This window comes from Anolis sagrei, chromosome 1 (genome assembly GCF_037176765.1).
Source record: "Anolis sagrei isolate rAnoSag1 chromosome 1, rAnoSag1.mat, whole genome shotgun sequence".
Lineage (NCBI taxonomy): Eukaryota > Metazoa > Chordata > Lepidosauria > Squamata > Dactyloidae > Anolis > Anolis sagrei.
In genome coordinates, this window is record NC_090021.1 from 1,660,534 (window position 1) to 1,730,025 (window position 69,492).

The 69,492-nt window shown below is 46.7% G+C and overlaps 2 protein-coding genes and 1 pseudogene across 4 annotated transcripts in view; all 3 read right to left on the minus strand.

Moving 5' to 3' along the window:
- Positions 1-659: 659 nt before the first annotated feature.
- Positions 660-27,223, minus strand: ADGRF3 (adhesion G protein-coupled receptor F3). Its single transcript, XM_067463189.1, has 12 exons — positions 27,169-27,223; positions 25,594-25,812; positions 23,890-24,102; positions 21,724-21,873; positions 18,383-18,579; positions 16,978-17,163; positions 12,925-13,316; positions 8,195-8,558; positions 5,027-5,653; positions 3,307-3,348; positions 1,905-1,967; positions 660-698 (listed from the first exon to the last, which is right to left on the minus strand). The coding sequence occupies exons 1-12, from the start codon at positions 27,221-27,223 to the stop codon at positions 660-662; spliced, it is 2,547 nt and encodes an 848-aa protein (XP_067319290.1).
- A 9,313-nt stretch (positions 27,224-36,536) lies between these two features.
- On the minus strand, positions 36,537-36,656 carry LOC137095966 (5S ribosomal RNA; annotated as a pseudogene).
- A 10,841-nt stretch (positions 36,657-47,497) lies between these two features.
- KHK (ketohexokinase) overlaps positions 47,498-69,492 on the minus strand; it is a 41,505-nt gene continuing 19,510 nt past the window's right edge. For all 3 annotated transcript variants that reach the window (XM_067470386.1, XM_067470413.1, XM_067470445.1), the window contains 5 exons: positions 61,870-61,942; positions 58,076-58,222; positions 52,268-52,356; positions 50,881-51,038; positions 47,498-49,037 (listed from right to left, as the gene is read on the minus strand). In XM_067470386.1, coding sequence (XP_067326487.1) covers positions 48,952-49,037; positions 50,881-51,038; positions 52,268-52,356; positions 58,076-58,222; positions 61,870-61,942 — 553 coding nt within the window. In that variant the 3' untranslated portion in view covers positions 47,498-48,951. The remainder of the gene's footprint in view (positions 49,038-50,880; positions 51,039-52,267; positions 52,357-58,075; positions 58,223-61,869; positions 61,943-69,492) is intronic.

Sequence of the window (69,492 nt, forward strand, 5' to 3'; positions counted from 1 at the left end):
ATGAACCTTCCACATCTACTGAATTGGACATGGCTCTCAATAAATGTAAAAAATGGCAAAGCAGCTGGCCTGGATGATCTACGGATGGAACAAATCAAGAACTTTGGTCCAAAAGCAAGGCGCTGGCTGCTGGAGCTGATGAACAACTGCACTCCATCCTGTCAGATCCCCAAAATCTGGAGGAAAGCAAGAGTCATCGCCATCTTGAAGCCAGGCAAAGACCGCAATGACCCAAAAAGCTACAGACCAATCTCCCTGTTGTGCCACCTCTACAAAGTTCTGGAGAGACTTATTCTGCATAGAATTATGGAAAAAAATAGACCCGTGTCTAATCCCACAGCAAGCTGGCTTCAGGAAAGGCAAAGCATATGGTTACATCCAATATATTTTCCAATATGCGTGTTATGTATTTTCATCATGCCTTCATCACTAGGTTTGAATGGCATTGGATTGTTGCCAACTGTGAGCCACTTTCAGTCCCTCAATGAGGGAGAGAGGGCGGGATATAAAACAAAGTAAATAAAATTAATTAACCCATGGAGGTTTGCAAACAAAAGTAGGGCAGGAGTCTTTCAGGAGCCCTTTGTGGATGCGATTGCTGTGAGTCAGGCTTGGTGACCCTTCCAGCTTCATGATCCTGTATGACTGCAGGATTCCTCTTAGCGGCCAGCCTTGGAGTCCAGCGTTTCAGATTTGCTCTGCAAGCAGAAATCAAGATAAACAATAGAGTGAAAGGATGGTCTTTCCAATGCCTCCCCGCAGCCTCTGGAGCAAGAAAACGGGAGAATATTGCAACAGATAGAGTCAAATCCCTCTCTGCAGACTAGGGGCAGAGTCCAGAGAGAATGCACAGCAAGGAGAAGTGAATGAATGAACGAATGCCATGGTGAAGCTGAGTGTGGTGCTGGAAACGTCTCCCTATACTTTTGGGTGGCAACTTCCAGCATTCTCTATTCCCAGCATTCCCTAAGAGCCGTGCCCCTTGTAGGAATGCATTTATTTATTTATTATTTACTTTACTTATATGCCGCTGTTCTCAGCCCGAAGGCGACTCACAGCGGTTCACAACAAATAAGAACAGCAAAAATTCAATGCTACAGTGTAAAAACAGTTAACAACCTAACACATTACACAATCAATAAACAATAACTACAATAACCATTCACTATCGTCTCATCATCAAAAACATGATCCAGATTCGTCATCCATTGTTCCATTCCTATGTTCATTATCCAATCATTGCACTAATTATTCGAACGCCTGCTCAAACAGCCAGGTCTTCACTTTTTTGCGGAATACCATTAGAGATGGTGCTAGTCTAATGTCCGTAGGAAGGGCGTTCCACAGCCGAGGAGCCACCACCGAGAAGGCCCTATCTCTCGTCCCCGCCAGCCGAGCTTGAGAAGCAGGCGGGATCGAGAGCAGGGTCTCCCTGGAAGATCTCAAAGTCCTGGTGAGTTCATAGGCAGAGATACGGTTGGATAGGTAGCTTGGGCCGGAACCGTTTAGAGCTTTAAAGGCCAACGCCAGCACTTTGAATTCAGCCCGGTAGCAGATCGGTAGCCAGAGGAGTTGGCGCAACAGGGGGGTTGTATGCTCCCTGCGCTCCACTCCTGTTAAAATCATGGCTGCCGAGCGTTGGACTAGTTGGAGCTTCCGAGCCGTCTTCAAAGGCAACCCCACGTAGAGAGCGTTGCAGTAGTCTAAACGGGATGTAACCAGAGCGTGGACTACCGTGGCCAAGTCAGACTTCCCAAGGTACGGGCGCAGCTGGCGCACAAGCTTTAGCTGTGCAAATGCTCCCCTGGTCACCGCCGAAACCTGGGGTTCCAGGCTCAGCGATGAGTCCAGGGTCACACCCAAGCTGCGAACCTGCGTCATTTGTTATTATATTTTTGGCTTACCTGCATGGTGCTGGTCTTGCTGGGAGGTGGTTTACAGAATCGTTGGGCCAGAGCTCCTCTCACCTGCAAGGAAAGCATGTACTGAGCCCTAGGATCACATGACGAGACACGCGCTGGGCTACTGCCCACTGTCCAGGTTTGCCGGGTCTCTATTTTAAAATAAGGGACACCATGGAGGGTTGCAGGTGTGAACTTCAGGGGGCGGGGCTTCTGGGGCCTCAGCCAATAAGGTTGCACCTGGGCAAGTGGGTGGGAGGTTGCACCACATGAAATACAGGATATGAAGAACAAGAAAATAGGCCACAGGACATTCGTTTGAAATAAGGGCCTGTCCCTTAAAGTATGGGATGCCTGGCAATGCTGCAACCATTGATTTTGGGGAGTTGCAAGTGTCCTATTGAAAGGACTAGAGTTTGGGATGGAAAGTTACCAGCTAAAGCAGAGAGCTCAGACAAGGGGAAAGTTCAAAAGGGAAATGCCTAGTAACAAGCAGGTGCAGAAGAGGGAATCGGCTGCTGAGGAAAAGCAGGCCCAGGGATACTGATAAGAGCTGGTATCCCAAGGGAACAAAGAAAGAGACAGAGAAGAGGCATGAATGAGAGAAAATAGCCTGCGCTCTTGTGCAAAGTGTTGACCACTAAACTGAGCTACATCAGCCTTGTGTGGCACTTTCTTCTGTTCACCCGGCAAGGTGTATCGATCAAATAAACGTGTTGAACTATCTCCTTGCTTCCAATATTTGATTGGATAAAGAGACCCTGGAGATTTTGGGGCCATTTAGTAAAATCCTTGTGGTTTTTAAGGCTCTCTGTGCCAAAGGCCAGAGAGCCTAAATAGCGATAAGGCACGACCAGATCTTGGAAGCTAAGCAGGGTCAGCCCTACTTAGTCCTTGGATAAGAGACACCAATGAGTCCCTGGTGCTGCAAGCAATGTTTCAGAGGAAGGACTGGCAAAACAAGTAAGAATCCATGGGGTCTCCTCTGGTCTACAGAAGGTTCGAAGACACACAGACACGCATTAATGCGCAGAGGACAGGGAAATGGACCAGGTGAACAGTCTATTGACACACATCTTTGTGTTTCTGGGTGCATGGGATTTCCACCACACATGTTCCATTTCTCTAACCCTCTTTTCTGAGAGATATGTGAAGCCCAAGTAAGAGGGTCCCTAAAGAGGTTATCTATTTATCTAAATATCATGTGGTTGTTTAGATCAATAGATAACCTGTGTCATTCAGATCAGACCTGCTGGAGCCTCATCAAGTCCCTGAGCAGATGATGATGCCCTTGTTGCTCCCGCAGCAGCTGTGCCTTTGGAAGAGGCATCCCAAGCTCAGACAATCCCAATGGAAAAAGGAACTAAACTTTATCTAAAGAGCAGCTCATTAGAGGTCTGCTTACCTTCCTGTCCATCAGGCAGCCAAAGATCAGAATGAAGACTCCCTAAAAGGCAGGAGAAGAAAATGGCTTTAGTGTGGAATATCCAGTTGTTCGGAACAAAACAATCCAGGAAAGGAAACCCACCTTTCTCCCACTATTGAGTTTGCATCATCTTTTGCATTCCAAGGAGGACAGAGCTACAAATCCTGAAAAGCAGACTTTGGCTTTGCCATTTTGCTGTGCTATTATCTGTAATGGCGGAAACAGAAGAAGGGCCTGCCTCAGGGGAGCATGCTTGCTCCATCCATGTTCAACATCTACACAAATGACCAGCCACTGCCAGAAGGGACAGAGAGCTTCATCTATGCTGATGATCGTGCCATCACTGCTCAAGCAGGGAGCTTTGAGATGTATTGACCTCACTACCTCTGAGGATGCTTGCCATAGATGCAGGCAAAACGTCAGGAGAAAAATTGCCTCCAGAACATGGCCATATAGCCCGAAAAAACCTACAACAACCCAGCTTTGAGATGGTAGAACAGAAGCTCTCTGAAGCTCTAGGTGCTCTTACTGCCTACTACAGGGAAAACCAACTGATCCCTAACCCATCTAAAACACAGACATGTGCTTTCCATCTCAAGAACAGACAAGCACCCCGAGCTCTGAGGATCACCTGGGAAGGAATCCCACTGGAGCATTGCAGCGCACCCAAATACCTGGGAGTCACTCTGGACTGTGCTCTGACCTACAAGAAGCACTGCCTGAACATCAAGCAAAAAGTGGGTGCTAGAAACAATATCATACGAAAGCTGACTGGCACAACCTGGGGATCACAACCAGACACATTGAAGGCATCTGCCCTTGCGCTATGCTACTCTGCTGCTGAGCATGCATGCCCAGTGTGGAACACATCTCAACACGCTAAGACAGTGGATGTGGCTCTGAATGAGACATGCCGCATTATCACGAGGTGTCTGCGCCCTACACCACTGGAGAAATTACACTGTTTAGCCGGTATTGCACCACCTGACATCCACCGGGAAGTAGCAGCCAATAGTGGAAGGACCAAGGCAGAGACATCTCCAGCTCATCCCCTGTTTGGGTATCAGCCAGCACGTCAACGACTGAAATCAAGAAATAGTTTTCTAAGATCTACAGAGACATTCGCTGGAACACCTCAGCAAGCAAGAGTCCAAAAGTGGCAGGCTCAAACCCAGAACCTCAACCAATGGCTGATACCAAATGAGACTCCCCCCCTGGGCACACAGAAAACTGGGCGACTTGGAAGGCGCTGAACAGACTGCGCTCTGGCACCACGAGATGCAGAGCCAATCTTAAGAAATGGGGCTACAGGGTGGAATCCTCGGCATGCGAGTGCGGAGAAGAGCAAACCACTGACCACCTGCTGCAATGCAACCTGAGCCCTGCCACATGCACAAGGGAGGACCTCCTTGAGGCAACACCAGAGGCACTCCAAGTGGCCAGATACCGCTCAAAGGACATTTAATCAACTACCAAGCTTGCAAACTCCGTGTCTTTTTGTTTGTTTGTTTTTGTTAAAAATGTAATACAAATGTCTGGTTGCTGATGACACAACTGATAAATAAATAGAGTTATCAGCTTTTAAAGTGTGTATACATTTTGGGACACCTTGTAGATACGAGAGATGTTGTGGCCACCCAGGCTCAACACTTTGCACTTGTGCAAGCGATGCAGAGAGGAATGCCTCCCTGGCACTCACCTGGAAGGCGTTGAGGAGGGTGAAGGCGTAGTGGGTGGCCGGAGAGGCCTGGCCAGTCATGGTGATGACCCCCAGCCCCCAGGTCAGGCCGAAGATGGGCGTCAGGACCAGAAGAGCCTTGAAGAGCCCCACCAACGCCCGCCTCTCCTCCCCGGGAGACGCCTCCGAGACCGAGGGCCGCATCAGCTTCAACAGCACCACCACCAGCACCGCCAGGTTGACCGAAACGATGGCCAGGACCGGGACGGAGAAGGCGTAGAGTGCTTTACTGCGAGCGCTGAGCCAACACAGTCCCTCCTGCAGGTAGCTCCGAGATGGGAAGGTGGCAGCCACAGTGGTGGCAGCAATGGCCAGGGGGCAGAGGTAGCCCAGGACCAGCATGGCCGGCACCACAGTGTTCATGCTCAGCCGGTGGAAGACGAAGACCAGCTGGTGGAAGAGCATCAGAGCCTGGACCAGCATCCAGAAGAAGGTGGCCAGGTAGAAGAAGTGGCAGAAGAAGGCGGCCGCCACGCACAGCTGGCTCTCATGGCTGGCGCTCAGGCGGGAGGCGGCCAGGAAACAGAGACTGGCAAGAAGCAAGGAGAAAGCCAGGTTGGCCAGCGTGGTGTAGCGGAAGTAGGAGACCTGCGGGGAAGATGGAGAGGGCCGTTATGAATAACTTCTCAATAACTTTGAAGTGTAGGTTCTTGTTATTGCAGTTACGAGGAAGGGTATCAGAACTTTTACACAAAGAACAACATTAATTATGCATCAAGAGGAGCATAGTGTCTAGATCTAAGGAAGTAATGCTACCCCTCTATTCTGCTTTGGTTAGACCACACCTGGAATATTGTGTCCAGTTCTGGGCACCACAATTCAAGAGAGATATTGACAAGCTGGAATGTGTCCAGAGGAGGGCGACTCAAATGATCAAGGGTCTGGAGAACAAGCCCTATGAGGAGCGGCTTAGGGAACTGGGCATGTTTAGCCTGAAGAAGAGAAGGCTGAGAGGAGATATGATGAGGGCCATGTATAAATATGTGAGAGGAAGCCACAGGGAGGAGGGAGCAAGCTTGTTTTCTGCTTCCTTGGAGACTAGGACGCAATGGAACAATGGCTTCAAACTACAAGAGAGGAGATTCCATCTGAACATTAGGAAGAACTTCCTGACTGTGAGAGCCGTTCAGCAGTGGAACTCTCTGCCCCGGAGTGTGGTGGAGGCTCCTTCTTTGGAAGCTTTTAAGCAGAGGCTGGATGGCCATTTGTCAGGGGTGATTTGAATGCAATATTCCTGCTTCTTGGCAGAATGGGGTTGGACTGGATGGCCCAGGAGGTCTCTTCCAACTCTTTGATTCTATGATTCTATGATTCTATGATTAAGCATACAGGCATATACATTCTATATAACTACATTGGATCCACACCTTGTCTCCCTCACTGTTGCACTCCAGGACAGGAAAAGCCCTCTGACTTTAAAGACCACATCGTTGGATGGAAAACAATCCTTTTATTGAAGATAATTAAAAAGCAATAAGGTAAAAAAACACTATAAAGAAATAGGTAAATCCAATTAGGTGGGAAGATAAGCAGGAACAAAGTAGTCTAGCAAAATCCATAAAAACAAAGGCAAAACTGGGTTGTTGTAGATTTTTTCGGGCTATATGGCCATGTTCTAGAGGCATTCTCTCCTGATGTTTCGCCTGCATCTATGGCAAGCGTACTCAGAGGTAGTGAGGTCTGTTGGAGCTAGGCAAAAGGGTTTATATATCTGTGGAAAGACCAGGGTGGGACAAAGGACTCTTGTCTGCTGGAGCTAGGTGTGAGTGTTTCAACTGACCACCTTAATTAGCATTTGATGGCCTGGCAGTGCCTGGAGCAATCTTTTGTTGAGAGGTGATTAGATGTCCCAGATTGTTTCCTCTCTGTTGTTGTGCTGTTGTAATTTTAGAGTTTTTTAATACTGGTAGCCAGATTTTGTTCATTTTCATGGTTTCCTCCTTTCTGTTGAAATTGTCCACATGCTTCTTGTGGATCTCAATGGCTTCTCTGTGTAGTCTGACATGGCGGTTGTGAGAGTGGTCCAGCATTTCTGTGTTCTCAAATAATATGCTGTGTCCAGGTTGGTTCACCAGGTGCTCTGCTATGGCTGACTTCTCTGGCTGAATCAGTCTGCAGTGCCTTTCATATTCCTTGATTCATTAAAAACTCTAAAATTACAACAGCATAACAACAGAGAGGAAACAAACAAGGACATCTAATCACCTCTCAACAAAAGTTTGCTCTAGGCACTGTCAAGCCATCCAATGCTAATCAAGGTGGTCAGTTGAAACATTCCCACGTAGCTCCAGCAGACAAGAGTCCTTTGTCCTACCCTGGTCATTCCACAGATATATAAACCCATTTTCCTAGTTTCAACAGACCCCACTACCTCTAAGGATGCTTGCCATAGATGCAGGCAAAACATCAGGAGAGAATGCCTCTAGAACATGGCCATATCGCCCGAAAAAATCTACAACAACCCAGTGATTCTGGCCATGAAAGCCTTCAACAATACAAAGGCAAAACTTTCCAAATAAAGTGCAAGGAATCAGGAAACATGAATCCAAGGCATCAATATAGAGCATAAAATCCAAGGATCAAAACCATGAAACAAAGGCACTTAATCATGAATTTCCCAAGCAAAACTTCCATGAATGAGAATGAGATCTTGACTTGATTCCAAACAGTGCTTCATCTGACTACATATCCTGTACTTGGGACTTTTATCTCCTCATTAGCTAAGTCTCTAGCATTCAGAAATTGGTTTCGTTTGAACTGAGAATTTCTTATCTTTTTCTCTCGGAGCCTGGCAGTCCGCCAAAGCCACTGTTCGGCTTTCCTGTTTTGACTAATCTCATGTCTATCTATTTGCTCATTAAATTCTGCAGCTGGGCCAGATGCCGAGCTGTTTACATATTCCCTATCATGGGAACTCTCTGGTAACAATTCAGAAAGCACACCCTCATCCCCACACCCCTCAAGGACATTCTCATGGGAAACTACACTTTGAACAGGGATCTCCTGGTCATTCTCTGCATCAAGATCACTGACCAAAACATTGCCATCTTGAAACTCATTGACGTCACTCCCCACATCCAAAGCACCCTGATCCTAGAACACAATCACAGGCTGAGCTCCAACACTCACCTTGTTCTTCACCACCGAGGTCCAGACCAGGTAGTAGATGAGGATGGTGGCCATGAGGGCCACGACGGAGGCACAGAGGCCGACGGTGCTCAGGATGGTCAAGGCTGCGCTGTTGGGCACGGGGCCGGCGGACATGAGGACCGAGAAGGAGGTCAGGTGGCGGCAGGTGCAGTTGGTGGCCACTTCGGTGCCTGAGGAGGTCTGGCAGCCCTGCGTGGACCAGGACCCCACCCCGCCCACCAGGCTGTGGTTCCAGAAAACACACTCGGCCGCCCTTTCCTCCCCATTTTCCTCTCTGTCGGTTGCATTCCAGTGGCCAAACACCATCTCAACCACCACGTCCGTCACACTCCCGTTAGAGGACCTAGAAGCATATAATCATGGGTTATGGAGTTGGAAAGGGCCCTCAAATGTCATTCATTCCAACCTCCTTTTGTTATACAGGAAGGTACAATCCAAGCCCTTTTGATAGATGGACAAGTAGAAACTCTGTTTCCAGAAGTTGTGGGAGGGGCTGCAGACCACATGATCTAATCTGAGACTGCTCAGAGCTCAGACTCCATTTTTAGGACACAGACTCCATTCATTCCAACCTTCTTTTTTTATACAGGAAGGCAAATCCAAGCCTTTTTGATAGATGGACAGGTAGAAACTCTATGTTTCTATAAGTTATGGGAGGGGCTGCAGACCACATGATCTCATCTGAGACCGCTCAGAGCTCAGACTCTTATTTCTAGGATACAGACTGCATTCATTCCAACCTCCTTTTGTTATACAGGAAGGCACAATCCAAGCCCTTTCGATAGATGGAAAGATAGAAACTCTATGTTTCTATAAGTTATGGGAGGGGCTGCAGACCACATTATCTAATCTGAGACTGCTCAGAGCTCAGACTCTATTTTTAGGACACAGACTCCATTCATTCCAACCTCCTTTTGTTTTACAGGCCCTTTTGATAGATGGACAGAGAGGAACTCTATGTTTCTATAAGTTATGGGAGAGGCTGCAGACAACATGATCTCATCTGAGACCGCTCAGAGCTCAGACTCTATTTTTAGGACACAGATTGCATTCATTCCAACCTCCTTTTGTTTTACAGGCCCTTTTGATAGATGGACAGAGAGGAACTCTATGTTTCTATAAGTTATGGGAGAGGCTGCAGACAACATGATCTCATCTGAGACCGCTCAGAGCTCAGACTCTATTTTTAGGACACAGATTGCATTCATTCCAACCTCCTTTTGTTATACAGGAAGGCACAATCCAAGCCCTTTTGATAGATGGACAGGTAGAAACTCTATGTTTCTATAAGTTATGGAACGGGCTGCAGACCACATGATCTCATCTGAGACTGCTCAGAGCTCAGACTTTATTTTTATGACACAGACTGCATTCATTCCAACCTCCTTTTGCTATACAGGAAGGCACAATCCAAGCCCTTTTGATAGATGGACAGAGAGAAACTCTATGTTTCTATAAGTTATGGGAGGGGCTGCAGACCACTTGATCTCATTGGAGACTGCTCAGAGCTCAGACTCTATTTCTGGGATACAGACTGCATTCATTCCAACCTCCTTTTGCTATACAGGAAGGCACAATCCAAGCCCTTTTGATAGATGGACAGATAGAAACTCTATGTTTCTATAAGTTATGGGAGGGGCTGCAGACCACATGATCTCATTGGAGACTGCTCAGAGCTCAGACTCTTATTTCTAGGATACAGACTGCATTCATTCCAACCTCCTTTTGTTATACAGGAAGGCACAATCCAAGCCTTTTGATAGATGGACAGATAGAAGCTCTGTTTGATAGATGGACAAGTAGAAACTCTGTTTCTATAAGTTATGGAAGGGACTGCAGACCACATGATCTTATCTGAGACCGCTCAGAGCTCAGACTCTATTTTTAGGATACAGACTGCATTCATTCCAACCTCCTTTTGTTATACAGGAAAGCACAATCCAAGCCCTTTTGATAGATGGACAGGTAGAAACTCTATGTTTCTATAAGTTATGGGAGGGGCTGCAGACCACATGATCTCATCTGAGACCGCTCAGAGCTCAGACTCTATTTTTAGGACACAGATTGCATTCATTCCAACCTCCTTTTGCTATACAGGAAGGCACAATCCAAGCCATTTTGATAGATGGATAGAAACTCTATGTTTCTAGAAGCTGTGGGAGGGGCTGCAGACCACATGATCTGATCTGAGACTGCTCGGAGCTCAGACTCTATTTTTAGGACACAGACTCCATTCATTCCAACCTCCTTTTGTTATACAGGAATGCACAATCCAAGCCCTTTCGACAGATGGATAGAAATTCTGTTTCTATAAGTTGTGGGAGGGGCTACAGACCACATGATCTCATTTGAGACTGCTCAGAGCTCAGACTCTATTTTTAGGACACAGACTGCATTCATTCCAACCTCCTTTTGTTATACAGGAAGGCACACTCCAAGTCCTTTTGATAGATGGACAGGTAGAAACTCTTATGTTTCTAGAAGCTGTGAGAGGGGCTGCAGACCACATGATCTGATCTGAGACTGCTCAGAGCTCAGACTCTATCTTTAGGACACAGACTCCATTCGGCTTTGGGACTGCTCAGCCAACACTTGCCAGCTGTAAGAAAGATGCCCTGTGTTATCTGCTCAGAGAAACCACTTCAAATCCATCTGTAACTGGATTGACAAGTTATGTCCCTGCATGCTGAACACATGAAGGTTGTGAGTAAAGCAGATAGGTTACTTTTAACAAAAGTCTACTTTATTTTTGTATATTGGGAGCATCAAACAAGATGTTTTATGAGAGAGGTGATTCTTTTGCGCACTGAAAAGAACACTTCTGAAGAACGGCTAAATTTTGTGCATTGGCATAACCACTATTCCTAACAGATCAGAGACAACCAGGTTATCAGTCTAACAACTGAGAACCCAAAGTGCCTTGCATAAATACATGTGGCTATATACTACTGAAGAAAAGATTTTACTCAAACAAGTTTTTTGCAGTCTTCTTTGGAAATACCATATTTTATGATTTTCAAATGGTTGTGAATGCCATTGTTCTCCAAAAGGTTGTGGAGATTCTGGTTTTCCAAAAAAGTACTTATGACAGTACCAGAGCCTGACCGCCCTGAGTCACCTGAGAGCTGAGAAGGGTTGTATACAAATACAGTATATAAATAAATAATTATTATTATTATTGGCAGTCTGGTGAAAAAGGGAAACAGGATCTGGGTCATTTCAACATGAAAAAAAATGTAACTCTTATAATTCATTTGCATAACCATATATATCAGACTGGGGAAAAATTCCACTTCTATCCCCATACCAAAAAAGGGAATTGCTAAAGACTCCTCAAACCTCCGTCCAGTGGCCCTTATTTCTCATCATGCCAGGAAGGTAATGCTCAAGATCCTGCAAGGAAGAAGACTCCAGCAAGACATGGAGCGAGAGTTGCCAGATGTTCAAGCTGGGTTTAGAAAAGGCAGAGGAACGAGAGACCAGATTGCCAATCTCCGGATGCTGGAGAATGGAGAAAGGCAGGGAGTTTCAGAAAAACATCTACTTCTGCTTCATTGACTCTTCTAAAGCCTTGGACTGTGTGGATCATCATAAATGGTGGCAAGTTCTTGGTGGGATGGGCATCCCAAGCCCCCTTCCCTCTCTCCTGAGGAATCTGTACAAGGACCAAGGAGCCACAGTCAGAACTGACCACGGAACAACAGACGGGTTCAAGATTGGGAAAGGCGTACGGCAAGGCTGCATCCTCTCACCCAACCTTTTAAACTTGTATGCAGAACACATCATGCGAGAATGTGCGGGGCTGGATGAATGCAAGGCTGGGGTGGAAATGGCTGGAAGAAACATGAACAACCTCAGATATGCAGATGACACCACTCTGATGGCCGAAAGCGAGGAGGAGCTGAGGAGCCTTCTAATCGAGGTGAAAGAAGAAAGCGCAAAAGCCGGATTGCAGCTAAACGTCAAAAACACCAAGATCATGGCAACAAGAAAGACTGACAACTGGAAAATAGAGGGAGAAAATGTGGAGGCCGTGACAGGGTTTGTATTTCTAGGTGGGAAGATGAGTGCAGATGCAGACTGTGGCCAGGACATCAGGAGACGCTTCCTTCTTGGGAGGAGAGCAATGTCCAGTCTCCATAAAATAGTCAAGAGTAGAGACATCAGACTGGCAACCAAGATCCATTGCCTAGTCCAAGCCATGGTCTTCCCTGTAGTCACCTACGGATGTGAGAGCTGGACCTTCGGGAAGGCTGAGCGAAGGAAGAGAGATGCCTTTGAGCTGTGGTGTTGGAGGAAAGTGCTGAGAGTGCCTTGGACTGCGAGAAGATCCAACCAGTCCATCCTCCAGGAAATAAAGCCCGGCTGCTCACTGGAGGGAAGGAGACTAGAGGGAAAGTGGAAGTCCTTTGGCCACATCAGGAGGAGACAGCAAAGCCTGGAGAAGGGAATGATGCTGGGGAAAGTGGAAGGGAAAAGGAAGAGGGGCTGACCAAGGGCAAGATGGATGGATGGCATCCTTGAAGTGAGTAGATTGACCTTGAGGGAGCTGGGGGTGGTGACGGCCGACACGGAGCTCTGGTGACCATGAGGTCACGAAGAGTCAGAAGCAACTGAACAAATAAACAACAACAAAAACAACAACAACACACACACATATATATATAGGAGAGGTCATTAGATGGGAGCACCTGCCAGCCCTGCCTCACCTGATGGCATTGGACATGACCAGGCTGGCCAGGTGGCTATGGGGCAGGACCCCCTCCATGCGCTTCACGGCCAAGGCGGTGATGGTGAGGTTGCCCTCTCGGCGCAGCAGCTCCTCCAGCTCCTCCTCCGCGATGCACACCGAGGCCGGAGGGTCCGTGTTGAAGGTCTTCAAGAACCCCTCATCCTCCCGGTCGGGGCTTAGGCGGAAGCTCAGGAGCTCCAGGTTGGGGAGCGTCAGGTTGAAGCCCTGCTCTGGGGGCAGCAGGAGGCCGGTCAGGTTCTCCAAGGCTTGCAGAAACCCCGACGCGGCTCTAGAGTCCAAGGCCTCTGCCGGCGACCAAGCCGCCTCCGGGTCCAAGCTGAGCATCTTGTTGGCGGCGCTCAGGAAGGCCTGGGAAGGAAGAAAATGTTGATGCTCAATGCCTTAATTCAAGCGTGGGCAAACTTCAGCCCTTCAGGAGTTTTGGACTCCAATTCCCACAACAGTCGGTAGTTGAAGTCCAAAACACCTGGAAGGCTGCTGTTCTGGTATGGCTGTACCAGGAGCTCCAATTTTATTTGCTTTGTATTGTTGGGGTTCAGTCTGATCCTGATCTGTGTGAACCGGATTCTCTGATAGTTTTTCCAACTGAGCAAGCTCTCCCTGACAGTGTGGAATCTGTTGTTGATGCTGAGGTCAGCGGCGAGGAAAATGAAACTCAACAGCTGGAGGAAAATGTTTTGGAAGCTAGCCGTGATATCACTAGCCGTGATATCTCTCCACCTGGGGTTTTTAATGAGGACCGAAGAGAACAGATAGTTAGAGACAGAAATGTTTCCCAATTTCTACGAAGGTCACATCGTTTACAGGAGAGACAGGCCCAGGCTTCAAAGTCAAGGGGCGTTTCAAAGAATAGCTTCTTTGGTTTAAGAGGCCTCCTGCCGGGTGTCTCTTTAGATCAAGCAACGTTTGGGACTGTGGCTGTGCCTTGGCAGAATCCCTGTGTTTCATGGCCGGTAATCCCAGAGGCTTCTGTTTTTCAAGTTTATGGTTAGTAAAAGGCTAACAGATTCCTGGTTCTTGTTTTGTGGCTTTTGGAATTTTGCTCAAGTTCAGAGATTCTATTGACTGCTGTGCTTTTCTGTGGCTTTTTGACTTTGCATTTACCTTTCTTTTGTAACCAATTTTTCATCAATAAACAAGGATTGCTTTTCCTACAGTCCAGTGTGGTGGATTTAATCTTATGGTCTCGTTTCTTGAACTGGGATGCAACATGTATTAAATGTTTGCTTGCAGCCCAAGGTTCCTGGGATTCTGCAGAAGGGTGGCTTCCTTTGGTTGCAGTCATAGGGCAAGTCACCTGCCCATCACCATTAAGTTTTGGTTCCGCCCCTTGCTCAGGGCAATTGGGAAGGGAAGGGAGCCATTTTTTAGTTAGTCTCAGCAAGGAAAACTAATGTACAGGACGTGTGCAAGCTTCCCCTGTACAAAAGCTTCAACCCTTAAGACTTTCCGGGGGAAACAGTCTTAAGAGCATCCAAGACTTTCCGGGGGAAAACAGTCTTAAGAGTCTCCAGGAAAACAGCCCTAAAGACCAAAGAACTCCAGCTGGAGAGTGTCTAAGCCTTTACTGGTAGGTCCACTCAATGCTTCGAGACGCAGTTCGACCCGGTAGTGGAGCCCACATCAGTAAGGGTTAGATTACAGTCAGCCTGGGAGAAGTTAAAAAGGGGATTTTCCTTTAAAGTAAAGAAGAAGTTATTGAAGACAGTTGCCTGTCCTTCGTGGGCAAGAGTAGGAAGTCACCAGTTGCCTAAAGCTTGGAAGCATTTGTTTAGCTTTCTTGAAGACAAGAGAAGTTTCTGTTTGATTGTTCATTAATAAAGGACTTTGTTATACTTCACAAGCCATCTAAAGACTATTTGTGGTAGAAAATCTCTAAGAACTTCTCCTTGGGCCCCCTGGCTTCCTTCTGGGCAAAGGTTGCACATCCTGTTCCAAAGGGAATTCTTTACAGGCCCAGCGCGCGACAGAACAGCTGCAGTTTGCCCATGCCTGCCTTAATTCCTAGCCTGTGTTCCCAATTAAGAGTAGAGATGAGGAGATATTTAAGTTTTATTCTGCAGAAGAACTAAAGGGTGTGTGTGTGTGTGTGCCTGGATCCAGCCAGGTAAGTACTGTTAGGGAAAACGACCTTAAAATATGCAGCAGAGCACCCAAAAACAAACAGGATACACAAGTTGAGCATTCAGAAGAGAAACAGAATGTAATAGGAGTGTAGATATTAGTCTCCTGTTTCCTCCAATGTAGACATAATTGAATTAGTATCATCTGAACTTCATCCTTCATGCAGAGTTCGATCTTTAAAAAGTCACAGAAAGTTCAGCATCTCAGTGCTTTAACCCTTTGGGCCACCTGGGGCTCAGACTATTCTAACTAACTCGTTCCTCATTGAGGACTTTAGACTTCGGCAGCGTGGGGTTGAATCCCAACAAGTACCACACAGAGAAAAGGAATTTATTTATTTATTTATTTATTTATTTACATTATTTCTATCCCGCCCATTTCAGCCCGAAGGCGACTCAGGGCGGTATACACAGTCGGAACAATTCGATGCCGAAACAAAATACATACATTGATAAAGCAAAAACATCAAGTGCAATTAAACATAAACGACAGTGCATAATAAACAATTTAAAAAGAAACTATGTCCTCTCGTTCAAATTTTCATCCGTTACATTGTCTTGGCCGTTCCTGGGTCATTTTCCAACTCTAGTTTGTCTGTTTACTCTGGAGTTCCGAATGCTTGCTCAAAGAGCCAAGTTTTTACTCTTTTTCGGAAAGTCAAGAGGGAGGCAGCTGATCTAATATCCCTGTGGAGGGAGTTCCACAACCGGGGAGCCACCACAGAGAAGGCCCTGTCTCTTGTCCCCGCCAGACGTGCCTGCGAAGCAGGCGGGATCAAGAGCAGGGCCTCCCTAGACGATCATAGGTTCCTGGGGGGTTTGTAGGGAGAGATGTGTTCAGATACATAGACTGGGCCAGAATCGTTTAGGGCTTTATAGGCTAGAGCCAGCACTTTGAATTCAGCCCGGTAGCAGACTGGCAGCCAGTGGAGCTGATTCAACAGGGGAGTTGTATGCTCCCTGAGCGCCGCTCCTGTTAGCAACCTGGCTGCCACACGCTGGACTGTTTGAAGCTTCTGGGCCATCTTCAAAGGCAACCCCACGTAGAGCGCGTTGCAGTAGTCTATGCGGGATGTAACCAGAGTGTGGACCACCGTGGCCAAGTCAGACTTCTCAAGGTACGGGCGCAGCTGGCGCACAAGTTTTAATTGTGCAAATGCTCCCCTGGTCACCGCTGAAACCTGGAAATCCAGGCTCAGTGATGAATCCAGGATCACTCCCAAGCTGCGAACCTGCGTCTTCAGGGGGAGTGGAACCCCATCTAACACAGGCTGTAACCCTATGCCCTGTTTGGCCTTTCGACTGACCAAGAGGACCTCTGTCTTGCCTGGATTCAATTTCAATCTGTTGTCCCTCATCCAGTCCGTTACAGCGGCCAAGCACCGGTTCAGGACCTGGACCGCCTCCTTAGTAGCAGGTGGGAAGGAGTGACAGAGTTGGACATCATCTGCGTACAGATAACACTGCACCCCGAAACTCCGGATGATCTCCCCCAGCGGCTTCATGTGGATGTTAAACAACATGGGGGGCAATATAGAGCCCCGCGGGACCCCACAAGACAATGGTTGTGAGGTCGAGCAGTTGTCCCCCAGCAACACCTTCTGAGTGCGATCCTCTAGGAAGGACTGGAGCCACTGCAAAACAGTGCCACCAAGGCCCATTCCTGCGAGGTGTCCTACAAGGATACCGTGGTCGACGGTATCGAAGGCAGCAACTTTTATACATGGTATTAAAAATTTGCCATACTCACATTCTATCCCTCCTTGCACCCCCTTCAGCTCCTCATTCCTTCAGGCAATCTAAGTCCTTCTCTCTCAAGGCCTTCAGCTGGGGGCTTACCTACCAAGCTGCCTCATCTGATTTGAGCACTTCCCTTGGGAACTCACCGCCACCGCATTGCTCTCCAGGCGGATGTGGGCATCCAGTGCCACGTGCGAGAGGGCGTCCATGATGGCGATGGTGGTGAGTAGGTCCTGCGGAGAAGAGTCCGGGTCTCCAAGGGCCGCCCCATCCAGCCAGGACAGCATTGTGGGGACCGCTGTCTGGGGGTCTCCCAGCCCCGCCTGCAGTAGCTGTGCACAAAGGGGAAGCAATGAGTGGCTGTCAGCAGAGAGGGAAAGGGGGCTAGTCTGTCTCTTTCTACTCAGGAGAAGGGCTGCTTCTACATTTGCTTAGGAGTACCGTTTGGTTGATGCACAGCACCCCAATATCTCTAGTCCAGACATGGGCAAATTTTGGCCCTCCAGGTGTTTGGGACTTTGACACTGAGAATTCCTGTGCACAAAGCAGGAGCAATAAGTGGCTGTCAGCAGAGAGGGAAAGGGGGCTAGTCTCTCTCATTCTACTCATTTGAAGGGCTGATTCTACATTTGCTTTGTAGTACCGTTTGGTTGATGCACAGCACCCCAATATCTCTAGTCCAGACATGGGCAAACTTTAGCCCTCCAGGTGTTTGGGACTTTGACAGTCAGAATTCCTAACAGCTCCTGGAGAAGTTACAGGGTGGGGCTGGTGTGTGTGTGTGTGTGGGGGGGGGTACCTTTTGGGTTTTTTTTTAAAACGGGGATGTTATTACTAAAAAGAAAAGAAATCCCTAAAAATCGGGGGATGACCCAAACGTTATGAAACTTGGCGGACTAACAGTGGTTGATGTGTCCCCCAAGTATGGTCATTTTCATCTTGATAACTCTAAAAATAAAAAGAAAGGGGAGCCCGAGGAGACCAACCCCCCCCCCCCAATTGCTGCAAATCTAGCTGCATTTTTAGCTGTGGACCAAAAATGGCTATCTGCCCGTTTTTGGGAGGCACCTGAAAATGGATCTGGGAGTGACCCAAAATGGATCGAGGTTCAGCTGAAATGCACAAACCTACGCTAAACATTATGTCCACCAGCAAAAAAATTTGGAGGGGGGGTTGAAAATGGAGAAGTGCATTAGATTCTATGGTGCGTGAGACTCGAGTCAATATGGATATTATCACAAGTAATTTTGGTGCCAGATTGCCACACCTCCCCCCATATTTATTTTTATTTATCGTGTCATCCGCAACCAGAACATTGTATCTCCCCCCATGATACTTCTGGACATCTTCAACCCTATGGCAACATGGGGCCCACCCAGAACTGGACTGAGATGAATGCAAGCAGGACCTCATCGGAGCCCCCTTCCTTTGGAGTCCTCTTTCCTGCTCCCCTTCCTCCCATTGGGATCAGTTCAGGGGGCCTCCTCCTCACCCAGAAGAAGGTCCTCCATTCAAACCCAGTGTCCCATCTGCTCCCCCCAAAGCACAGACCTGGGCCTGGTGCAGATCCGAGAGCAGCTTCTGGCTGGTGCATCCACCCTTTATGGGTCCCCAGATGCCTCCGTCGGAGCAGTTGCGCAGGAGCTTGCCTTCCTTGCCTTCTGGACACAGGAGCTCTGCCGTCCGTCCAGCTTTGGTGGCCCCCCAGCTGCCCCCTGCCTCCTCCATGGGGCAGAAGAGGTCTCCAGCTACGACAGGAAGAAAGGAAGGAAGGAAGGAAGGAAGGAAGGAAGGAAGGAAGGAAGGAAGAACTCTGGTCCAGCCTTGGTGTATCCGGAGCATGAATGGGTGCCATGCCCCATTCATGCTTGCGAAAGACACCCACTTGCAGCCCGTCCTGCCCATGGGCACCCATTGGATTTCCAATGGAAGGAGGGTGCAGGAGGGAGAATTGGCTGCTGAGGAAAAGCAGGCACTGCTAAGAGCTGGCACCGAGAGGGAGATAAAGGAAGGAGGGCAGACAGGCTGGAGGAGGCCTTTCCTTATGCTTAAGAGGCCTGGAAGCGACTTAGAAGCGGTTTGGATGGTGGTGGTGGTGGTGGTGGTGGTGGGGCGGGGGGTTTCTCAATGCAAAGGAAGAGATAAAGATGATGCACAAATTGGAGGAAAAAGCCTGTGCACCTGCTCAAAGTATGCTCAAGGTATTGACTATAAAACTAAGTTGTGTCTCAGTTTTGATTTGGCACTTTTGTCTTTGTTCACCCAGCAGGGTGATATGGTCAAATAAACCTGTTGAACAATCTCCTTGTTTCCAGTAATTGATTGGCTATAGAGACTCTGGAGAAAAGAGGGACGTGGTAGAACACGCCAACACTTTGGCAAAGGGGTGGGGAGGAGAGATGGGCTGGAAGGGGACTTTCCTGGAAGGGACTTAGAAGCTGCTGCGGGGGGGGGGGGGGGGTCCCAATGAGAGCACAAGACCCTCATGTTCTAATGCATTTAATTCTTTGGAACCCCCCCCCCCCCCAAATGCTGCTGAAGAGACATAGGTTGGAGTAATTGAAATCTGTGATATTTGCTTAATGATAACTGCTTAATAATAATGTGTATTGACCACTGCTTTGCACCTTGTCAAAGTTGCTGTTGAGCTAAGGCTTCAAAGCAGAATGATGTAGTTGGGGAGTGTGGTGGATGACCCAGAAAGGCAATAAATCTTATCACACATGAGTGGGAGATGGGGAAACAGATGTTAGTAATTGCACCGCTGCTTGTGGATTCTGGATTTTGTTGTATATTGCTGCACGGCAACACAACTACCCCTGGATATCAGGGTTGAATGAAAAGTAATGCCTCCACCTTGGGTACTTGGGTTTGGATGGGAATATTTTAATAAACCAAATGCAGAAATAATCCTTAGAATGTGCTCTTTAACTACCACTATTCACTTTTCCACATAATCACCAGACAATTGGATACATTTCTGCCAACGATGGACAAGTTTTCTGAAGCCGTCACAGAAGAAGTTGACACTCTGTTTCTGCAACCAGCGTCTCACAGTTCTCTCAACGTCTTCATCAGAAGCATCATGATGTTCCTGCAGACTTTCTTTCATTATCGGGAACAGATGGAAGTCAGATGGTGCTATGGAAGATGTCGTACGGTGGTGAGATCCAGTCTCTGAAGTTTCAAGTCTGTGCGCTTTCATTTCAGGCGTCAGCATCATGGGTACCCATCGTGCACAGATTTTCTGATAGCCAAGCAAAGCAATAATGTGACCCATACATTCTTGTGAAATGTCGTTTATGCTTGAAATTTCTCTCTGAGTGATATGATGATCATCCTGAATCTGTCAGCCTTTTGCTTGTGAAACCCGGTGGTTGCGGTCACAGGACGTCCAACTCTTTGTTTGTCACGCAAGTCAGATGTTCCCACCTCAATCTTATTCGCCCAATGACGTACAGTACTCACATCAACACAATCCCCATAAACAGCTTCCATTCTCTGACGAATCTCCTTTGGGGTCAAGAATTGTCAAGAATTCAATGACAGAGCACCTGAGGAATCAACCTGGACACAGCATATTACTTGAGAACACAGAAATGCTGGACCACTCTCACAACCACCATGTCCGACTACACAGAGAAGCCATTGAAATCCACAAGAGACATGTGGACAATTTCAACAGAAAGGAGGAAACCATGAAAATGAACACAATCTCACTACCAGTATTAAAAAAAAAACTCTAAAATTACAACAGCAAAACAACACAGAGGAAACAATCAGGCACATCTAATCACCTCTCAACAAAAGATTCCCCCAGGCACTGCCAAGACATCAAATGCTAATTAATGTGGTCAGTTGAAACATTCACACCTAGCTCCAGCAGACAAGAGTCCTTTGTCCCACCCTGGTCATTCCACAGAGATATAAACCCATTTTCCTAGTTCCAACAGACCTCACTACCTCTGAGGATGCCTGCCATAGATGCAGGCAAAATGTCAGGAGAGAATGCCTCTAGAACATGGCCATATAGCCCGAAAAAACCTACAAAAACCCTGTCAACCTTTTGCTTGTGAAACTCGGTAGTTGCGGTCACAGGACACCCAACACTTTGTTTGTCACGCAAGTCAGATGTTCCCACCTCAACATCTTTAAACTTACTCACCCAACGATGCACAGTACTCACATCAACACAATCACTATAAACAGCTTGCATTCTCTGATGTATCTCCTTTGCGGTGACACCTTCTGCAGTCAAGAATTCAATGACTGCACGTTGTTTAAGTTGCATTGACCGATCGTCTGTGCAGGGTTCTATACTTCGCACTTTGACAACACAACCGCTCAATGCTAAGGCTTCCTGCCAAAATGGAACTGTAGAGGAGAGTGTACTGAACAAACCAGTACCTGCCGCATAGCAGTACTGCCATCGGTTGAGGAGTTATGAAGGTGGAGGCATTACTTTTTTGTATATTGCTGCATGGCAATGCAACTACCTCTGGATACCAGGGTTGAATGAAAAGTAATGCCTCCACCTTTGTTACTTGGGTTTGGATGGGAATATTTTAATAAACCAAATGCAGAAATAATCCTTGGAATGTGCTCTTTAACGACCACTATTCACTTAAACAATATATTCTTTGCAGGCAGGGGATGCTCTCCTGATAATATATTTCATGCTTCAGAGGTGCCGCCCCCCCCCCCCCCCTCCAAGAGGTGCCACTGTTTATGGATCTGGGGTTGCATTGTATTGTTTTTGCAATGACAACGAGGCTCCTCCTGAAAACATTCCAGACAGTGGCAAAGAGTGGACGGAAACACACACCGGTGAGACCCCTCCCCATTCCGCTCTGTGACAGCTGAGCCCCTTCCCATCTCGATCCCTGGCTTACCTCGAATGGAGCTGACCTGCACGGTGCTCTGGATGGACGCGGTTCCCTGACCTTGGAAGGAGCAAACGAAGGCCGCTTCCGCTTCGTCGGGGCAGGAGACCAAGGTCAAGCGGTGGCAGAGAGAGCCCCCATTTCTGGACACAGGGTCAGCTGCGGACAAGGAGGACACAGACCCTTAGGAGGAATTCGGGGGCAAAGAAGGAAGGAAGATGGACCTCAAAGGCTTTCCTCACCTAGGAAGGGGTCAAAGCGATGACCAAAATGGTATTGTGCCAGTGTCTCCCAAACCAGTGCGGCCAGATGGACACAACACAGCAAAGAGGACCAGGTTGTGATGCAGCTGGTTGGGGAGTCAGCTGCATTAAAAATCACTACTGACCAAAAGGTTGTGAGTTTGAAGCCAGTCTGGGTCGGAGTAAGCTCCCGACTATTTGTCTAGCTTGCTGTTGACCTTTCCAGCCTGAAATACAGTTGCATCTGTCAAGTAGGAAATTTAGGTTCCACTTATGTGGGGAGGCTAATTTAACTAATTTGTTGTTGTTGTTCATTCGTTCAGTCGTCTCCGACTCTTCGTGACCTCATGGACCAGCCTACGCCAGAGCTCCCTGTCGGCCGTTACCACCCCCAGCTCCCTCAAGGTCAGTCCAGTCACTTCAAGGATGCCATCCATCCATCTTGCCCTTGGTCGGCCCCTCTTCCTTTTTCCTTCTACTTTCCCCAGCATAATTGTCTTCTCTAGGCTTTCCTGTCTCCTCATGATGTGGCCAAAGTACTTCAACTTTGTCTCTAGTATCCTTCCCTCCAGTTAACTAATTTACGATGCCATAAAACTCCCCAGCAGTGTGCAAAAGAATGAGGAAGTACTCCAATGTCAAAAGTGGAGTTCTAAGCCAGCCCAAGTCAGAGTAAGTTCCCGACCATTAGTCTAGCTTGCTGTCGACCTTTGCAGCCCAAAAGACAGTTGCATATGTCAAGCAGGAAATTTAGGTTCCACTTACGCGGGGAGGCTAATTTAAGTAATTTACGACACCATAAAACTCCCCAGCAGTGTGCAAAAGAATGAGGAAGTACTCCAATGTCAAAAGTGGTGAAGCGACAGCTCCCCCGGTGGCTGGAATTGAAAACATACCCTCATGAAGCTGGACAGTTAAATAGCCTCTGTGTGTCTATCTATGTAAAACTCCCCAGCAGTGTGCAAAAGAATGAGGAAGTAGTCCATCGGTGTCAGAAGTGGACAGTGAAGCGACAGCTCCCCCAGTGGCCGGAATTCAAAGCATACCCTCATGAAGCTGGACAGTTAAATAGCCTCTGTGTGTCTGTCTATGTATGTTGTGTGTCTATGGCATTGAATGTTTGCCATGTATATGTGCATTGTGATCCACCCTGAGTCCCTCGTGGGGTGAGAAGGGCAGAATAGAAATAGTGTAAATAAGAGGCATTTGAAGAAATGTTCAAGATGGCTCACACACCAGTCAGACGGGTCAAGCGATGGCAGAGAGAACCCCCATTTCCGGACACAGGGTCAGCTACAGACAAGGAGGTCATGAGTTCAAAGCCAGTCCGGGTCGGAGTAAGCTCCCGACCATTAGTCTAGCTTGCTGTCGACCTTTGCAGGCCGAAAGACAGTTGCATCTGTCAAGTAGGAAACTTAGGTTCCACTAAGTAATTTACGATGCCATAATAATCTCCAGCAGCGTGCTAAAGAATGGGGAAGTACTCCATCAGTGTCACAAGTGAACAGTGAAGTGACAGCCCCCTCAGTGGTCGGAATTCAAAGCATACCCTCATGAAGAAATAATGCAGAGGGAATTCATACACAGGAATTCCCCAAGTTAAAAACATCCAACTTACAAGTGACTCATAGTTACAAACGTAGATGAGATGACAGAAAATGAGAGAAATCTTCCCCTCAGAAGGAATGCAGGAGGTGTGGACTAATGCTGATAACAGCGTGTTTCTCTGTTTGCAATATAGCTGACGGATGGAGAGGAAGCAGTTTTACAATGTGCTTAGCTTCTAATGTAAGTAGTTATACAATAAATTAGTGTATAGCCTAAAGGAGTCTGAGATCCATGTGTTTCCTTGCCTTGCTGTGCGGAGATACCACTGACAATAGATACCACTGACAGGGTCACCTGGGGGTGATGCGACCCTACACAAACCCACCAAAGGCCGTCTCTCCGGGGTCCCAGGCTGCTTTGACTCCTTCCACGCCTCTGTCTCGGATGCAGCACTCCAGGGTCAGTGGACGATGGGAGCTGCAGTCCATGGACTGCTGGGATATGCCTGGGATGAGGTCTGCGGAGACCAGCGGGATGGAGACCTCCTGCCGAATTTCCAAGAGCTCCTCCCCACGATGGAAGCGGCAGATGTAGGTTCCTGAAAGGGACAAGAATGTAGGAATCCTAGTTGGAAGGTACCCCCAAAGGCCATCCAGTCCAACCCAGGCAGCAGCATGTTCTTGTGCCAAACAGCTGTGACCCTCAGGAAGCTCATCCTAATGTTTAGATGGAATCTGTTTTCCAGCAGTTCAAACTCTTGGCTTTGTTGTGCCCCAGTCTTTAGAGCAGAAGAACAACCTGTCATCTCCTCCTCAATAAAGCATCCTTTCAAATATCAGGAATATTACATTCAAATCACCGCTGACAGATGGCCGTCCAGTCTCTGTTTAAAAGCTTCCAAAGAAGGAGCCTCCACCACACTCCTGGGCAGAGAGTTCCACTGCTGAACGGCTCTCACAGTCAGGAAGTTCTTCCTCATGTTCAGATGGAATCTCCTCTCTTGTAGTTTGAAGCCATTGTTCCATTGCGTCCTAGTCTCCAGGGAAGCAGAAAGGAAGCTCCCTCCCTCCTCCTCCCTGTGGCTTCCTCTCACATATTTACACATGGCTATCATATCTCCTCTCAGCCTTCTCTTCTTCAGGCTAAACATGCCCAGCTCCTTAAGCCACTCTTCATAGGGCTTGTTCTCCAGACCCTTGATCATTTGAGTCGCCCTCCTCTGGACACATTCCAGCTATGTAACAAAACTTGGGGGAAAAATCATGTTCCTGCTTCTAACTACAAGAGAGGAGATTCCATCTGAACACGAGGAAGAACTTCCTGACTGTGAGAGCCGTTCAGCAGTGGAACTCTCTGCCCCAGAGGGAGTGTGGTGGAGGCTCCTTCTTTGGAAGCTTTTAAGCAGAGGCTGGATGGCCATCTGTCAGGGGTGCTTTGAATGCAATGGTCCTGCTTCTTGGCAGGGGGTTGGACTGGATGGCCCATGAGGTCTCTTCCAACTCTTTGATTATATGATTCTATGATTCAAGGCTTTGAATCAACTGTTGGCTTTCTTAATCTTGTCCGCAAGGGACAGGCAACTGGCTTCGTGAACTGTTTCTTTTCTTTAACAAGGAAAACCCTTTTTAACCCCTCCTTGGGCGATCTACTTTCTAAACTTTGCTGCTGTGGGCTCTACTCCCGGCTCCAAACTGCATCTTGGGTCCCGAGTAGACCTACCAGGCAAGGTTTTGTAGATTCTCCAGCTGGAGTCCTTTGGAACTGTTTCCCCCCAGAATTTCGTAAGACACGAAGCTTCTCTACAGGTGGAGCTGATTCACGTCCTGTAGCTAAGCTTTCAACTATAAGACTGAGCTAAAATGGCTCCCTTTCCTTCCTGAACCCTGGGGAAAGGGGCGGAACTAAAAAACATAATGATGATTGACAGGTCATTGGCCCTATGATTGCAGCGCAAGGGAAACCACCTTATTGCAAAATGCATTGAACCTTGGAATATATGCAATAGAAAGAAAATGAAGTTGGAGCTCCTGGTACAGTCGTACCAGCACAAAAAGGATTCCTGGGAAAATCGAGGGGTGGGTTGTGTTACCTTCCCAGTCTGGGGAGAGTGGGGAGACCCTCAGTGCGGCCTCCGATCCATCCAATGCCAAAACCACCGCCGTCCCATTGCGGACCTCCTTGGCCTCTCCGTTCCATTCAGGGCGCAGCAGGTAGAGCTTCACGTCCGTGGCCCCTTCGCCCACCTGGAAGGAGAGCCCCACTTCCTCACCTGAGGCAGTTTTCGGGGGCAGTGTTGTGGTTTCTGAAGCTGGAAGGGAGGAAAGGAGGAAAGGAGGAAGGAAGTCACCTGTGGACTTCCCTGCAGGGTGATTCCTGGGTCAGGTGTTGCAATCCAGAGCAGGGAACGAGGCCCTAAGATGACTATCCACCAGACTTGACTGTGAAAAACAATCCTTTTTTATTGAAGAAAAATGATTACAAAATAAAGGAAAAATGCAGAGTCAAAAGCCACAGCAAAATCAGCAAACATGAATTTAAATGGACAAAGCAAAACCCAAAGCCACACTGTAAAATACTGGAACCTGTTAGCAATCCACTAACCGTACTTGATATCCTAGAAATCTTCCCAAACTATGGCCAGGGAACCGGGAGAACTGCCAAGGTCTTCATCAATTCTGAAACGATGCCTGAACTGAGGGAATCAGCCTGGCGTATTGCAATTAAAACTCAAGAATCGGTTCCGTGAACCGCCCTTCTTTTTTGAAGCCAATGTTTTTAATTCTTGAATTCGGGAGGATCAACGCAAACTGAGTGTTTTACTTCTGTCTTCCCAAATTTGGCCCCTTCTGTTGTCATTACAGTTACCAGGTGCAGAAGGGAGGGAAAGGTCATGGCTTCCCTCTGAAACATTCTCATGAACACTGGTACTTTCATTTTCCAAATCTACAGAAGTTCCTTCCTCACTAATTTCAGGAGCATTGGCATCAAGAGGTACATTTCCACTAGCATCAGTAAATATATTTTCATTAGCATCAGGAGGAACAAACAGAGAATCAGGTTCAAGTTCAAACTCAGGCTGAACCCCAACATCAGGCTGGCCTCTACAAGCCCCACAAAAACGGGCCTGATAGGACTTAATGTCAGGGGAAAACCTTTACCTTTACTTTACAGAACCTATCTTGTTTGTAAGTTTGGGTCTGCCTGTATATTATTATTATTATTATTATTATTATTATTATTATTATTTTGCTGACACAAAAAACACAGTATGTCACAAGATCTCTATGCTGGATTCCATATCACAGAATCACCAATCGAACACTTAGTGACTCATTGTTCTGGGAGTGAGTTGTTGCTGCTTCCTGTTTAACCTATATAAGCCAGGGCCTGAACTCAAGTGGCAGTTGTGCTCCCACAGAAGTTGAGGAAGCAAGAAAGCCATCTTGTTCCCTTCTGCTTCAGGTAAGCCTTGTCTTAGAGTGCACTAGGAATCTGAGTGAGTGTTTAAGATTAGATGCTGTGAGTGTTTGCTTTGTTTGAGAGGCAGGGCGAGGCTAAATGCTTTTAGCCAGCAGTGATTGACAGTTGCAGGGCAGCAATTAGTGACTCATTGTTCTGAGAGTTAGTCATTGCTGCTTCCTGTTTAACCTATAAAAGCCAGGGCCTGAGCTCAAGTGGCAGTTGTGCTCCCACAGAAGTTGAGGAAGCAAGAAAGCCATCTTGTTCTCTTCTGCTTCAGGTAAGCCTTGTCTTTGAGTGCACTAGGAATCTGAGTGAGTGTTTAAGATTAGCTGCTGTGAGTGTTTGCTTTGTTTGAGAGGCAGGGCGAGGCTAAATTCTTTTAGGCAGTAGTGATTGACAGTAGTAGGGCAGCAATTAGTGACTCATTGTTCTGGGAGTGAGTCGTTGCTGCTTCCTGTTTAACCTTATCCAGGGCCTTATCCTTATCCAAGCTTCTCCTTATCCACTTTTCCTTCAATTTTGTCAACTGTCCATACAATGCTTTGTTGTGCCAGCCATTAGTTCTTCTTCTTCTTCTTCTTCTTCTTCTTCTTCTTCTTCTTCTTCTTCTTCTTCTTCTTCTTCTTCTTCTCAGCTGTTATTGGGACCTCAAAATCAGACAGCAAAGGCTCTGGCATAAACCAATACAGGTGGTCCCAGTGGTCATTGGTGCACTGGGTGCCGTGCCAAAAGATCTCAGCCGGCATTTGGAAACAATAAACCTCAACAAAATCACGATCTGACAACTGCAAAAGGCCACCTGACTTGGATCTGCGCGCATCATTCGAAAATACATCACACAGTCCTAGATGCTTGGGAAGGGCTCGACTTGGGACCTCCTTTGCTGTGACATACTCTGGTTTTGTGTCAACAATGATAATAATAGTAATCATATCCAATCTGATAAGGTCCCATGTGCGGAAATTCTGCCTTCCTCCTCTGGAAGTTTTGAAACAGAGACCGGATGGGCATCTGTCAGGAGGGCTTGGGTGGCATCTTCCTGTCTGAAAAAAGGGGGTGTTGCAACCCAGATCAGGAAATGAGACCATAAGATAACAATCCACCACACTTGACTGTAGGAAATAAACAATCCCTTTTTATTGATGAAAAATGGTTACAAAATAGAGGAAAATACAAAGTCAAAAAGCCACAGTAAAATTCAGCAGTCAAGAATATCCATGAACATCCAAAAGCAACACTGTAAAAACCTGGAACCTGTTAGCAAACCACTAACCATACTTGGAGCACTAGAAGCCTCTTGGGATGTAGGCCATGGGAAACAGGGAAATCTGCCAAGGTAATGCCTCAGTCGAAATGATGCCTGATCTAACGAGACAACCTGGCGAGAGGCACTTAAAACTGAAAAAACTATTTCGTGACACGCCTCCAGGCTTTGAAGCCTGTGTTTCCTTCTCCTTTAATCTGCTTGACCTTCGCAGACTCTGTTTTTCCAAATCTGTCCTTTTCTATCTTCATTAAGGAAGCCAAGTGTTAGCTCCTCTGAAGAGCTATCACCGCTTGGCTCTGAAACAGTTTCACTTTCCAAGCCACTGACCTCAGAATCAACATTTTCATTACCATCAGGGAAAAATACATGTTCAGTAGCATCAGGAAATACAATCAGAAAATCAGGTTCAGGTTCAGCAATCAGAGAATCAGGTTCAGGTTCACACACAGGCTGAACCCCAATAGGGGGTTAGATGGGAAGCCCCCTTTTTTGGGGGGAAGTGGGGGTCTCTTTCCATTCTGTAGGAGTGCAGACCACTGGAGGGGTCTGCATTGCAATTTGGGGGTCTGGGGGCAAATGATGCAAAGGAGGGCAGATGCTTGCGCTCACCTTTGTTGGCCTGCAGCGGAGGCAGGCAGTACCCGATGTTCCTGGTGGGGAAACTGAGGCAGTCGCAGGCGGTGACCAGAGAGACCACGGCCCCCAGGAGGCCCCCACAGGCAGGGATCTGCTTGCAGAGGCCGTCTCCCCATTGGAAGCCCGAGAGGCACCGGCAGCTCCGGCTGGACCCTTGCAAGGCATCGCACTCTGCAGAGGAAGCGGGCAGAGGTCACTCAGGTCCAAACCCACCCAACGATGACCCCACCAGCTTTGCCTTTGGCCAAATGGTCTGGAATAATTAATAATTAATTAATTATTAATAATAAATAATACATTAATGGAATAGCATTAATACCTGAACAATTTTTATTATTGCATCAAATAAGGAGCAAAAGCATACACTATATGGAACACGATTGTTGGGTTGCTGTGAGTTTTCTGGGCTGCATGGCCATATTCCAGCAGCATTCCCTCCTAACGTTTCACCTGCATCTGTGGCTAATGGCATCTTCAGAGGTCTGTAATAAAGGAAGTGCCCCGTGTGTGTGTGTTTATATACACATACATACATACACCTGTGGAGTAATGTCCAAGGTGGAAGGAAGAACCCTTGTCTGTTTAAGAAAAAGTTTGAAGGCTGCAATTAGCAAGCTTGAATAGCATCGAGAAGCCATGAAGCTTGGTAGCCTGGTTTTAATACAAAGGCCTGGCTAGTTATATGCAGATACCCTCACTGATTGACTTTGCAGCCTTGTGGCTACTAAATGCTAGTCAAGCTTCCTAATTGCAACATCCAAGCAGCATCACTAGGTAGCCTGGTTTTAGTACAAAGGCCTGGCTAGCTATATGCTGGTACTCTCACTGATTGACTTTGCAGTCTCGTGGCTACTAAATGCTAACCAAGCTTGTTAATTGCAACATCCAAGCGGCATCCCTAGGTAGCCTGGTTTTAATACAAAGGCTTGCCAAACTATATGCAGATACCCTCACTGATTGACTTTGCAGCCTTGGGGCTACTAAATGCTAACCAAGCTTGTTAATTGCAACATCCAAGCGGCATCCCTAGGTAGCCTGGTTTTAATACAAAGGCTTGCCAAACTATATGCAGATACCCTCACTGATTGACTTTGCAGCCTTGGGGCTACTAAATGCTAACCAAGCTTGTTAATTGCAACATCCAAGCAGCATCACTAGGTAGCCTGGTTTTAGTACAAAGGCTTGTCAAACTATATGCAGACACCCTCACTGATTGACTTTGCAGCTTTGTGGCTACTAAATGCAACATCCAAGCAGCATCACTAAGTAGCCTGGGTTTTAGTACAAAGGCTTGTCTAGCTATATGCAGATACCCTCACTGATTGACTTTGCAGCCTTGTGGCTACTAAGTGCTAATCAAGCTTGTTAATTGCAACATCCAAGAAGCATCACTAGGTAGCCTGGTTTTAGTACAAAGGCTTGTCTAGGTATATGCAGATGCTCTCACTGATTGACTTTGCAGCTTTGTGGCTACTAAATGCTAATCAAGCTTGCTAATTGTAACATCCAAGCAGCATCACTAGGTAGCCTGGTTTCAATACAAAGGCCTGGCTAGCTATATGCTGGTACCCTCACTGATTGACTTTGCAGCTTTATGGCTACTAAATGCTAATCAAGCTTGCTAAATGCACCATCCAAGCAGCATCTCTAGGTATCCTGGTTTTAGTATAAAGGCTTGCCTAGTTATATGCAGATGCCCTCACTGATTGACTTTGCAGCCTCGTGGCTACTAAATGCTAATCAACCTTGCTAATTGCAACATCCAAGTAGCATCACTAGGTAGCCTGGTTTTAGTACAAAGGCTTGTCTAGCTATATGCAGATACCCTCACTGATTGACTTTGCAGCTTTGTGGCTACTAAATGCTAATCAAGCTTGCTAATTGTAACATCCAAGCAGCATCACTAGGTAGCCTGGTTTCAATACAAAGGCCTGGCTAGCTATATGCTGGTACCCTCACTGATTGACTTTGCAGCTTTATGGCTACTAAATGCTAATCAAGCTTGCTAAATGCACCATCCAAGCAGCATCTCTAGGTATCCTGGTTTTAGTATAAAGGCTTGCCTAGTTATATGCAGATGCCCTCACTGATTGACTTTGCAGCCTCGTGGCTACTAAATGCTAATCAACCTTGCTAATTGCAACATCCAAGTAGCATCACTAGGTAGCCTGGTTTTAGTACAAAGGCTTGTCTAGCTATATGCAGATACCCTCACTGATTGACTTTGCAGCTTTGTGGCTACTAAATGCTAATCAAGCTTGCTAATTGTAACATCCAAGCAGCATCACTAGGTAGCCTGGTTTCAATACAAAGGCCTGGCTAGCTATATGCTGGTACCCTCACTGATTGACTTTGCAGCTTTATGGCTACTAAATGCTAATCAAGCTTGCTAAATGCACCATCCAAGCAGCATCTCTAGGTATCCTGGTTTTAGTATAAAGGCTTGCCTAGTTATATGCAGATGCCCTCACTGATTGACTTTGCAGCCTCGTGGCTACTAAATGCTAATCAACCTTGCTAATTGCAACATCCAAGTAGCATCACTAGGTAGCCTGGTTTTAGTACAAAGGCTTGTCTAGCTATATGCAGATACCCTCACTGATTGACTTTGCAGCTTTGTGGCTACTAAATGCTAATCAAGCTTGCTAATTGTAACATCCAAGCAGCATCACTAGGTAGCCTGGTTTCAATACAAAGGCCTGGCTAGCTATATGCTGGTACCCTCACTGATTGACTTTGCAGCTTTATGGCTACTAAATGCTAATCAACCTTGCTAATTGCAACATCCAAGCAGCATCCCTAGGTAGCCTGGTTTTTAGTACAAAGGCTTGTCAAACTATATGAAGATACCCTCAGTGATTGACTTTGCAGCCTCGTGGCTACTAAATGCTAGTCAAGCTTGCTAATTGCAACATCCAAGCAGCATCACAAATTCCCTGGTTTTAGTACAAAGGCTTGTCTAGGTATATGCAGATGCTCTCACTGATTGACTTTGCAGCTTTGTGGCTACTAAATGCTAATCAAGCTTGCTAATTGTAACATCCAAGCAGCATCACTAGGTAGCCTGGTTTCAATACAAAGGCCTGGCTAGCTATATGCTGGTACCCTCACTGATTGACTTTGCAGCTTTATGGCTACTAAATGCTAATCAACCTTGCTAATTGCAACATCCAAGCAGCATCCCTAGGTAGCCTGGTTTTTAGTACAAAGGCTTGTCAAACTATATGAAGATACCCTCAGTGATTGACTTTGCAGCCTCGTGGCTACTAAATGCTAGTCAAGCTTGCTAATTGCAACATCCAAGCAGCATCACAAATTCCCTGGTTTTAGTACAAAGGCTTGTCTAGGTATATGCAGATGCTCTCACTGATTGACTTTGCAGCTTTGTGGCTACTAAATGCTAATCAAGCTTGCTAATTGTAACATCCAAGCAGCATCACTAGGTAGCCTGGTTTCAATACAAAGGCCTGGCTAGCTATATGCTGGTACCCTCACTGATTGACTTTGCAGCTTTATGGCTACTAAATGCTAATCAAGCTTGCTAAATGCACCATCCAAGCAGCATCTCTAGGTATCCTGGTTTTAGTATAAAGGCTTGCCTAGTTATATGCAGATGCCCTCACTGATTGACTTTGCAGCCTCGTGGCTACTAAATGCTAATCAACCTTGCTAATTGCAACATCCAAGTAGCATCACTAGGTAGCCTGGTTTTAGTACAAAGGCTTGTCTAGCTATATGCAGATACCCTCACTGATTGACTTTGCAGCTTTGTGGCTACTAAATGCTAATCAAGCTTGCTAATTGTAACATCCAAGCAGCATCACTAGGTAGCCTGGTTTCAATACAAAGGCCTGGCTAGCTATATGCTGGTACCCTCACTGATTGACTTTGCAGCTTTATGGCTACTAAATGCTAATCAAGCTTGCTAAATGCACCATCCAAGCAGCATCTCTAGGTATCCTGGTTTTAGTATAAAGGCTTGCCTAGTTATATGCAGATGCCCTCACTGATTGACTTTGCAGCCTCGTGGCTACTAAATGCTAATCAACCTTGCTAATTGCAACATCCAAGTAGCATCACTAGGTAGCCTGGTTTTAGTACAAAGGCTTGTCTAGCTATATGCAGATACCCTCACTGATTGACTTTGCAGCTTTGTGGCTACTAAATGCTAATCAAGCTTGCTAATTGTAACATCCAAGCAGCATCACTAGGTAGCCTGGTTTCAATACAAAGGCCTGGCTAGCTATATGCTGGTACCCTCACTGATTGACTTTGCAGCTTTATGGCTACTAAATGCTAATCAAGCTTGCTAATTGCAACCTCCAAGCAGCATCACAAATTCCCTGGCTAGCTAGCAGATACCCTCACTGATTGACTTTGCAGCCTTGTGGCTACTAAATCCTAATCAAGCTTGCTAATTGCAATATCCAAGCAGCATCACTAGGTAGCCTGGTTTTAGTACAAAGGCTTGTCAAACTATATGCAGATACCCTCACTGATTGACTTTGCAGCCTCGTGGCTACTAAATGCTAATCAAGCTTGCTAATTGCAACATCCAAGCAGCATCACTAGGTAGCCTGGTTTTAATACAAAGGCTTGTCTAGCTATATGCCGATACCCTCACTGATTGACTTTGCAGCTTCGTGGCTACTAAGTGCTAATCAAGCTTGCTAACTGCAACATCCAAGCAGCATCACTAGCAGCATTAAATCACTGCCGATGGAAGTCTGCAAGTTCGAAGTTCGAGTGGAGTTTGAGCTCCCGACTGTTAATAGTCCAGCTTACTGTTCACCTAAGCAGTTTGAAAACATCTAAGCTGTGAGTAGAGAAATTAGGGACTGCTTGAAGTGTGGAGGTTAACTTACAACACCATAAAAAATTCTGGAGATCGAAGAGTAAGGAGGAAATACTAAGTTCAAAGGCTCGGCGTCATGGTGGATGAAGCGACAGCTCCCCCCTGTGGCTGGAATGGAGAAACCTCCAGGAGCCGAAGTTGGAAAAAATGCTGAATTACCTCTATCTGTCTGTATGTCTTGTATGTCTAAAAACGGCGTTGAATGTTTGCCATGTTTGTGTACATTGTGATCTGCCCTGAGTCCCCTTCCGGGGTGAGAAAGGCAGACAATAAATACTGCAAATAAATAAATAAATAAATATGTCTTTAGGTTCTTGTGGGTTTTTTCGGGCTATAGAGCCATGTTCTAGAGACATTTCTCCTGACGTTTCGCCTGCATCTATGGCAAGCATCCTCAGAGGTAGTGAGGTCTGTTGGAATTAGGACAATGGGTTTATATATCTGTGGAATGGCTGGGGTGGGGCAAAGAGCTCTTCTCTGCTGCAGTTAGGTGTGAATGTTTCAGCTGATCACCTTCATTAGCATTTGAAGGCCTGGCTGAGCCTGGGAAAATCTCTTGTTGGGAGGTGTTAATCTGTGCCTGGTTGTTTCCTCTCTGTTGTTTTGCTGTTGTAATTTTAGAGTTTTTTAATACTGGTAGCCAGTATTAACACCTCCCAGCAAGAGATTTTCCCAGGCTCAGGCAAGCCTTCAAATGCTAATGAAGGTGATCAGCTGAAACATTCACACCTAACTGCAGCAGGGAAGAGCTCCTTGCCCCACCCCAGCCATTCCACAGATATATAAACCCTTTGTCCTAATTCCAACAGACCTCACTACCTCTGAGGATGCTTGCCATAGATGCAGGCGAAACGTCAGGAGAAATGCCTCTAGAACATGGCCATATAGCCCGAAAAAACCCACAAGAACCTAGTGATTCCAGCCATGAAAGCCTTCGACAATAAATATGTCTTTGTCTGCAGTGCCAGCAGGTGGTGAATCACTTTCCTGCTTCAATGAAGGCTTCATCCATAGTGCTGAGCCTTGGACAGTTCAAGTTCGGACTAAATTCCGGAGCGGACTCACTGAAAGAAGGGGCCCCAGGGGATTTGGGGGGTCTACATGAGTTACTCACTTGTGGTGATAGCCAAGGCATTGATGGTCGTCCCGTCCACGCCATTCACTGCCCTCGGAAGGCCCACGGCATGGAGGATCCTTTGCACCTGGTCAGCATCCAAGGTGGTCGATGGGGAAGAAGGCATCAACTGGAGGATGGCAGCCCCTCGGAGGGAGAGCCCTGAGGAAAGAAGGAAGGAAACAGGTAGGCTTGGGGAGGGGCTCTCTTTAGGGGGGAGGAAGGAAAAGAGGAAGAGGAAAAAGAAGAGGAGGAGGAGGAGAGGAAGAAGAAGAAGCTGCAGGAGAGTGGGAGGAGGAGAAAGAGCAACACAAAAGAAGGAAAAGGAGAGGAATAGAAGAAAGGAGAAAAGAAGCAGAGGAGGAGGTGGAAGGGTAGGAGGAAGTGGGGAGGAAGAGGAGGATGAAGGAAATGAAGATGAGGAAATTAAGAAGAAGAGGAAGAAGAAAATGAGGGAATCATAAAGGAAAATGAGGAAGAAGGAGAGAAGCAGACAAGGAAGTGGAGAAGGTGGAAGATAAGGAGGAGTAGGAAGAAGAGGAGAAAGAAGACAATGAAGAGGAGGAGAAGGAGGAACAGAAACAAGAAAAAGAAGGAAAACAAGAGGAATAGGAGGAAGAAGGAGAGGAGAAGCAGAAGAGGAGGAAGTGGAGGAAGAAGAAAATGAGGGAAAGGAAGAGGAAAATTAGGAAGAAGCAAAGAGAGAGACGGTGGAAGAGAAGGAGGTGTAGGAAGAAGAGGAGAAAGAAGACAATGAAGAGGAGGAGGAAGAACAAGAAAAAGAAGGAAAACAAGAGGAATAGGAGGAAGTAGGAGAGGAGGAGCAGAAGAGGAGGAAGGAAATGAAGAAGGGGAAGTGGAGGAAGAAGAGGAAGAAGAAAACAAGGGAAAGTAAGAGGAAAATAAGGAAGGAGAGAAGCAGACAAAGAGGCAGAAAAGGTGGAAGAGAAGAAGGAAGAAGAGGAGAAGAAAGAAGATAATGAAGAGGAGGAGGAGGAAGAGGAAGAAGAAGAAGCTGTAGGAAGAGGAGGAAGAAGAGGAGGAAGGAAATTAAGAAGAGGAGGAGGAAGCTACAGGAAGAAGAGAAAGAAGAGGGGGAGGAGGAAGAAGAAAAAGAAAAAGCAGGAAAAGAAGAGAAATAGGAGGAAGAAGGAGAGGAGAAGCAGAAGAGGAGGAAGGAAATGAAAAGGAGGAGGAAGAAGAAAGGAAGAAGAAAAAGCTGGAGGAGAGTGGGAGGAGGAAGAAGTGGAGGAGGAAGAAGTGGAAGGCGAAGAGGAACAAGAAAAAGAAGGAAAGGAGGAAGAGGAGGAGAAAGGTGACCAGGCCTGGGCCAACTTTGGCCCTTTCCTCCAGGTGTTTTGGACTTCAACTCCCACAATTCCTTACAGCTGGTAGGTTGTTAGGAATTGTGGGAAGTCCAAATCACCTGGAGGAGGGCCAAATTTGGCCCAGGCCTGAGTTATATTTCCCACTCACCAGCTGCCCTTCCTTTGCGTTTTGGGGCTCTGCAGGGCACAATCCCCTCCGCATCCGAAGCACCATGACACTAGGAAAGGAAGACAGGAACTGGGTGACTTCATGGGATGCAATGGTCGCTCTCCAAACACACCTGTCCGCCAGGTGCAAATGGGCTGCCTGGGAATAAGACAACCCTGGGACCCACTCAGGACCTCTGTGCACTCCACACTGACTATCCAAAGCCTGCAGCACCCAGTATTCCCAGGCGGTCTCCCATCCAAGTACTAACCAGGCCCGACCCTGCTTAGCTTCCGAGATCAGATGAGATTGGACGTGTTCAAGGTGGTATGGCCGGGAAGAGGTTGTCCTACGCTCCTGGATAGGAAGCAGCTTGGTACACCCCCCCCCCCACCTCCACTTTACCTGCTGGCTCTGTCAACACACCTGAGTCAACCTGGAGCAGGATGCATCACCCTTCCTGCCTGCAGCCCCCAAATTTGCATGTGTTTACCCCAATCTGCATGCAAATCTCAGTCTCTGCAATGGTTTCTCGGACATAGTGGGCCAAGGAGAAGGGCCCAAAGGGATGCATTGGCCATGATTCCCATCGTCCACAAGGAAAGGGCCCTTTCCAGCCAAAGGGACACCTTTGAAGGGGTCTCCAAGGAGGTTTTTGGAGCAAAGTAAATCAGAGGTGTGGCTGTTGGCCTTAGGGATTGAGATGATGATGGTGATGATGATGATGATGTTTGTAAATGGTTGAATTATCCTTTCCTTCAAAGTTAGAAAGTTTAGGGACTGGAGGAATAAAATCACTTGGAAAGGGTAGCAATAATAATCTATATCAATAAAAATGCAATATTTGTTTGTAGGATTCACATAACTCAAAGACCACTGGACGAATGGACACCAAATTTGGACACCAGACACCTCTCAGGCCCACGAGTGACTACCATTCATAAAACACTAAAAAACCCAGCAGAAGGGACTTAAAAAGCCAAAAAAGCAAAAAGACACCACAGCGCATGTGCAAAAGTGACTCCCCCTTGCAAACAAAACACACAATAGCATATCCACACTCTCTTCTGGACTACAACTCCCAGGCCCTTTAGGGGAGGAGGATGATCCAAATGCCCTGCTTCCAAGCTGCAAGCTTTCATCTCTTTGGATTTCTTTGAGAGCATCCCCATCCCTGCAGATTTCCCAATTTCTATTCCTGGACTACAACGCCCAGCAATCCTCCAGACAGATAGATTAGATAGAGATAGGTAGGTAGGTAGATGGATCGATCAGGAGGACTGTTGGGTGTTTCAGTCCAAGAATAGGAAGAGAAGGAAGAAAGGGGAGAAAGAGAAAGGGAAAGAAAAAGGGGGAAAAGAAGGGAAGAGGAAGAGAAGGAGGGAAGGAAAGGAAAGGAAGGAAGGAGAGAAGGAAAGAAAAAAGGGAAGGAAGGAGAGAAAGAAAGAAAGAAAGGGAAGGAAGGAAGGAAGGAAGGAAGGAAGGAAGGAAGGAAGGAAGGAAGGAGAGAAAGAAAGAAAGGAAGGAAGGAAGGAAGGAAGGAAGGAAGGAAGGAAGGAAGGAAGGAAGGGAAGGAAGGGAGGAAGGAAGGAAGGAAAGGGAAGGAGAGAAAGAAAGAAAGAAAAGGAAGGAGAGAAAGAAAGAAAGGAAAGGAAGGAAGGAAGGAAGGAGAGAAAGAAAGAAAGAAAGAAAGAAAGGGAAGGAAGGAAGGGAAAGGAAGGGAAGGAAGGAGAGAAAAAAGAAAGAAAGAAAGAAAGAAAGAAAGAAAGGAGAGAAAGAAGGAGAGAAAGAAAGAAAGAAAGAAAGAAAGGGAGGGGAGGGAGGGAGGAGAGAAGGAAAGGGAAGGAAGGAGAGAAATAAGAAAGCAAGAAAACAAGAAAGAGAAGGAAGGAAGGAGAGAAAGAAAGAAAGAAAGAAAGAAAGAAAGAAAGAAAGAGAAGGAAGGAGAGAAAGTAAGTAAGTAAGTAAGAAAGAAAGAAAGAAAGAAAGAAAGAAAGAAAGAAAGAAAGAAAAGGGAAGGGAAGGAAGGAAGGAAAGGGAAAGAAGGAGGGAAAGAAAGAAAGAAAGAAAGAAAGAGAAGGAAGGAAGGAGAGAAAGAAAGAAAGAAAGAAAGAAAGAGAAGGAAGGAAGGAGAGAAAGTAAGTAAGTAAGAAAGAAAGAAAGAAAGAAAGAAAGAAAGAAAGAAAAGGGAAGGGAAGGAAGGAAGGAAAGGGAAGGAAGGAAAGGGAAAGAAGGAGGGAAAGAAAGAAAGAAAGAAAAGGAAGGAGAGAAAGAAAGAAAGAAAGAAAGAAAGGGAAGGAAGAAGAGAAGGAAGAGAAGGAGAGAAAGAAGGAGGGAAGGAAGGAAGGAGAGAAAGAAAGAGAAGGAAGGAAGGAAGGAGAGAAAGAAAGAAAGAAAGAAAGAAAGAAAGGGAAGGGAGGGAGGAAGGAGAGAAGGAAAGGGAAGGAAGGAGAGAAATAAGAAAGGAAGAAAGCAAGAAAGAGAAGGAAGGAAGGAGAGAAAGAAAGAAAGAAAGAAAGAAAGGGAAGGAAGGAAAGGGAAGGAAGGAGGGAAAGAAAGAAAGAAAGAAAGGGAAGGAAGGAAGAAGAGAAGGAGAGAAAGAAGGAGGGAAGGTTGGCCACAGCAACACGACAGGTACAGCTAGTAATAATAATAATAATAATAATAATAATAATAATACTGCAGAAAAATGCAAAACATTTGCATTGCATTGGGACTAATGCTTTGTACACCTTTCTGTCTCTTTTCTGACTCTCCTTACCAACTTAGGAAGAATAATATTTTTGCCCTTTGATTGCCTTGATTTTTAATTTAAAAAATTATTTAATTAAAAAACATTTAAATTGTTTAATTAACTATTATTTTATTATTTTGCCAGAAAAAAAGCATTTTAATTGTTTAATTAACTATTATTTTATTATTTTGACAGAAAATAATTGAATTTAATTACAAATATATTAATAATTATTCTATTTTATTTACTTCACGCCTGTCACAACGTATTTTATTTCTGAATGTGCATTTCTTATTCTTATTCCAACTGATGCTTTAATTTTGTTGTTGGTTCAATAGTATTTTGCTATTTTAAAATTGCCTCGACTCCCATAATAAAGAGACATCTAATTACCTCTCAACAAAAGATTGCCCCAGGCACTGCCAGACCATCAAATGCTAATCAGACCATCAAATGCTCCAGCAGACAAGAGTCCTTTGTCCCACCCTGGTCATTCCACAGATATATAAACCCTTTTTCCTAGTTCCAACAGACCTCACTACCTCTGAGGATGCTTGTGGTAGATGCAGGCGAAACGTCAGGAGAAAATGCCTCTAGACAATGGCCATATAACCCGAAAAAACCTACAACAACCCAATAAACAGGCCGTTGCTTAAAAGCCTTGAGTCCCATGTTGGGAGAAAGGTGGGATGAAAATTCAATCAATCAATTAGTCAATCGATCAATCAATATAATGAGAATCGGCCTTCTGTATCCAGGGATTCTGTATCCACAGTTTCAACTATCCATGCCATGAAAAAATTCCAAAAAGTGGGTTGTACAAGGGATGAATTGGGAAATTAGTCTATTGATTGCATAATTATATTTATATTGATTGGGGCAGGGGGAATCAATAAATAGAGAGATGAAGAATCCTCCCTCCCCCCAAAAAATTAAAATATTCCAAAAAATAATATTATTCCAAAAAATATTATAAAATAATATTATTCCAATAAAATATTCCAAAAAATATTATTATTATTATTATTATTATTATTATTATTATTATTATTAGGACTTGAGCATCCATGGATTTGGGAATTTTCACCCAACCGACCAGGATTCCTTCCATCTGGAGTTTCTCTTCTAAACAGAGACTGGATGGCCATCTGTCGGGAGGGCTTGGATGGTGCCTTCCTGCCTGGCAGAAGGGGGTGGACTGGGTGGCCTTTGGGGACCCCTTCCAACTCTCAGGTTCTGAATGGGGAAGGAGGGAGGCTGGCAAGGGACTCACCGTGGCATCGGTTGGTCTCCCCTTCAGGTTGGTGGGGCATAGGGCCGGAGTTGAGCCATTTGCGGCCCCCAAGGCAGCCGCCCCTAGCAAGAGGGCCAGGACCCCCACACAGCACCCCATTGGGGTCCCTTGGTCCCCTGCAGCTGCTACTGCTGCTTCTCCTCCTGCTCCTTTGGCCCTTCCTGGGGAATGAGAGGCTGGAAGGAGGCCTCACCTGCCCAGGGAACATGCAAATCCAGGGAGGAGGAGGAGGAGGGAGGAAAGAAGGGAGGAAGGCACCTGGTCTCAGGTGGGGTAGAGTCTAGGAAAGGGAAGGAAGGAAATGAAGGTAGGAAAGAAGGAAAGAGAAGAAGGAAGGAAGGAAGGAAGAAAGGAAGGAAGGAAGGAAGGAAGGGAGTGAGAAGGCAGGAAGGAAGGGCAGAAGGAAAGAAGGAAGGAAAAGGAAGGAAGGAGAAAATGAAGAAGGAAGGAAGAAAAAAGTGGAGAGAAGGAAGGAAATTTAGGGGAAGGGAGAGAAGAAAAAGGGTGAGGGAGAAGAAAGAAGGAAAGGGAAGGAAGGAAATGAAGGTAGGAAAGAAGGAAAGAGAAGAAGGAAGGAAGGAAGGAAGGAAGGGAGTGAAGAAGGCAGGAAGGAAGGGCAGAAGGAAGGAAGGAAAAGGAAGGAGAAAATGAAGAAGGAAAAAAAGAAGGAAGGAAGAAAAATGAGGAGAGAAGGAAGGAAATTTAGGGGAAGGGAGAGAAGAAAAAGGGTGAGGGAGAAGTAGGAAAGAAGGAGGAAAGGAAGAAAGGAAAGAAGGGAGGGAGGAAATGAAGAGGAAGGGAGGTGATGTCGAGCACAAATTTGGGAATATGCCATCACGCAGGGAGGCTATAACTCTTAGTTAAAGAGACCTAGACGTGACATCTTTCCCCCAGGGGATTGCTTCTTGCCTTGCTTTAGAGAACTGGAACTCCCAAGGACCAAAACACTGTAGATAACTCAAAAGAGGTTTTATTGTTCACAAAGAGTTATCCTTTTAAGGCAATAAGCTGGAAGTTTCAAACGGGGTAAAGGAAATATACATTACAGTCTCTGGTTGTCTTGGGTCCAAGGAGATTTGGCAGCGGAGAAGCTTTTCCTGTTCCCTCTTTTCTCAATGGCTGTGAAGGTCGGAACAAACACAACCCCCAGTCCAAAGGCCTATGTTGAGGGCACAGAGTCTTCCCTTTGATGTCAAAGGACTGGTTTGAAGGTGCTTGGGTCTCCTCAACGTTGTCCAGGACGATCTGGGCATGAATAAGTATGAGTCCCAAGGGTAAAAACCTTAGAATTGGTGATGAGAGGTAACTTAATTAAGGGCTTTAGAGCCAAGTCTCTTTCTCACGTCTATCTGATAGAAAGTTTGATGGTAGAATGGAAAAGGAAAAGCTCTGCCCTCCTCCAGGAAGAGGTGGAGCCAAGCCATTGAGCTGAGGAATCAATATAACTGGTGCAAACAACATTGATTGACAGCTATAAATAACCATGACAACTGCAGTAATCTGCCCAGGAGCTAACATGCTGGCTGGGCAGAGAAATACAATATTTATAGAGCTGTCAGATTCAAATTTCCCGCGCCTGCCTCCTGGGCCGGCTTTTTACTGATTGGCTAAGCTCTTAATGGGCCAGGAGGAGCGTCTAGGGGAAGGTGCGTCTCTTCCAATCAGAGTGCAAGCCCCGCTTTGGCCGCTCAGCCAATGAGCGGAGGGGAAGCGGGCAGAAGGGAAAACAATGAATGAATGAATGATAGGCTTATGAATGGCCCTTTCTGCGCCTGTTGAGTCTTCCAGCCTCAATCTTAGTTATTTTTCTGAGATGTTTGAAATAACATCTTCTCTCTTGTCCCTAAGAGCCAGTTTTATTGTCACAAAGTCCTGGAATATTGACTTGCTGATGAGATTAGAGATTTTCTTCGGGGTGGGGGAAAATGGCATAGCGAGAAGTGAATGAAAAGACATCCTGCAGATCAGATATTTACATTACGATTCATAACAGGAGCAAAATGACAGTTGTGAAGTAGCAATTGGTTGGCGGTCACCACAACACGAGGAACTGGTGGCATTAGGAAGGATGAGAAACTTTACTTACTTAGGCAATCCCTCATAGCTCAAGGATGATTGTCTTCCAGATGTGGCGTCTTAGTGGTGGTTCCGTAGGTGGCTGTGGAACTCTATCCTTGACCCATGTTTTCCCACATTGAGGACATTGGTTTGCAGGTGGAAGGCAGTCTCGACCAGGGTTGGCTTGATGTGCCTTCCTCTTGGCACGTTTCTCCCTTTCGCCCTCCATTTGTGCCTCTTCAAATTCCGCAGCACTGCTGGTCACAGCTGACCTCCAACTGGAGCGCTCAAGGGTCATGGTTTCCCAATTCTCAGTGTCTATGCTGCAGTTTTGAAGGTTGGCTTTGAGCCCATCTTTCAATCTCTTTTTCTGCCCACCATTCTGTTTTCCGTTCTTGAGTTTGGAGTAGAGCAACTGCTTTGGGAGACGGTGGTTGGGCATCTTGACAACGTGGCCGGTCCAGCAGAGTTGGTGGTGGAGGAGCATCGCTTCAATGCTGGTGGTCTTTGCTTCTTCCAGCACACTGACATTTGTCTGCCTGTCTTCCCAAGAGATTTGCAGGATTTTCTGGAGGCAGTGCTGATGGAATCGTTCCAGGAGTGGCATGTGACGTCTGTAGACAGTCCATGCTTTGCAGCCATAGAGCAGGGTTGGGAGGACAATGGCTTTATAGACAAGCACCTTGGTCTCCCTATGGATGTCCCGGTCCTCAAACACTGCTGTAAAGGCTTATAAGGAATCCTGAGATAGGAAAGAATCTCACCAGGAGAGGGCAATCTTGCAGCACAGAATGTGTTTCCCAAGGTAGAATCCCATTCTCAGGATATCATAGAATCATAGAATCAAAGAGTTGGAAGAGACCTCCTGGGCCATCCAGTCCAACCCCATTCTGCCAAGAAGCAGGAATATTGCATTCAAAACACCCCTGACAAATGGCCATCCAGCCTCTGTTTCAAAGTCTCCAAAGAAGGAGCCTCCACCACACTCCGGGGCAGAGAGTTCCACTGCTGAACGGCTCTCACAGTCAGGAAGTCTTTTTCTTTCCTTTTCCCGTTTCTTTCCTGCCCTTCACCCCATTTCCTCTCTCTTTCTGAGGCCTTTCTCCTGTTTGTATGTCTCCGGTAGGCTGTTAGGAATTCGAATAATAGAATCCTAGAGTTGGAAGAGTTGGCAGTCTTTAGGAGGAGGCTGAAAATGTGGTTGTTCCAGTGCGCCTTCCCAGAATAGAATCATAGAATCATAGAATCATAGAATCAAAGAGTTGGAAGAGACCTCATGGGCCATCCAGTCCAACCCCATTCTGCCAAGAAGCAGGAATATTGCATTCAAAGCACCCCTGACAGATGGCCATCCAGCCTCTGTTTAAAAGCTTCCAAAGAAGGAGCCTCCACCACACTCCGGGGCAGAGAGTTCCACTGCTGAACGGCTCTCACAGTCAGGAAGTTCTTCCTCGTGTTCAGATGGAATCTCTTCTCTTGTAGTTTGAAGCCATTGTTCCATTGCGTCCTAGTCTCCAAGGAAGCAGAAAACAAGCTTGCTCCCTCCCCCCTGTGGCTTCCTCTCACATATTTATACATGGCTATCATGTCTCCTCTCAGCCTTCTCTTCTTCAGGCTAAACATGCCCAGCTCCTTAAGCCGCTCCTCATAGGGCTTGTTCTCCAGACCCTGGATCATTTGAGTCGCCCTCCTCTGGACACATTCCAGCTTAGAGTCAATATCTCTCTTGAATTGTGGTGCCCAGAATTGGACACAATATTCCAGGTGTGGTCTAACCAAAGCAGAATAGAGGGGTAGCATGACTTCCTTAGATCTAGACACTAGGCTCCTCTTGATGCCTGAGGCCAAAATCCCATTGGCTTTTTTTGCCGCCACATCACATTGTTGGCTCATTTTAACTTGTTGTCCACGAGGACTCCAAGATCTTTTCCACACATCCTGCTCTCGAGCCAGGCCTCATCGTCCCCCATTCTGTATCTTTGCATTTCGTTTTTCCTGCCAAAGTGGAGTATCTTGCATTTGTTACTGTTGAACTTCATTTTGTTAATTTTGGCCCATCATCTCTCTAATCTGTCAAGATCCTTTTGAATCCTGCTCCTGTCCTCTGGAGTATTGGCTCTCCCTCCCAATTTGGTGTCGTCTGCAAACTTGATGATCATGCCTTCTAGCCCTTCATCTAAGTCATTAATAAAGATGTTTTAGATCTGTGGCTCTTCCCAAACTCATAATGTGTTTTCCAGGGCATTGGGGATCGGTTTTTTTTTCCTAAGCTAAATGTTGAAACATGCCCTGAGGTGTGGGCTAGTGCTTCTGCCAATTGTTAACAAGGTCGTTGCAGGCTCCATTGTTGATGCTTATGGGATTTCAGTGTTCATTTTGGGGTTCTGGGGTTTTGAGAACACCGGCAAAACATGTTACCTTCCCAATCAGTTCTGAACCTTCCAGCCTGTATTTGCCTCCGGCCTTTGGTCCAGACATTATACAGAAATGGCTATTCCTTCGTATGAGATTGAGACCGAACATGGAACTCCCTGCCTTCAAGCTGATCTGACCTGGAGCAGAGAGTTCCTCAGTTCTCCATTGCCCGGCTTGGGCCAACCACATGAACGTGGGCACAGCAGCAGCTGCAACTCAGGAGCCTCCTCGTTTCTTTGCCTTTTCCCCTTCCTAACATTGTAACTAGGCTTGGGTGGTTTCGTTCGTTAATTTCGTAATTCGTTATTAATTCGTATTTAAATTAGCTTACGATCCAATATTGAGCCATGCAGGAATAGTGCGAGGAGTAAATTAGATTCGAAACAATTTTTAAAATTTATTTCGTTATTGTTTCGTAATTATTTCGTAATTATTTCGTAATTACTTCGTAATTATTTTCGCATGTCTGGTGCAAGTTTTATAGTTGTTGTTTGTTTTATCACAACAACAGTCAACAACAGAGGGAGAGGGAAGCTTCAGAAGTTCCCCCTCTCCCATTTGGAGGTTTTTTTTTAGCATATTGCACAATCGCGTCCGCCATTAACGAATCAATTCGTAATTTTACGAAATTTCATATATTTCAAAAAATTTTAAAGGAAAATTTCGGAATTATTTTAAAAAAAAACGAAACGCAAGGGCCCCCTAAAAACGAAACGAGTTTAGAACCAAATTTTTCCATGGTTACCCAGGCCTAATTGTAACTAATCCCCCCAATAAGAAGTATCAGTTAATTGTAACTTATCTCCTCTCCATACTGTTACTTTGTGTCCCTTTACTGCCTCAAACTTCTCTCTCAATAAACCTTTCTTCTCCCGGGCTGCAGATGGCTGCCAGCCCTCCTGGGATGCGATTTTCGCATCCCGGGGAGACTGAAACTGTGTTCCCTTAAACCGCGGATACGGAAACCCCCTCGGGCCCCCATATCCGCGAGTCAACGGATCGCTTCGAAAATGGTGTCATTCTTCTCCTGGGAGAATTCTAAGACTAATGGCTATCTTGGTTTTGCTCTGCTGCCCCTGCGGGAATAACCTTTTTGGCCACTGAAATCCCAACCTGGAGATCCCAGTCGGGGTTGGCTTGATGCGCCTTCCTCTTGGCACATTTCTCTCTTTCGCCCTCCACTTGTGCGTCTTTAAATTCTGCAGCACTGCTGGTCACAGCTGACCTCCAGCTGGAGCGCTCACGGTCCAGGGCTTCCATGTTCTCAGTATCTATGCCAGAGATTTTAAGGTTGGCTTTGAGCCCATCTTTAAATCTCTTTTCCTGCCCACCAATATTTGTCTGCTTGTCTTCCCAAGAGATTTGCAGGATTTTCCAGAGGCAGCGCTGATGGAATTGTTCTAGGAGTTGTATGTGATGTCTGTAGACAGTCCACATCTCACAGGCGTATAGCAGGGTTGGGAGGGGAATAGCTTTGTAAACAAGCCCCTTGGTCTCCCTACGGATGTCCCGGTCCTTAAACACTCTCTGCTTCATTGGGAAAAATACTGCACTTGCAGAGCTTAGGCAGTGTTGCATTTCAGTGTCAATGTTGACGTCTGTAGACAGTCCATGTTTTGCAGGCATAGAGCAGGGTTGGGAGGACAATAGCTTTACAAACAAGCACCTTGGTCTCCCTGTGGATGTCCTGGTCCTCAAACACTCTCTGCTTAATTTGAAAAATGCTGCACTTGCAGAGCTCAGGCAGTGTTGACTTTCAGTATCAATGTTGACTTTGGTGGAGACGTGGCTGCCAAGGGAGCAAAAATGGTCATCGTTTTCTAATGTTACACCATTAGGCTGTATCTCTGGCATTGGAGAGGGGTTGGCTGGTGACTGCTGGAAGAGCACTTTGGTTTTCTCGATGTTCAACGACAGGCCGAGCTTCTCGTATGCTTCTGCGAAGGTGTTTAGAGTGCCTTGTAGATCTTCTGAATGCACACAGATGACGTTGTCATCAGCATACTGGAGTTCTATAACAGATGTTGTTGTAACCTTGGTTTTGGCTTTCAGTCTGCTGAGGTTAAATAGCTTGCCATCTGTCTGATAGATGATTTCCACTCCGCCGGGAAGCTTCCCATCAACAAGATGAAGTCTCATAGCGATGAAGATGGAGAATAAAGTTGAGGCAATAACACATCATCCCTGTTTGACACCCGAATCCACCTTAAATGGGTCACTTTGGGAGCCATTGCTGTCCAAGACTGTTGCCATCATGGAGGAGCCGCAGGATGTTCACAAATTTGTTAGGACACTCAATTTTTTGGAGGATGGTCCAGAGAGCGCTGCGATAACAACAACAACAACATGCATTCTGAAGGTGTCTCTGAAATGCATCAGAAGCACGAATGGATCAGGGTTACACATCTCGGAGATTCATTTGGCACGGTATTTCTGCAACACAGCTGCAGATTTGTGTATTTACGATGCAAAGGCTGTGATGTACAATCCTAATTGAGATTGTTCATTCTACTTTGAAAGGAGTTCCATGGGGGTGAGATGCGCCAAAGTGCTCTTTATTCTTGGCGTGCCATTTGCTCTCAAACGCCTCATTCTTTGCACTGGGGCGGGAGGTGGCAAAGTAATGCACATTTATAGCTCGGAGAACATATTGGAAGCAAAATAAGAATCCAAACCGTGATGTCAGTCTGAATCTAGATTTACTGGTTGCTCAGTTTCCAAAATTCTAAGCACTATGAAGAAGGCAGGTTTGCATTTTAGCTTTGGATAGCCTTTATGCTTGAACACAATCTGTTGTAGTACAGCGTGATAGTGACGTTACTACTCCTGGTAGAAGGGAGAAGAGGGCTGTGCAATCTCAATCTAAATGGAAAGGGTCCCTGTTGTGGGTCCCTGGATATCAACCATCTTTGCCCCTAAACATCCTTTATGGGCCATGAGAACACTTTCGTCACCTTTCGGACCCCTCTGCATCAAAATCAGGGCATTTGTCTAAATGTATCTCCCTCTACGTTCCGCCTCGTAGTTTAAGATCAACCGAGGAGGCCCTGCTCTCGGTCCCACCAGCCTTGCAAACGTGTCTGGTGGGACCGAGGGACAGGGTTTTCTTGGTGGTGATACCCCGCTTGTGGAATTTGCTCCCCAGTGAGATTAGATCTGTATCCTCCCTCCTTTCCTTTAGGAAAAAACTGAAATCGTGGTTTTGGTACCAGGCTTTTGGTCACTCCTTGGGTTAGTAGATGTCTTGTGTCCAAATTTGGTGTCAATTCGTCCAGTGGTTTTTGAGTTATGTTAATCCCACAAACATTACATTTTTAATTGTACAGATTGTTATTGTTATTACATGTGGAAAGGGGTGCAATTAGCAAGCTAGATGTGTAGGTGTGGAGTGGGACCCACCCATTAGCATGTGAGTAGAGCATCTGCATGGAGGCCTTGGTTCCATTTGCATGGTTTGCTGCCTACAGCCAAAGGGAACTAAGGCTAATCATACACGTTGTCTGGGTAAGCTCTTGATTGCTTACTCTCTGGAGACTTCCTGTGTCCAGGTGGCGTTCCTTATTTATTGTCCTGATTCTGGTGTTTTCTAATACTGGTAGCCAGATTTTGTTCATTTTTCATGGTTTCCTCCTTTTTGTTGAAATTGTCCACATGCTTGTGGATTTCAGTGGCTTTGGTGTGTAGCCTGACATGGTGGTTCTGAGTGGTCCAGCACGTCTGTGTTCTCAAATATTATGCTGTGCCCAGGTTGGTTCATCAAGGGCTCTGCTATGGATGAATTTTCTGGTTGAATTAATAATAATAATAATAATAATAATAATAATAATAATAACTTTATTTATATCCCATCCCTATCCCCGAAGGGACTTGGAGCGGCTTACAATGAATAAGTGCCTTCCATGTTCTTTGGTTCATATGTGGGCAATGCTGCATTTGGTGTTCCCTATGTTGACGACTGGTTCATTACTGCACAGGATGCGGTAAACTCCTGCAGTGGTTCAGGAGGAGATAATTTTTTTTCTGTATGTGGTAGTCCTGCAAGAAAGTCATTTTTTCATATGTGGTGGTCCTGCAAAAATGCTTGTTCTCTCCCCCTGGAAGGGTGGCAAGAGCAGCCGTGCTGTCCCATCCGTGTCTCACACGATCCCGTCGTAGCCGTGCAGCCCACACTTGCGCCCGGCCACTTGGCAGCCGAAGGTCAGCGCCTCTCCGAGGGGCTTCCCTGCAATGGAGAAGGAGGAGGGTGTCATGACTAACTTTTCAATAATTTTAAAGCATAGGTTCTTTTTATTGCAATTTTCAGTGTGAGGTGTATCAGATTACAAAAAGAATGACACTAGACATATAGATTCTATGCAACTACATTGGATTGCCAGTTACATGACCAACAAACAAACAAAAGGGGAGTTGTCGAAGGCTTTCATGGCCGGAATCACTAGGTTGTTGTAGGTGTTTTCGGGCTATATGGCCATGGTCTAGAGGCATTCTCTCCTGACGTTTCGCCTGCATCTATGGCAAGCATCCTCAGAGGTAGGACCTCACTAACTCTGAGGATGCTTGCCATAGATGCAGGTGAAACGTCAGGAGAGAATGCCTCTAGACCATGGCCATATAGCCCAAAAAAACCTACAACAACCCAAAAGGGGAGTTACATTTTCACTCAGCACTCACATCACATGAACATGCATTCATCCTCATGCACACAAATATTATTATATCCTTTTCTCCTTCCTTGGAGAAGCACCTGTTAGGCCAGGCCCTGCTTTCCTGCAGCCTGCCAACACACAGTTCCAAAACTTCCATAACGCCAAAACTTCAAAATGCTGAAATGCCAATACTTCTTTCCCTAAGCACAATGCCAAGGACCAAATCTCTGTTTTCCCTACAGCAGAACCTGACTCCCTGCACAAAATCCAAGACTCCAAAAACGCACTTCTTCCTCTTCCCTTGAGAAATAAGGCCAAAGTGACCAGAATCATGCTATTGTCGAAGGCGTTCATGGCCGGAATCACTCGGTTGTTATAGGTTGTTGTTTTTGTAGATGCAGGCGAAACGTCAGGAGAGAATGCCTCTAGAACATGGCCATACAGCCCGAAAAAACCTACAACAACCCAGAATCATGCTTTCTCATAGCAGATCTGACACTCTCCGAACACACCATCTCTGTCCTTCCCATGGACCAGAGCATGGCGGGTGAACCAGACTCCTCAGGTCTGCCACAATTTGAGAATTATTAGATTGAGTCTTTTACAGGAATATTCTGCTGATGTCATCCTAAAGTTTAAATGAATGATAGACATCTTTCATCCTGGCTCCATCTCAGTTTCCTGGCCAGATGTTGATTCTTCCTGACTGGTGTTAGCTTTGTGTTGATTTCCTTCTTAACATTGTAAACATTTATGTTATCACTGTCACAGTTCTTAGTACAGTTTTGTCGAAGGCTTTCATGGCTGGAATCACTGAGTTGTTGTAGGTTTTTCGGGCTGTATGGCCATGTTCTAGAAGCATTCTCTCCTGACGTTTACCAGACACCATGCAGCTGTGGACAATAGGTCTACATAGGGACCACCAAACACAGCAGCATTGCCCAAACATGAATCAAAGAACATGAAAGGCACTGCAGACTCATTCAACCAGAGAAGTCAGCCATAGCAGAACTGGGCACAGGTTGAAGAAGTACCGGACAGCCTTTGACTATGTAAACATGTTGTTTTCCACCAAGAGTTAATCAAGTCAGCCATGTCAACAGTTAACCCTTGTCACAGTTCTTATCTGTTCATGAATTCTAGTAATTACGAGTTCATGAATTATTTTATTTTTGTAGTTTTCCAGGCTTCATTTCTTCAAAGAGTATCTTCGGCCTCTATAGGTCCCCCAACTATAGACCTTTCATGCAAACCATACATCTTATTTCATAACAGGGGATTATCAGGGGAAACCCTTTGCTCCAGGCTTGCGGAAGTGGACAGATCCTTCTTGACCCACTCTCCTTCTTATGGAGTCTGTTGTGGGGCACAATTGCCAATTTCAAAGCCCAGGTGAGCTGGATGGATGGATGGACTCACCTCTGCTGAGGGCCAGGATGACGGCGGCGTTGAAGGTGTCTCCAGCCCCCAAGGTGTCCACCACCTTCTCTGGGGGGAAGGCGTCCGAGTGCACCAAGACCCCGTCTGGCCCCACGGCGTCCGCCCCCTTCTCAGCCCATGCGCAGATCAAGGTGGACCTATGGAGAGAAGAAGGGAATCTACAGTTACTCAAGGACCCACCACCAAGACCCTATCCTTGAAAATGCCACAAGTAGTTGCCTATAGCAGTGGTTTTCAACCTTTGTTCCTCCATTTGTTTTGGACTTCCAACTCCCAGAAATCCTAGGAATTGTGGGAGCTGAAGTCCAAAACACCTGCAGGGCCAAAGGCTGGGAACCACTGATCTATAGTAATCAATTACAGCTACCAGCTCACCCGCCTCATAGGAAACCTGCTACAAAACAGGAGCTTCTTTGTTGAGTTCCAGGGCCAGAGAAGAAGATGGCGGAAACAGAAGAACGGCCTGCCTCAGGGGAGCGTGCTTGCTCCATCCATGTTCAACATCTACACAAATGACCAGCCACTGCCAGAAGGGACAGAGAGCTTCATCTATGCTGATGATCATGCCATCAACGCTCCAGCAGGGAGCTTTGAGATGGTAGAGCAGAAGCTCTCCAAAACTCTAGGTGCTCTTACTGCCTATTACAGGGGAAACCAACTGATCCCCAACCCATCTAAAACACAGACATGCGCCTTTCATCTCAAGAACAGACAAGCATCCCAAGCTCTGAGGATGATCTGGGAAGGAGTCCCACGGGAGCATTGCAGCGCACGCAAATACCTGGGAGTCACTCTGGACCGTGCTCTGACCTACAAGAAGCACTGCCTGAACATCAAGCAAAAAGTGGGCGCTAGAAACAATATCATACGAAAGCTGACTGGCACAACCTGGGGATCACAACCAGACACAGTGAAGACATCTGCCCTTGCGCTGTGCTACTCTGCTGCTGAGTACGCATGCCCAGTGTGGGACACATCTCACCACGCTCAAACAGTGGATGTGGCTCTTAATGAGACATGCCGCATTACTACGGGGTGTCTGTGCCCTACACCACTGGAGGAATTACACTGCTTAGCCGGTATTGCACCAACTGACATCCGCCGGGAAGTAGCAGCCAATAGTGAAAGGACCAAGGCAGAGACATCTCTGGCCCATCCCCTGTTTGGGTATCAGCCAGCACGTCAACGACTTAAATCAAGAAATCATTTTCTAAGATCTACAGAGAGACTCGCTGGAACACCCCAGCAAGCGAGAGTCCAAAAGTGGCAGGCTCAAACCCAGGACCTCAACCAATGGCTGATACCAAATGAGAGACTCCCCCCTGGGCACACAGGGTAAGGTGGGTACACTTCGTTGTCCACTCACCCCTCCTTCACTCGGCTGCGCAGCCCCAGGACGGCCTCCCGAGCCGTGCTGAACCCCAAATCCTTGGCTACGTCCTTGCTGATGAACACCTGCAGGAAGAAGAGGAGGAGGAGGAGGAGGGGAAAGAGGAGGAAGAGGAGAAAGAAAGAAGAGGAGGAGGAAGAAGAAGAAAAAGAGGAAGAGGACAAAGAGGAAGATGATGAAGAAGAAGTGGAGGAAGGATGAGAAGGAAGAGGAGGAAGTATAAGAGGGGAGAGGAAGAAGAGGAAGAGCAAAAAGAAAAAAGAGAAGAAAAAGCAGATGAGGAGGAAAAAAGAGGAGGGGGAGAAAGAGGAAGATGAGAAGGAGGAGGAGGAAGAATGAGAGGGGTGAGGAAGAAGAGGAAGAGGGAAAAGAAAAAGGAGAAGGAGAAGAAGATGAAGAAGAAAAATGAGGAGGAGGAGAAAGAGGAGAAAGAAAGAAGAGGAGGAGGAGGAGGAGGGGAGGAAGGAAGAAGAGGAAGATGGAAAAGAAAAAGGAGAAGAAAAAGAAGATGAGGAAGAAAAAATAGGAGGGAGAGAAAGAGGAAGATAAAGCAGAGGAGGAGGAGGAGAAGGAAGAGGAGAAAGAATGAGAGGAGGGAGGAAGAAGAGGAAGAGGGAAAAGAAAAAGGAGAAGGAGAAGAAGATGAAGAAGAAAAATGAGGAGGAGGAGAAAGAGGAGAAAGAAAGAAGAGGAGGAGGAGGAGGAGGGGAGGAAGGAAGAAGAGGAAGATGGAAAAGAAAAAGGAGAAGAAAAAGAAGATGAGGAAGAAAAAATAGGAGGGAGAGAAAGAGGAAGATAAAGAAGAGGAGGAGGAGGAGAAGGAAGAGGAGAAAGAATGAGAGGAGGGAGGAAGAAGAGGAAGAGGGAAAAGAAAAAGGAGAAGAAAAAGCAGATGAGGAGAAAAAAAGAGGAGGGGGAGAAAGAGGAAGATGAGAAGGAGTAGGAGGAAGAATGAGAGGGGTGAGGAAGAAGAGGAAGAGGGAAAAGAAAAAGGAGAAGGAGAAGAAGATGAAGAAGAAAAATGAGGAGGAGGAGAAAGAGGAGAAAGAAAGAAGAGGAGGAGGAGGAGGAGGGGAGGAAGGAAGAAGAGGAAGAAGGAAAAGAAAAAGGAGAAGAAAAAGAAGATGAAAAAGAAAAGGAGGAAGAAGAGGAGGAGGAAGAAGAGGCAGAGGCAGGAGAAGAGGAGGAAGAAAAGGAAAAGGAGGAGGAGGAAGAGGAGGAAGAGGAGGAGGAAATTATCAATGTAACTTCCTGGGATGTGGGTAAGAAATAAAATAAATAAATAAATACGACTGCTATTAAGACCTATATAAGATACACCTTCCTGGGATGTGGGTAAGAAATATAATAATAATAATAATAATAATCATCATCATCATCCTAACAATTGTGATCCAATTCAAGCAGATTGTCTGCTGTGGACTCATCTTGTTGTGTTTCAAATAATAAAACAACAACAACTAGTATTAAGACCTATATAATATATACTTTCCTGTGATGTATGTAAGAAATATATTATTATTATTATTATTATTATTATTATTATTATTAGATACACAACAAAATTAGTACACAGCAAACAAGGTCACTATGCTGGCTGTTGTATTGGATCACACGTCGGGCACTTCCCAAGTGTCTAGGACTGTGGGATGTATCGGCAAATAATGCGTTCAGATCCCAGTAAGGTGGTCTTCTGCAGCTGGCAGATGGTAATTTTGCCAGCACCGATTGTATTTAAGTGCAGGCCAAGGTCTTGAGGCGCTGCACCCAATGTGCCGATCACCACTGGGACCCCCTTGACTGTCTTGTGCCAGAGTCTTTGCAGTTCGATCTTTAAATCCTCATATCGTGTCATCTTTTCCAGTTGTTTCTCTTCAATTCTGCTGTCGCCTGGGATTGCGACATCGACAATCCATACTTTTTTTTTTTTGACACAATCATGAGGTCGGGAGTCTTGTGCTCCAAAACTCTGTCTGTCTGAATCCGGAAGTCCCAGAGGAGTTTGGCGTGTTCATTATCTGTAACTTTTTCCGGCTTGTGATCCCACCAGTTCTTTGTCGCAGGCAGATGGTGTTTGTGGCCCAAGCTCCAATGAATCATCTAAGCAACGGTGTTGTGCCTCTGCTTGGAGTCTGTCCGCGATCTTCTTGCAGCAGCTGAGGATGGGATCTATTGTTTCACCTGCTTCCTTGCAGAGTCTACATTTGGGATTTGTTATCGACTTTTCTATTATTATTATTATTATTATTATTATTATTGCATTATATTACATTGGTGTTGTGCCTCTGCTTGGAGTCTGTCCACAATCGTCTTGCAGCAGTTGAGGATGGGATCTATTGTTTCATCTGCTTCCTTGCAGAGTCTACATTTGGGATTTGTTATCGACTTTTCTATTATTATTATTATTATTATTATTATTATTATTGCATTATATTACATTGGTGTTGTGCCTCTGCTTGTAGTCTGTCTGTGCGATCTTCTTGCAGCAGCTGAGGATGGGATCTATTGTTTCATCTGCTTCCTTGCAGAGTCTACATTTGGGATTTGTTATCGACTTTTCTATTATTATTATTATTATTATTATTATTGCATTATATTACATTGGTGTTGTGCCTCTGCTTGGAGTCTCTCCGCGATCTTCTTGCAGCAGCTGAGGATGGGATCTATTATTTCATCTGCTTCCTTGCAGAGTCTACATTTGGGATTTGTTATCGACTTTTCTATTATTATTATTATTATTATTATTATTATTGCATTATATTACATTGGTGTTGTGCCTCTGCTTGTAGTCTGTCCACAATCTTCTTGCAGCAGCTGAGGATGGGGTCTATTGTTTCATCTGCTTCCTTGCAGAGTCTACATTTGGGATTTGTTATCGACTTTTCTATTATTATTATTATTATTATTATTATTGCATTATATTACATTGGTGTTGTGCCTCTGCTTGGAGTCTCTCCGCGATCTTCTTGCAGCAGCTGAGGATGGGATCTATTATTTCATCTGCTTCCTTGCAGAGTCTACATTTGGGATTTGTTATCGACTTTTCTATTATTATTATTATTATTATTATTATTGCATTATATTACATTGGTGTTGTGCCTCTGCTTGGAGTCTCTCCGCGATCTTCTTGCAGCAGCTGAGGATGGGATCTATTATTTCATCTGCTTCCTTGCAGAGTCTACATTTGGGATTTGTTATCGACTTTTCTATTATTATTATTATTATTATTATTATTATTGCATTATATTACATTGGTGTTGTGCCTCTGCTTGTAGTCTGTCCACAATCTTCTTGCAGCAGCTGAGGATGGGGTCTATTGTTTCATCTGCTTCCTTGCAGAGTCTACATTTGGGATTTGTTATCGACTTTTCTATTATTATTATTATTATTATTATTATTGCATTATATTACATTGGTGTTGTGCCTCTGCTTGGAGTCTCTCCGCGATCTTCTTGCAGCAGCTGAGGATGGGATCTATTATTTCATCTGCTTCCTTGCAGAGTCTACATTTGGGATTTGTTATCGACTTTTCTATTATTATTATTATTATTATTATTATTATTGCATTATATTACATTGGTGTTGTGCCTCTGCTTGTAGTCTGTCCACAATCTTCTTGCAGCAGCTGAGGATGGGGTCTATTGTTTCATCTGCTTCCTTGCAGAGTCTACATTTGGGATTTGTTATCGACTTTTCTATTATTATTATTATTATTATTATTATTATTATTATTATTGCATTATATTACATTGGTGTTGTGCCTCTGCTTGTAGTCCGTTTGCGTGATATTCTTGCAGCAGCTGAGGATGGGATCTATTGTTTCATCTGCTTCCTTGCAGAGTCTACATTTGGGATTTGTTATCGACTTTTCTATTATTATTATTATTATTATTATTATTATTGCATTATATTACATTGGTGTTGTGCCTCTGCTTGTAGTCTGTCCACAATCTTCTTGCAGCAGCTGAGGATGGGATCTATTGTTTCATCTGCTTCCTTGCAGAGTCTACATTTGGGATTTGTTATCGACTTTTCTATTATTATTATTATTGCATTATATTACATTGGTGTTGTGCCTCTGCTTGTAGTCCGTCTGCGTGATATTCTTGCAGCAGCTGAGGATGGGATCTATTGTTTCATCTGCTTCCTTGCAGAGTCTACATTTGGGATTTGTTATCGACTTTTCTATTATTATTATTATTATTATTATTATTATTGCATTATATTACATTGGTGTTGTGCCTCTGCTTGTAGTCTGTCCACAATCTTCTTGCAGCAGCTGAGGATGGGATCTATTGTTTCATCTGCTTCCTTGCAGAGTCTACATTTGGGATTTGTTATCGACTTTTCTATTATTATTATTATTGCATTATATTACATTGGTGTTGTGCCTCTGCTTGTAGTCCGTTTGCGTGATATTCTTGCAGCAGCTGAGGATGGGATCTATTGTTTCATCTGCTTCCTTGCAGAGTCTACATTTGGGATTTGTTATCGACTTTTCTATTATTATTATTATTATTATTATTATTATTGCATTATATTACATTGGTGTTGTGCCTCTGCTTGTAGTCTGTCCACAATCTTCTTGCAGCAGCTGAGGATGGGGTCTATTGTTTCATCTGCTTCCTTGCAGAGTCTACATTTGGGATTTGTTATCGACTTTTCTATTATTATTATTATTATTATTATTATTATTATTATTGCATTATATTACATTGGTGTTGTGCCTCTGCTTGTAGTCCGTCTGTCCACAATCTTCTTGCAGCAGCTGAGGATGGGATCTATTGTTTCATCTGCTTCCTTGCAGAGTCTACATTTGGGATTTGTTATCGACTTTTCTATTATTATTATTATTATTATTGTTGCATTATATTACATTGGTGTTGTGCCTCTGCTTATAGTCTGTCTGCACGATCTTCCTGCAGCACCTGAGGATGGGATCTATTGTTTCACCTGCTTCCTTGCAGAGTCTACATTTGGGATTTGTTATCAACTTTTCTATTATTATTATTATTACTATTACTATTATTATTATTATTGCTTTATATTACATTGGTGTTGTGCCTCTGCTTGGAGTCTGTCCACAATCTTCTTGCAGCAGCTGAGGATGGGATCTATTGTTTCATCTGCTTCCTTGCAGAGTCTACATTTGGGATTTGTTATCGACTTTTCTATTATTATTATTATTATTATTATTATTATTATTATTGTTGCATTATATTACATTGGTGTTGTGCCTCTGCTTATAGTCTGTCTGCACGATCTTCCTGCAGCACCTGAGGATGGGATCTATTGTTTCACCTGCTTCCTTGCAGAGTCTACATTTGGGATGTGTGGTTGACTTTTCTATTATTATTATTATTATTGCATTATATTACATTGGTGTTGTGCCTCTGCTTGGAGTCTGTCCACAATCTTCTTGCAGCAGCTGAGGATGCGATCTATTGTTTCACCTGCTTCCTTGCAGAGTCTACACTTGGGATCTGTGGTTGACTTTTCAATTCTGCCTTGGTTCGAATGGCTTGTTCTTGGGCTGCCAGGATCAGGCCCTCCTTTGTCTCCTTTTTCCGAGTTCCATTTGTGAGCCACAGCCATTGTTGTTGTTGTTGTTGTTGTTGTTGTTGTTGTTATTCTTAAGACCAAAATAATAAATACCCTACTGGGATGCACCTCCAACTAAACCCTACATAGAATCAAGATGAGGGTTCTTCCTGCCTTTTGAGGCAGAAGGGACCCCCTTTCCTGTCCAGTTGGGACCCCCTCCAACCCGCTGAGGCCCATTACCACGTCTCCGTGGCTGAGGAGCTGGTAGAGTTCAGGCCTGGGCTTCTCCACCTCGACGGACGTCTGCACGCGCTCAGAGGGTGGAAGGTTCCGGTTGTAGTCTTCCACCCGCTGCAGCATCTTCACCTGCTCCGAGGCGTTCCTTCCCTGAAGGAGAAAGATAATCTCAGTGGGGCAGGAAGTGGGGCAATCTCCTCTGATGGCAATGACATTTAGTTACTCCTGGAGGGTTTAATCATACATCTGAGAATTCCTAAGAGAAACACCACAATAGGTATGAAGTAAATATTGTATATTTCATCGCATAATTGTCACACCTTTCCTCCTTTTCTCCATCAAAAAATAGAGTGCGACTATTACATGAGGAAAAAAAATCTGGGGCTCCACTCTTCTCTCCTTTTTCCTTCCTCCAAGATGTTAAGGCGGCTTAAAAAATCTGGACTGGAGGTCTCTGGAACCCGGATCTTCCCTCCTTCCTCCAAAGACCTTAAGAGGAAGGAGAAAGGAGAGAAGAGTGGAGCACCAGAGACCTCAGTTTCATAGGTTTTAAACTGCCTTTCCTTTGGAGACAGAAGGATGGATAGAAAGAAGGGAGAGAGGGAGAATCAGCCCAAACACAAAGATAACACTTTTGCTTCCCCGCAAAATAGGGTGAGACTATTATGTGATGAACACAAAGATACCACTTTTGCTACCCCAACATAGGGTAGCTGTTTTGCGAAGAACACAAAAATACCAATTTTGCTAAACCAACATAGGGTGTGACTATTAGGCAATGAACACGAAGATATCACTTTTGCTACCCTGCTTTTGCTACCACCAAAATGGGGTGCAACTATTATGCGATGAACACTTATTATTATGGAAGGAACACAAAGATACCAATTTTGCTACCCCAACACAGGGTGCGACTATTATGGAAGGAACACAAAGATACCAATTTTGCTACCTCAACACAGGGTGTGACTATTATGCAAAGAACACAAAGATACCACTTTTGCTACCCCAACACAGGGTGCAACTATTATGCGATGAAAACAAAGATACCACTTTTGCTACCCCAACACAGGGTGTGACTATTATGCAAGGAACACAACGATACAAATTTTGCTACCCCAGCACAGGGTGCAACTATTATGCAAGGAATACAAAGATACCAATTTTGCTACCTCAACACAGGGTGCAACTATTATGCAAGGAATAGAAAGATACCACTTTTGCTACCCCAACACAGGGTACAACTATTATGCAAGGAACACAAAAACACCAATTTTGCTACCCCAGCACAGGGTGCAACTATTATGCAAGGAACAAAAAGATACCAATTTTGCTACCCCAACATAGGGTGTGACTATTATGCAAGGAATAGAAAGATACCAATTTTGCTACTCCAACACAGGATGCAACTATTATGCAAGGAATAGAAAGATGCCAATTTTGCTACCCCAACACAGGGTGCAACTATTATGCAAGGAATAGAAAGATACCAATTTTGCTACCTCAACACAGGGTGCAACTATTATGCAAGGAATAGAAAGATGCCAATTTTGCTACCTCAACACAGGGTGTGACTATTATGCAAAGAACACAAAGATACCAATTTTGCTACCCCAACACAGGGTGCAACTATTATGCAAGGAATAGAAAGATACCAATTTTGCTACCTCAACATAGGGTGCGACTATTATGCAAGGAATAGAAAGATGCCAATTTTGCTACTCCAACACAGGATGCAACTATTATGCAAGGAATAGAAAGATACCAATTTTGCTACTCCAACACAGGATGCAACTATTATGCAAGGAATAGAAAGATGCCAATTTTGCTACCTCAACATAGGGTGCGACTATTATGGAAGGAACACAAAGATACCAATTTTGCTACCTCAACATAGGGTGCAACTATTATGCGATGAAAACAAAGATACCACTTTTGCTACCCCAACACAGGGTATGACTATTATGCAAGGAACACAACAATACCAATCTTGCTACCCCAACACAGGGTGCAACTATTATGCAAGGAACACGAAGATACCAATTCTGCTACCTCAACATAGGGTGCGACTATTATGCAAGGAATACAAAGATACAAATTTTGCTACCCAAACACAGGGTGCAACTATTATGCAAGGAATAGAAAGATACCAATTTTGCTACCTCAACACAGGGTGCGACTATTATGCAAGGAACACAAAGATACCACTTTTGCTACCCCAACTTAGGGTGCGACTATTATGCAAGGAACACAAAAACACCAATTTTACTACCCCAGCACAGGGTGCAACTATTATGTAAGGAACACAAAGATACCAATTTTGCTACCGCAAGACAGGGTGCAACTATTATGCAAGGAACACAAAGATACCAATTCTGCTACCTCAACATAGGGTGTGACTATTATGCAAGGAATACAAAGATACAAATTTTGCTACCCAAACACAGGGTGCAACTATTATGCAAGAAATAGAAAGATACCAATTTTGCTTCATCAACATTGGGTGCGACTATTATGCAAGGAATACAAAGATACCAATTTTGCTACCCCAACACAGGGTGTGACTATTATGCAAGGAACACAACGATACCATTTTTGCTACCCCAACATAAGGTGCGACTATTATGTGAGGAACACAAAGATACTAATTTTGCTACACCCCCTAAATCGGGGTGCGACTATTATGTGATGAAATACAGTATTTCTACTTTACAAACCGAGAACTGATAATCGCTTTACAGCAAGAATTATATCTGTGTCTAGCATGGTGTATCCGTTTGTGGAGGCTGGAGTTCAAAACCCCACTCAGCCAAGGAAACTCATTGGGGGGCTTTGGGCAAAAGCCATATTCTCTCAGCCTCAAGGAGAGGGCCAAGGCAAGAAGTCCTGCCCAGAAGGATTCTGACTATTAGGAATTGTGGGAGTTGAAGTCCAAAACACCTGGAGGGCCAAAGTTTGCTGTTCTATAAGAAGTTAGTGGGATGACAGTATCTATTATTATTATTATTATTATTTAGTTCTTGTGGGTTTTTTCGGGCTACATGGCCATGTTCTAGAGGCATTTCTCCTGACGTTTCAGGAGATAATATTATTATTATATTATAATATTATAATATTATTATATTATTATATTATATTATATATATAATATATATATAATATATAATATATATATTATATTATAATATTATATTATATAATAATATTATATTATTATATTATATTATATTATAATATTCTAGAGGCATTTCTCCTGACGTTTCAGGAGATAATATTATTATTATATTATAATATTATAATAATAATATTATATTATTATATTATAATATTATATTATATATATAATATATATATAATATATAATATATATTATAATATTATATTATATAATAATATTATATTATTATATTATATTATATTATATTATAATATTCTAGAGGCATTTCTCCTGACGTTTCAGGAGATAATATTATTATTATATTATAATATTATATTATTATATTATAATAATAATATTATATTATTATATTATATTATATATATAATATATAATATATAATATATATATAATATATATAATATATAATATATTATATTATATTATATTATAATATTATATTATATAATATAATAATATTATATTATTATATTATAATATTATATTATTATTATTATTATTATTATTATTATTATTATATACACTCAAAGCGGCTATGTATCTATTCATGCCTGCAATAGACACAAGTACACACCTGTATTGAGCTCTTCCTTACCTTTGAAACTCAACCCAGACTCACCTCCCAATGGATCCATTTGTACTGGGACAAGTCGACCCGCTCAAAGTCAGCTGCGGTCACATCTGGAAGATTGCTGGGAAAAAAGGGGGGGGGGAGAGGTGAGATGGGGGTCAAAGGTCAGTGAGGCCAACTGGACCCCTTCAGTCCCCCCCTTCCCCGGTCTTGGACGCAAGACACAGCCAAGTTCACCAATTAAGGAGAGAAACTGGTCTTAGAATGACCAAGTCCAGTCTGGTCCAATGTCCGTTCCGACTGGCTGCAAACTGAAACAGAGGACAAGGAGAGAACCCCCCCCCCAAAAAAACAGGTCCCATAAGGCACTGGTGGTGGGGGGGGGGGACATTGCTGCAGGACACTGGCTTCTGCAAAGGGAAAGTCCACTGATTGCCTTCCTTTGGGAGGGAGGGAGGAAAAAGGAAAGAAGAATGGAAAAAAGGAAGGGAAGAAGGAAGGAAGGAAGGAAGGAAGGAAGGAAGGAAGGAAGGAAGGAAGGAAGGAAGGAAAGAAAGAAGCAAAGAAAGGGAAGGAAGGGAAGGGAAGGGAAAGAAAGAAAGAAGGAAGGAGAAAGAAGGAATGAAAGAAAGGGAAAGAAGAAAGGGAGGAAAGAAGGAAGGAAGGAAGGGAGGAAGGAAATCAGGAAGGAAGGAAAGTAAGAAGGAAGGGAGTAAAGGGAAGGAGAAATAAAGAATGACAGAAAGGGAAAGAAGAAAGGGAGGAAAGAAGGAAAGCAGGAAGGAAAGAAGGAAGAAAGAAAGATAAACAAGGAAGGGAGGTAGGAAATCAGGAAGGAAGGAAAGCAAGAAGGAATGAAAGAAGGAAGGAAGAAAGAAAGGAAGGAAGAAGGAAGAAGGAAGGAAGGAAGCAAAGAAAGGGAAAGAATGAAGAAGAAAGAAGGAAAGAAAGAAAGGGAAAGAAGAAAGGGAGGAAAGCTGGAACGAAGAAAGGAAAGCAGGAAGAAAGAAAAACAAGGAAGGGAGGAAGGAAATCAGGAAGGAAAGAAAGTAAGAAGGAAGGAAAGAAAGAAGAAAGAAAGGAAGGAGGAAGGAAGAAAAAGGAAGGAAGGAAAGAAGGATAGGAAGGAAGGAAGGAAAGAATGGGAAGGAAGGAAGGAAGGGAGGGAGGGAGGGAGGGAGGGAGGGAGGGAGGGAGGGAAGGAAGGAAGGAGGAAGGAGGGAAGGAAAGAATGAGAAGGAAGGGAAGGAAGAAAGGAGAAAGAAGGAATGAAAGAAAGGGAAAGAAGAAAGGGAGGAAAGTAGGAAAGCAGGAAGGAAGGAAGGAAGGAAGGAAGGAAGGAAGGAAATCAGGAAGGAAGGAAAGTAAGAAGGAAGGAAGGAAAGAAGAAAGAAAGAAAGAAAGAAAGGAAGGAAGGAAGGAGAAGGAAGGGGAATATAAAGGAAGGAAAGAAGAGGGGAAAAGTTAGAGAGGGAGGGAGGGAAGGAGGGAGAAAGAAGAGAAAAGAAGGAAGAGCATGCAAGGAAGAAAGGAAGGGGAGGGAAGGATGGCAGGAAAGAAGGAAGAAAAGACATCCCCTTTTTCCATTGGGTTCATTATCCACTGGCCAGAGGACCCCCCCCCCCCCCAAAGCCCCCTCTTTGCTGGCCTCCCCTCCTTCCAGCTGCTCCAACAGACCGCAAATCTCTGCCTGGCCACCTTTAGCCTCCTTGGCATGGACAGTGGCCTCGGTCAGAAGCTTCAAGTGGGGTGGGGTGGGGGGAGCAGCACCCATAGATCCTTGGCTGTGGGTTTTGCCATGCAGCACTGTGGAACTCCCATCCACATGATATAGCAATGGAGATAGGGTTAAAGGAGGACTTTGCGTGAATTCCTGGAGGAGATTGAGACCCCAAACGTTATATCAGCCACTTGCCTATTCTCAGTGGCTGATACAACGGGAGCCCAACAGAGGCTGGATGACCACCTGCTAGGAATGCTTTGTATGGCAAGAGGGGTGGACTGGATGCCCTTTGGGAGCCCCTTTCCTTCGCTAGTGGAGCATAAACGCCAGTGGAGTCAAGGGTTAGTTTCTGACTCCTCTTGCAATGATTAACCTCCAGACCAAATCCAGGACCTTTGCAAATGACCCCAAGAATCATTAACTAGCAATGCACTGGCATGGGGTGGCCATTATGAGGGGGTGGGGTGGCCATTATGAGGGGGTGGGGTGGCCATTATGAGGGGGTGGGGTGGCCATTATGAGGGGGTGGGGTGGCCATTATGGGGGGAGGTGGGGTGGCCATTATGAGGGGGTGGGGTGGCCATTATGGGGGGAGGTGGGGTGGCCATTATGAGGGGGTGGGGTGGCCATTATGAGGGGGTGGGGTGGCCATTATGAGGGGGTGGGGTGGCCATTATGAGGGGGTGGGGTGGCCATTATGGGGGGGTGGGGTGGCCATTATGAGGGGGTGGGGTGGCCATTATGGGGGGAGGTGGGGTGGCCATTATGAGGGGGTGGGGTGGCCATTATGAGGGGGTGGGGTGGCCATTATGGGGGGGTGGGGTGGCCATTATGAGGGGGTGGGGTGGCCATTATGAGGGGGTGGGGTGGCCATTATGGGGGGAGGTGGGGTGGCCATTATGAGGGGGTGGGGTGGCCATTATGGGGGGAGGTGGGGTGGCCATTATGAGGGGGTGGGGTGGCCATTATGAGGGGGTGGGGTGGCCATTATGAGGGGGTGGGGTGGCCATTATGGGGGGAGGTGGGGTGGCCATTATGAGGGGGTGGGGTGGCCATTATGAAGGGGTGGGGTGGCCATTATGAGGGGGTGGGGTGGCCATTATGGGGGGAGGTGGGGTGGCCATTATGAGGGGGTGGGGTGGCCATTATGAGGGGGTGGGGTGGCCATTATGAGGGGGTGGGGTGGCCATTATGGGGGGAGGTGGGGTGGCCATTATGAGGGGGTGGGGTGGCCATTATGAAGGGGTGGGGTGGCCATTATGAGGGGGTGGGGTGGCCATTATGGGGGGAGGTGGGGTGGCCATTATGAGGGGGTGGGGTGGCCATTATGAGGGGGTGGGGTGGCCATTATGGGGGGGTGGGGTGGCCATTATGAGGGGGTGGGGTGGCCATTATGAGGGGGTGGGGTGGCCATTATGGGGGGAGGTGGGGTGGCCATTATGAGGGGGTGGGGTGGCCATTATGGGGGGAGGTGGGGTGGCCATTATGAGGGGGTGGGGTGGCCATTATGAGGGGGTGGGGTGGCCATTATGGGGGGGTGGGGTGGCCATTATGAGGGGGTGGGGTGGCCATTATGAGGGGGTGGGGTGGCCATTATGGGGGGAGGTGGGGTGGCCATTATGAGGGGGTGGGGTGGCCATTATGGGGGGAGGTGGGGTGGCCATTATGAGGGGGTGGGGTGGCCATTATGAAGGGGTGGGGTGGCCATTATGAGGGGGTGGGGTGGCCATTATGGGGGGGTGGGGTGGCCATTATGAGGGGGTGGGGTGGCCATTATGAGGGGGTGGGGTGGCCATTATGAGGGGGTGGGGTGGCCATTATGGGGGGGGTGGGGTGGCCATTATGAGGGGGTGGGGTGGCCATTATGAGGGGGTGGGGTGGCCATTATGGGGGGAGGTGGGGTGGCCATTATGAGGGGGTGGGGTGGCCATTATGAGGGGGTGGGGTGGCCATTATGAGGGGGTGGGGTGGCCATTATGGGGGGGGTGGGGTGGCCATTATGAAGGGGTGGGGTGGCCATTATGAGGGGGTGGGGTGGCCATTATGGGGGGAGGTGGGGTGGCCATTATGAGGGGGTGGGGTGGCCATTATGAAGGGGTGGGGTGGCCATTATGAGGGGGTGGGGTGGCCATTATGGGGGGGGTGGGGTGGCCATTATGAGGGGGTGGGGTGGCCATTATGAGGGGGTGGGGTGGCCATTATGGGGGGGTGGGGTGGCCATTATGAGGGGGTGGGGTGGCCATTATGAGGGGGTGGGGTGGCCATTATGGGGGGAGGTGGGGTGGCCATTATGAGGGGGTGGGGTGGCCATTATGGGGGGAGGTGGGGTGGCCATTATGAGGGGGTGGGGTGGCCATTATGAGGGGGTGGGGTGGCCATTATGGGGGGGTGGGGTGGCCATTATGAGGGGGTGGGGTGGCCATTATGAGGGGGTGGGGTGGCCATTATGGGGGGAGGTGGGGTGGCCATTATGAGGGGGTGGGGTGGCCATTATGGGGGGAGGTGGGGTGGCCATTATGAGGGGGTGGGGTGGCCATTATGAGGGGGTGGGGTGGCCATTATGAGGGGGTGGGGTGGCCATTATGAGGGGGTGGGGTGGCCATTATGAGGGGGTGGGGTGGCCATTATGGGGGGAGGTGGGGTGGCCATTATGAGGGGGTGGGGTGGCCATTATGGGGGAGGTGGGGTGGCCATTATGAGGGGGTGGGGTGGCCATTATGAGGGGGTGGGGTGGCCATTATGAGGGGGTGGGGTGGCCATTATGAGGGGGTGGGGTGGCCATTATGAGGGGGTGGGGTGGCCATTATGAGGGGGTGGGGTGGCCATTATGGGGGGGTGGGGTGGCCATTATGAGGGGGTGGGGTGGCCATTATGAAGGGGTGGGGTGGCCATTATGAGGGGGTGGGGTGGCCATTATGGGGGGAGGTGGGGTGGCCATTATGAGGGGGTGGGGTGGCCATTATGAGGGGGTGGGGTGGCCATTATGAGGGGGTGGGGTGGCCATTATGAGGGGGTGGGGTGGCCATTATGGGGGGGTGGGGTGGCCATTATGAGGGGGTGGGGTGGCCATTATGAGGGGGTGGGGTGGCCATTATGAGGGGGTGGGGTGGCCATTATGGGGGGGTGGGGTGGCCATTATGAGGGGGTGGGGTGGCCATTATGGGGGGTGGGGTGGCCATTATGAGGGGGTGGGGTGGCCATTATGGGGGGGTGGGGTGGCCATTATGAGGGGGTGGGGTGGCCATTATGAGGGGGTGGGGTGGCCATTATGAGGGGGTGGGGTGGCCATTATGAGGGGGTGGGGTGGCCATTATGGGGGGGTGGGGTGGCCATTATGAGGGGGTGGGGTGGCCATTATGGGGGGAGGTGGGGTGGCCATTATGAGGGGGTGGGGGTGGCCATTATGAGGGGGTGGGGTGGCCATTATGAGGGGGTGGGGTGGCCATTATGAGGGGGTGGGGTGGCCATTATGAGGGGGTGGGGTGGCCATTATGAGGGGGTGGGGTGGCCATTATGGGGGGGGTGGGGTGGCCATTATGAGGGGGTGGGGTGGCCATTATGAGGGGGGTGGGGTGGCCATTATGGGGGGGTGGGGTGGCCATTATGAGGGGGTGGGGTGGCCATTATGGGGGGGTGGGGTGGCCATTATGAGGGGGTGGGGTGGCCATTATGGGGGGGGTGGGGTGGCCATTATGAGGGGGTGGGGTGGCCATTATGAGGGGGTGGGGTGGCCATTATGGGGGGGTGGGGTGGCCATTATGAGGGGGTGGGGTGGCCATTATGGGGGGGTGGGGTGGCCATTATGGGGGGGTGGGGTGGCCATTATGAGGGGGTGGGGTGGCCATTATGGGGGGGTGGGGTGGCCATTATGAGGGGGTGGGGTGGCCATTATGGGGGGAGGTGGGGTGGCCATTATGAGGGGGTGGGGTGGCCATTATGGGGGGGTGGGGTGGCCATTATGAGGGGGTGGGGTGGCCATTATGAGGGGGTGGGGTGGCCATTATGGGGGGGTGGGGTGGCCATTATGGGGGGTGGGGTGGCCATTATGAGGGGGTGGGGTGGCCATTATGGGGGGGTGGGGTGGCCATTATGAGGGGGTGGGGTGGCCATTATGGGGGGGTGGGGTGGCCATTATGAGGGGGTGGGGTGGCCATTATGGGGGGGTGGGGTGGCCATTATGAGGGGGTGGGGTGGCCATTATGGGGGGGTGGGGTGGCCATTATGGGGGGGTGGGGTGGCCATTATGAGGGGGTGGGGTGGCCATTATGGGGGGTGGGGTGGCCATTATGGGGGGGTGGGGTGGCCATTATGAGGGGGTGGGGTGGCCATTATGGGGGGGTGGGGTGGCCATTATGGGGGGGTGGGGTGGCCATTATGGGGGGTGGGGTGGCCATTATGAGGGGGTGGGGTGGCCATTATGGGGGGGTGGGGTGGCCATTATGAGGGGGTGGGGTGGCCATTATGAGGGGGTGGGGTGGCCATTATGAGGGGGTGGGGTGGCCATTATGAGGGGGTGGGGTGGCCATTATGGGGGGGGTGGGGTGGCCATTATGAGGGGGTGGGGTGGCCATTATGAGGGGGTGGGGTGGCCATTATGGGGGGGTGGGGTGGCCATTATGGGGGGTGGGGTGGCCATTATGAGGGGGTGGGGTGGCCATTATGGGGGGGTGGGGTGGCCATTATGAGGGGGTGGGGTGGCCATTATGGGGGGGTGGGGTGGCCATTATGAGGGGGTGGGGTGGCCATTATGGGGGGGTGGGGTGGCCATTATGAGGGGGTGGGGTGGCCATTATGGGGGGGTGGGGTGGCCATTATGGGGGGGTGGGGTGGCCATTATGAGGGGGTGGGGTGGCCATTATGGGGGGTGGGGTGGCCATTATGGGGGGTGGGGTGGCCATTATGAGGGGGTGGGGTGGCCATTATGGGGGGGTGGGGTGGCCATTATGAGGGGGTGGGGTGGCCATTATGAAGGGGTGGGGTGGCCATTATGAGGGGGTGGGGTGGCCATTATGAGGGGGTGGGGTGGCCATTATGGGGGGGTGGGGTGGCCATTATGAGGGGGTGGGGTGGCCATTATGAGGGGGTGGGGTGGCCATTATGGGGGGGTGGGGTGGCCATTATGGGGGGTGGGGTGGCCATTATGAGGGGGTGGGGTGGCCATTATGGGGGGGTGGGGTGGCCATTATGAGGGGGTGGGGTGGCCATTATGGGGGGGTGGGGTGGCCATTATGAGGGGGTGGGGTGGCCATTATGGGGGGGGTGGGGTGGCCATTATGAGGGGGTGGGGTGGCCATTATGGGGGGGTGGGGTGGCCATTATGAGGGGGTGGGGTGGCCATTATGGGGGGGTGGGGTGGCCATTATGAGGGGGTGGGGTGGCCATTATGGGGGGGGGGTGGCCATTATGAGGGGGTGGGGTGGCCATTATGAGGGGGTGGGGTGGCCATTATGGGGGGGTGGGGTGGCCATTATGAGGGGGTGGGGTGGCCATTATGGGGGGGTGGGGTGGCCATTATGGGGGGGTGGGGTGGCCATTATGAGGGGGTGGGGTGGCCATTATGGGGGGGTGGGGTGGCCATTATGGGGGGTGGGGTGGCCATTATGAGGGGGTGGGGTGGCCATTATGGGGGGGGTGGGGTGGCCATTATGAGGGGGTGGGGTGGCCATTATGGGGGGGGTGGGGTGGCCATTATGAAGGGGTGGGGTGGCCATTATGAGGGGGTGGGGTGGCCATTATGAGGGGGTGGGGTGGCCATTATGGGGGGGTGGGGTGGCCATTATGAGGGGGTGGGGTGGCCATTATGAGGGGGTGGGGTGGGCAAGGGGCATTTCTGCCCTTGACCGGGTTGGGGGGGAACTCCATGTTTTTAGGGGAGAATAACAATAGCAATAATAATAATAATAATAATAATAATAATAATAATAATAATAAAATAGTAGTGTAGTCCA

What these genes read in the sequence shown, in the direction of transcription:
- ADGRF3 (XM_067463189.1), bottom strand. Translation starts at nt 27,223, where the DNA reads ATGGCTTTCTTGCTTCCTCAACTTCTGTGGGAGCACAACTGCCACTTG. An exon ending in CCTCGGTGGTGAAGAACAAG is followed by an intron (nt 5,654 to 8,194) that starts GTGAGTGTTGGA and finishes TCTTCCCCGCAG; the next exon opens with GTCTCCTACTTCCGCTACAC. An exon ending in GCAAGACCAGCACCATGCAG is followed by an intron (nt 699 to 1,904) that starts GTAAGCCAAAAA and finishes TTCTGCTTGCAG; the next exon opens with AGCAAATCTGAAACGCTGGA.